At 37.5% G+C, this 72089-nt stretch overlaps 1 protein-coding gene across 1 annotated transcript; it reads right to left on the bottom strand.

Annotated features, from left to right (window-relative positions):
* Window positions 1-23920: 23920 nt before the first annotated feature.
* Hook1 (hook microtubule tethering protein 1) lies at window positions 23921-67921 on the bottom strand. Its single transcript, XM_028870301.2, has 22 exons — window positions 67505-67921; window positions 62139-62224; window positions 57584-57656; window positions 55358-55408; window positions 54285-54417; window positions 51441-51508; window positions 50249-50311; window positions 49251-49334; window positions 48320-48486; window positions 46897-47037; window positions 45706-45907; window positions 45038-45148; window positions 41531-41618; window positions 41394-41454; window positions 37035-37175; window positions 35406-35499; window positions 33858-33892; window positions 33268-33350; window positions 32587-32687; window positions 29584-29685; window positions 27739-27807; window positions 23921-27187 (listed from the first exon to the last, which is right to left on the bottom strand). The coding sequence occupies exons 1-22, from the start codon at window positions 67565-67567 to the stop codon at window positions 27017-27019; spliced, it is 2187 nt and encodes a 728-aa protein (XP_028726134.1). The 5' UTR covers window positions 67568-67921; the 3' UTR covers window positions 23921-27016.
* Window positions 67922-72089: the final 4168 nt, after the last annotated feature.

Genomic DNA, 72089 nt, shown 5'->3' with positions numbered 1-72089 from the left:
CTGAGTAAATGATCAGGAACTTCAGATGCAAGTATAACCAACAGAATGCAAGAGATGGAAGAGAGGATCTCTGGCATTGAAGATACAGTAGAAGAAATAGATGCATCAGTCAAAGAAAACACTAAAAACAACAAAGTCATGAACCAAAATGTCCAAGAAATTTGGGACACCATGAAAAGACCAAACCTACAAATAATAGGGATAGAAGAAGGAGAAGAATACCAACTCAAAGGCACAGAAAATATATTCAACAAAAACATCAAAGAAATTTTTCCCAACTTAAAGAAGGAAATGCCTATGAAGATACAAGAAGCCTATAGAACACCAAACAGACTAGATCCCCCCAAAAAGTCCCCTCGCCACATAATAATTAAACAACTAAACGTACAGAATAAAGAAAGAATATAAAGAGCAATAAAGGAAAAAGGCCAAGTGACCTATAAAAGCAAACCCATCAGAATGACACCCGATTTCTCAATGGAGACTTTGAAAGCCAGAAGGACCTGGACACATGTAATGCAGACACTAAGAGACTATGGATGTCAGCCCAGACTAATATACCCAACAAAACTTTGAATCATCATAGATGGAATGAACAAGACATTCCAAAACAAAGCCAGATTTAAACAATACTTATCCACAAAACCAGCCCTACAGAAAGCACTAGAAGGAAAATTCCAACCTAAGGAAGTCAGATACACCCGCGAAAACACAGGCAATAGATAAAGCCACAGCAGTAAACCCCAAAGAAGAGAAGTACACACACACTACCACCAAAAAAATAAAAAGGATGAACAAACACTGGTCATTAATATTTCTTAATATCAATAGACTTGATTCATCTATAAAAAAAACATAGGCTTACAGAATGGATATGAAAGCAGGACCCATCTTTCTGCTGCATACAAGAAACACATCTCAAATTCAAAGACAGACACTACCTAAGAATAAAAGGCAGGGAAAAAATTTTCCAATCAAACGGTCTTAAGAAACAAGCAAGTGTAGCCATCCTGATATCCAGCAAAATAGACTTCAAACTAAAATCAATCAAAAGAGATCAAGAAGGGCATTGCATACTCTTCACAGGAAAGACCACCAAGATGAAGTTTCAATTCTGAACATTTATGCCCCAAACACAAGGGCACCCACATATATAAAAGAAACATTACTAAAGCTTAAACCACATGTAAAAGCCCACACATTAATAGTAGGAGATCTCAACACCCCACTTTCACCACTGGACAGATCCTCCAAATAGAAACTTAACAGAGAAATAAAGGACTTAACTGATGTCATGACCCAAATGGACCTAATAGATATCTACAGAACATTCCATCCTAACAAAAAAGAATATACCTTCTTCTTAGCACCCCATGGAACTTTCTTGAAAATTGACCACATACTTGGCCACAAAGCAAATCTCAACAGATACAAAACAATGGGAATAATCTCCTGTGTTCTATCAGACCACCATGGTTTAAAGTTAGATTTCAACAACAGCAAAAACTACAGAAAACCTACAATCTCATGGAAACTGAATAATGCTCAACTGAATCACCAATGGGTTAAGGAAGAAATCAAGAAATTAAAGACTTCCTAGAGATCAATGAAAATGAAGACACCACATACCCAAACTTGTGGGACACTATGAAAACAGTGCTAAGAGGGAAATTCATGGCACTAAATGCCCACATAAAGAAGTTGGATAAATCTCACACTAGTGACTTAACAGCACACCTAAAGCTCTAGAACAAGAAGAAGCAAAGTCTCCCAGGAAGAATAGACGCCAGAAAATTATCAAAGAGGTGAAATCAATAAAATAGAAGCTAAGAGAACAATACAAAAAATTAATGAAACAAAGAGTTGGTTCTTTGAGAAAATCAACAAGATAGACAAGCCCTTATCCAAACTAACCAAAAGACACAGAGAGAGAATCCAAATCAACAAAATCAGAAATGAAAAGGGGGACATAAAAACAGACATTGAGGAAATCCAGAGAATTATCAGGACATACTTCAAAAACCTCTACTCCACAAAACTGGAAAACCTAAAAGAAATGGACAATTCTCTGGATAGGTACCACATACCTAAGTTAAATCAAGACCAGATAAACTATTTAAATAGCCCAATGACCTCTAAGGAAGTAGAAACAGTCATTAAAAGTCTCCCAACCAGGCAGAGGCAGGTGGATCTCTGTGAGTTCGAGGCCAGCCTGGTCTCCAAAGTGAGTTCTAGGAAAGGCACAAAGCTACACAGAGAAACCCTGTCTCGAAAAACCAAAAAAAAAAAAAAAAAAAAAGTCTCCCAACCAAAAAAAGCCCAGGACCAGATGGTTTCAGCGCAGAATTCTACCAGATCTTCAAAGAAGAGTTAATACCAATACTCTCTAAATTGTTCCACACAATAGAAACAGAAGGAACATTACCAAACTGCTTCTATGAGGCTACAATAACCCTGACTCCTAAACCAAACGAGGATACAACAAAGAAAGAGAACTACAGACCGATCTCCCTCATGAACATTGATGCAAAAATACTCAATAAAATACTGGCAACAGACACCAAGAACACATCAAAACAATTATCCACCATGATCAAGTAGGCTTCATTCCAGGGATGCAAGGGTGGTTCAACATATGAAAGTCCATCAATGTAATACACCATATAAACAAACTCAAAGAAAAAAAAACCACTTGATCATCTCACTAGATGCAGAAAAGGCATTTGACAAAATCCAACACCCCTTCATGATAAAAGTCTTGGAGTGATCAGGAATACAGGGAACATACCTAAACATAATAAAGGCAATTTACAGCAAGCCAACAGCCAACATCAAATTAAATGGAGAGAAACTCAAAGCAATTCCACTAAAACCAGAAATGAGGCAAGGCTGTCCACTCTCCCCATACTTATTCAATATAGTACTTGAAGTTCTAGCCAGAGCAATAAGACAACATAAGGAGATTAAGGGAATACAAATTGGAAAGGAAGAAGTCAAGCTTTCCCTATTTGCAGATGACATGATAGTATACTTGAGTGACCACAAAGATTCCACCTAGGAACTGATAAAGCTTATAAACACCTTCAGCAACATAGCAGGATACACGATCAACTCAAAAAAATCAGTAGCCCTCCTATATACAAGGGACAAAGAAGCTGAGAAGGCAATTAGAGATACATCACCCTTTACAATAGCCACAAATGACATAAAATACATTGGGGTAACACTAACCAAGCAAGGGAAGGACCTATATGACAAGAACTTTAAGTCCCTGAAAAAAGAAATTGAAGAAGATGTCAGAATATGGAAAGATCTCCCATGCTCATGGATAGGCAGGACCAACATAGTAAAAGTGGCAATTTTACCAAAATCATTCTACAGATTCAATGCAATCCCCATCAAAATACCAACACAATTCTTCACAGACCTGGAAAGAATAATACTTAACTTCATATGGAAAAACAAAAAAACCAGGATAGCCAAAAGAATCCTGTACAATAAAACAACCTCTGGAGGCATCACAATCCCTGACTTCAAGCTCTACTATAGAGCTACAGTAAGAAAAACAGCTTGGTATTGGCATAAAAACCGACATGTGGACCAATGGAATTGAATTGAAGACCCTGACATTAACCCACACACCTATGAACATATAATTTTTGACAAAAAAGCCAAAAGTGTACAATGAAAAAAAGAAAGCATCTTCAACAAATGGTTCTGGCATAACTGGATATCAATGTGTAGAAGGCTGTAAATAGATCCATATCTGTCACGGTGCACAAAACTTAAGTCCAAGTAAATCAATGAACTTAACATAAATCCAGCTACTCTGAACCTGCTAGAAGAGAAAGTAGGAAGTAGTCTTGAATGCATTGGCATAGGAGATCACTTCCTAAATATAACACCAGTAGCACAGACACTGAGAGAAACAATCAATCAATGGGACCTCTTGAAACTGAGAAGCTTTTGTAGAGCAAAGGATACGGTCAACAAGGCAAAGCAACAGCCTACAGAATGGGAAAAGATCTTCACCAACTCCACATCTGACAGAGAACTGATATCCAGAATATATAAGGAACTCAAGAAATTAGATATCAAAACGACCAACAGTCCAATTGAGAAATGGGCTTTAGAACTAAACAGAGAATTCTCAACAGAGGAAACTCAAATGGCTGAAAGACATTTAAGGAATTGCTCAACATCCCTAATCATCAGGGAAATGCAAATCAAAACAACTCTGAGATACCACCTTATGCCTGTCAGAATGGCTAAGATCAAAAACACTGAAGACACTTTATGCTGGAGAGGATGTGGAACTAGGGGAACTCTCCTCCACTGCTGGTGGGAACGCAAGCTTGTACAACCACTTTGGAAATAAGTATGGCGCTTTCTTAGAAAATTGGGAATTAATCTCCCCCAAGATCCAGCTATACCACTCTTAGGCATATACCCAATACTCAAAGAATGCTCAATCATACCACAAAGCACTTGCTTAGCTATGTTCATATCAGCATTGTTTGTAATAGCCAAAACCTGGAAACAACCTAGATGCCCTTCAACTGAAGAATAGATAAATAAATTGTGGCACATACACACAATGGAATACTACTCAGCAGAGAAAAACAATGACATTATGAGGTTTGCAGGCAAATGGATGGATCTAGAAAAAATCATCCTGAGTGAGGTAACCCAGACTCAGAAAGACAAATATGGTATGTACTCACTCATAAGAGGATACTAGAGGTGGAACAAGGATGACTGGACTGCTACTCACAGCACCAGGGAGGCTACCTGGAAAACAGGACCCCAAGAAAGACACGAGGATTGCCCAATGACGGAGAAATGGCTGAGATCTACATGAACAACCTAGACATGAGTGGGAGTAATGAAGGGCGAGGGTCGAGGGAAAGAGAGTGGGAGATCCCAGCTGGATCAAGAACAGAGAGGGAGAACAAGGAATAGGAGACCATGGCAAATGAAGACCACATGAGAAAAGGAAGAAACAAAGTGCTAGAGAGGCCCACAGAAATCCACAAAGATACCCCCACAATAAACTGCTGGCAATGTTCGAGAGACAGCCAGAACTGACCTACTCTGGTGATGGGATGGCCAAACACCCTAATAGTCATGCCAGAAACCCCATCCAAGGACTGAGGAATCTGGGTACAGTGATCCACAGCTAGGCCCCAGGTGCAGTTCTGGGAGTCTAATTAGCGAGAAAGAGGAGGGTTTATATGAGCGAGAATTGTTGAAATCAAGGTTAGATAAAGCACAGGGACAAATAGCCAAACGAATGGAAACACATGAACTATGAACCAAAGGCTGAGGGGCCCCCAACTGAATCAGGCCCTCTGAATAGGTGAGACAGTTGATTGGCTTGATCTGTTTGGGAGGCATCTAGGCAGTGGGACCGGGTCCTGTGCTCATTGCATGAGTTGGCTATTTGAAACCTGGGACTTACGCAGGGACGCTTGGCTCAATCTGGGAGGAGGGGACTGGACCTGTCTGGACTGAGTCTACCAGGTCGATATCAGTCCTCGGGGGAGACTTTGCCCTGGAGGAGGTGGGAATGGGGGGTGGGCTGGGGGGAAGAGGAGGGGGCAGGAGGGGAGAGAACAAGGGAATCCGTGGCTGATATGTAGAACTGAATGGTATTGTAAAATAAAATAAAAGGAAAAAAGGTTAAAAAAAAAAGCCCAACAAATACATTCCATTTGATCAGGCATGAAAAAATAAAAACTAATAATATTTTTGGATGATAATTTACTAAAGACACACACTTGCCTTAATATATTTGGTGTTAAAAACACAGTTAAGAGGTTTAAAATGTTTTAACTAAATTCAAAGGATTACTACAATTCTAACTTGTTTTCTAAATTTCGAGAGTTAGAGTGATTTGGAGCTAATATAAAATACCTGAGCAGGGTGGTTTTAGCCCATGCCTTTAATCCCAGCAGTCAGGCAGATCTCTTTAAGTTAGTTGTTTTATAATTCTAGAGTTACAGTGAACAAGGTGGTGGTGGTGAATGCCTTTAATCCCAGAACCCAGGGACAAAACTCAGATGCAGCTTCTAACTAGTGTGTTTGCACACTAGAGAAATCACATTCCATGTTTATAGATTTTTATAATGACTCCTACAATGTTACTAGAAAGGCAGCTAATTTACTATGGGGACAGGAACAAAGAGCAGCTTTTGTGATTGCTGGTAAGCTTTTCTCTGAGCATGCAACCCTGACCAGTATTGAACCAAATGATACCCTAATTATGGATATCACCTTTATTGGTGAATTGGCAACTGGGGACACTTCATAAAGCAGAAAAGAGTCTACCAAAATTTGCTTGTTGGCTTCTAATGCAAATGCTTTCCATATATAAAGAATAAATATTCTCGCTTTGAGAAACAAATCTGGACATTTCACAAGGCACGGAGAACCTTATAATCAGTCAAAACCAAGCACTTTTTGGTTATGAGGTTATACTTACTATAATGGGTTGCTTCTGTTCTAAGGGAGAGTCCTTCACAGGCTTAGCCATGGAAGAAAATGTAGTACAGTGGAATTGGTACCTATCTGAATTCTTTGTGACCATGATATGGTAGCAAAGGGGTCTGTGCCTTCCCATTATGAGGACATAGCTCAGTTGTCTATAATCCCCATCTCCAAACCACTTACCCCTCCCCCAAAAGAGGCACCTATTGAACTGTGGGAAACAAGGGAATGGTCACTACATTTGACTAATGAATTGTTTACTGATGGGTAACCACTGATGGAACCAAAATTAATGGAAAGTGGCAGCTTATAGACCAGGGGATGGAATGGCCAGTATTGAGGAAGGAACCACAAAACCAGTGCAGCGTGATTGCCTATAAAACAAACATAAAGCAAAAGGAAAACCTCTATCTTCTCCAATTTATGGTGTGTTTGCAATGGTACAGCTACAGGGTCATCAAAATGGAAAACCAAATAAATGGCAAAAATACCTGGTCATGGGAGGCATAAATGGAAATGGCAGCTTAGCAAAGACATCAAATTTTATCTAGCTCACACAAGTAAGACAGACAAAACATCTGAAAATAGTGAGGTGGTAGACAAACTGCATCATTTTTAATTAAGACTAGAATATTACATTTTGCCAGGGAACAAATTCAAGATAAGTCAGCAAGAATGATATATTATGCATTCAAAAAACTTGAAAAGTTACCTCAACACTAAAAAATAAAAAGAAATGGAAAACCAAATTAAACCAGGGAACCCTATAAGAATAACTATTATAAGAATCCAAAGCCAGGCAGTTGTTCACACCTTTAATCTCAGCAGTCAAGAGGCAGACACCTTTAATCCCAACACTTGGGAAGCAGAGGCAGGCACATACAAATCACAGTGATTTAAATTTAAAAGCTACTTGCTAAAAGGCAGGCTGAAATTGAAATTAAATGTCCTTTGTGATCTAAAAAGCATTACATTTAAATATTGAATTTATACATAAAAAGAGAAAGGGAAATTTAGTTATATTTATCCACACATACTAAGGTATATTTAGTTTCAAATTTTCAAAAGATATTATTTGTAATTGAAAGATACTTTTTCTGCTGCCAAAAAACATTTTGTTCTAGGAAAGATAAAATGCCAAAAAAGGAATGCCCTAGAGTTAGAATTGGTACAGTGTTTTGCTTTTATCTTTCCAGGAGAATAAAATCATTCAACTAAGGAATCTGGAGATCACTGGACAAGTGAAACATCTGAAGAAAAAGGATGGATCATCAAGAGATTTGTTTTCAGGTTTGAGTCTGAAGCAGGTTCTTTGTAAATAGTGGGCACCTTTGGTTCAACTGCTGTATTCTACCTACCCAGGATTGCCACTAAGCTAACAACTACCACCCAAAGATCAGCTTCAGACTACAAACTGCTCAGGACATTCAAATTAATAAGTTCATATGAGACTGACACAAACATTTTACAGAACTTCGAACTCAATAATAGTTAATCCTAAAACTGCCAAATATAACCAAGCTGGATATTTTTGGAAAGCTTGGCAGAAATAGCCTCATTATTGTAAGTAAGTTTACTGTGTTAGAGTTAAAACCTTTCCTTTTTTATTTATACAAAAAGGGGAAAATGTTGCAGGATGTTTGATCACACTGTGAACCCAAAAATTACATTATTTACTGGAAAAACCTGTTCTAGTTATGGTGTGGCTCAGCTCTAGTGAATACCTTTAATCCAAGAGCTTTCTGCTTATTGTAAACAAGATTAAATAAAAACAGCTTTCCATAGGTCAAGAGGTGGATCAAACAACCAGTTGACAGGAAGTAACCACAGAGAGTGAGAGGGAGTCAGGAAGATAGAGATGCACAGGAAGTAGAGGGGCATTCAGTTTGGCAGTTTTTTGGTTTGAGAATGCATAGGAGAAAGTCCTTTTCTGGATTGCTGGCCAAGGAAGAAATTCAGCTGGGTGCTCTCTCTGTATTTCTGAGATAGCAGGTTTTCACCCCAGCACCTAGCTCCCAAGTCCTTATTGGTAAAATCAAATGCTAGAGATTTAGTTAAAAACCACATAACTTAACTGAATATTTCTCCCTTTGACCTGTTATTGAGTGGCATGTGATCAGAGCAGTAGACACTGTAGGCTATGAAGAACTAGAGCCTTCAGACACTACATTAGAAGTAAAGACCCAGATTGAAGAGAGACTACTCAAAGAGAGAGTCCAAGGCAGTTTAAATAAAGATGGCCATCCATGTCAATGAGGTTCCCAGGATGAAGTAGAATAATGTGCAACCGCTAGGAAAAGAAGAAACATCTGGCATCTTGATCTGTCTTCAGGCATGTTCATCTTTGCTAAGATTATGTAGGAAAGGGGGCAAAAAGCATATGTACTCTGGCCACTTTGGTCTTTGTCACTGAATTTGGCTGATCATTATCTCTGTTCTGGTCAAACAGAACATTATTGTTCAGCAAACAATACTTCCAGGGGTGGAAGCAATTTACATTTGGTTCTCAGCAAATCTCCACTGCTCATCCTTGAAAAGGACAATGGCTTGGTTTAAGATACGCACTTATTAAATGATGGACATGCCTGTCTGTAGAGCTGAGCAGGAATCTGACCCAAAGTTTTAGGTAAAGGAAACAGATACAAAATAAAGACAGAGATGTCAAGCTTTAGTTTATTTCCCATACTGCATCTATAAGCTCAAAGTGATCAGCCTTCACATCCCTATTGTAACATTACTTTCAAATAACCTAAACAATGAAAAACTTTTTAAGTATGTTTTTAAGTTTTTATAGTTTTAATGCATTTAGTACATACATAGGCAAAGATGACTTTCACATTAAGAACTCCTTTCTGATGCACTACTTGCTTGTATTTTGCAGTCTCCTAGTGTGAAAAACTACTCATGATTTTGCTCCTCAGCAATCATCTACTTTATTTTTCATGTATTTTACATGAGTTTGGGAGCCTTTAGGCTGGTCACACATTTTCTCAGCCAGCCCAGGCCTCCCATTTCTATTGCTGTACATCCTGTTCTAATCCAGAACTTCACATTCTGTGTCTGTGGAACCCAAGCAGATCTCAGAAATAAATGAGCAATTAGATATATTCTAATATATCTTCTCAGGCTTTTCAGAAGTACTTTGAAGACTCTACTCCCTGGGGGCACCAATGCCAGCTGAAAAACCAAATGACTATTTTTCTGGTTTTGTCCCATAGGAAAGTGAGCTTGCCCTGCAGACCAAATGGTGAGGTATGAGCTGTTTATTTTCTTTGCTGCCCTTGAATAGAAATTTACCTTCAAGTCCCCAGTCAATACGAAGCTGAGCCTAAAGTTCAGAATGGGCCTCACTCTTCCTCTAGGTAGCCACTATCCCTAGACTGTGATGGCCAAGAAGCAAAGAGAAAGAAGAGCAGGAAGAACTGGCATGTGCATTTAAACTACTGGGGCCTACTCACATGGGATGGCACAGGTAACCACGGAATAGAGGAAGAAATTAGACTGATTCCTGGATCGCTATGACTCTGAGTTAGCTATGAGAAAATAATTTATGTACTCTGTGATGTATCTTTTCACCTAAGACTTGCAGAAAGAATGATGATTTGTCCCTTAAATGGAAAAATAAAAAAAAAGGAATGTAAATAACAAACACATTCATGAGAGCTCCTTCAGTTTGCTCTGAAGATGAACATAGAAAATAGTATAGTAGCTTGGAGCTCAACTTGGATTTGATTATGCCCACCCCCTTCTGATGCACTTGACAGGCTAACTCCTTCATCTGCACACACTGTGCATACACATTCCTGTGAAAACAATGCATTTAGTAATTTCAAAGCCTGTTTGCATCAGCCTACATGTGCTATACTCTGCATCGGTTTAGGGATTTACCTAGCTGAGGTAACTAGGAAATGAAAAAATTGATAAACACGCAACCACACAGAAAAGCTGAAAATAGGTTGGCTATGTGCTTTGATGGAGAAGCCCCAGAAACAGCAGCAGTGTGTTTATATAACTAAATTGAGAATGTGGGTTTATTGTCCACAGCTGATCAAGGAGGCATATTTAACTAATCTCAGCAGGAGTTCTCTAGAGGGTAACATTCTCAGGCTGTAAACATTAAGAAGGAAGCTATAGTTAATAGTTTCTACATATACTGCTCATTTGTTCATAAACACTCATACTTGGACCAGAGGAAGGCTTTGCCATTTCATTGGACCCCACTTGGGGGAAGGCTTTACCCTTTCCATGAGTCTGAAGCATCAGGTCCTTGACATGAGTGTATACATGATAACAACACACATTTACTCAAGACTTCATCTACTCCCATGCTAGCTAGTTTTATGTCAACAATCTAGCGTCCTGTTAGAAGAGGTAACTTCAATTGAGAAAGTCCTCCCACAGGTTTGGCCTGTGGGAAAGCCTGTGGGGCAATTTTTTTGACTGATGATTGATATGGGAGGGCCCAGTGGTACCACACTTGGGACTGGTGGTCCTGAGTGTTATAAGGAGGCAGGCTGAGCAAGCCAATGAGGAACAAGCCAGTCAGTATCACTCTTTCATCAGTTCCTGCCTCCAGGTTCTGACCTGATTTCTCTCAGTGAAATCTTTCTTCCTTGGGTTCCTTGGACATGCTGTTTCTCATAACAATAGAGAGCTAACTAAGACAACTCCTCACATATTCACTCAGGGATTCCTTCTTTCCCCACATACATGCACACCCCTCTCTGGGTGCTGGGATGTTTCTCCTCCCCTAACAATCAAACTTGGACAATTCCTATTCAAATATATTCCTAATATATCAGAATGTGGTGATATTTTATTTGTGCTCTAATAAATAAAGCTTGCATGGAGATCAGAGGAAAAAGCCAGCCATTATATTAAACATAGAAGTCCAGCAATGGTAGCACATGCCTTTAATCCCAGTATTCGGGAGGCAGAGATTCATCCAGATCTCTGCAAGTTCAAGGCTACACTGGGAACAGAGCCAGGTGTGGTGGCACATGCCTTTAATTCCCAGCACTAGTTAACCATAGAGGTTTGGAGGTCTGTACAGAAAGACAGGAAATGATAGAGCTGGGCAGAAAGAGGAAAGTGATATAGCTGTGTGGAGAGAGGAAGTAAGAGAGCAGGGACAGAAAAGCATATAGGTGTGGGTATACAGAAAGTAGCTCTCTTTTGGCTGAGGATTTCCTATGGTAAGAATTTGTGGCTGTGGCTTGTTCTGTTCCCCTGATCTTTCAGCTTTCACCCCAATATATGGCTCTATGAAGGCAATACAGACCCCATCTTAGGGTAGGGCCACCATCTTAGATCACCTGGTGTACTCAGTTCCAGAAAGGACCTCAGGAATGTGCCATGACAGATACAGATACAGAGCAGTATGTTCCTGCAGACATTGTGTCTGCAGTTTATGGCCCTTGAAGATATCAAGATAATCCTACTGAGCAGTCCAGATAATCCTGTTCAGCTGGTTGTGGTTCCCTGCCAAAAGTCTAACCCAGTGGTTTTAAATGTGGTTTCTCACTCAAAGTCTAGATCAATAGTTTCAAAAAATTACCTTGCCCCATGTCCCTTCTACCCAATTCCAAGTTGTCAAAGTATGTAATTCCCAGCTTGTGGTTTTTCTCTATAAAAACTCTCAGCCGGGTAGTGGTGATGCATGCCTTTAATCCCAGCACTATGGGGCAGAGCCAGGCGGATCTCTGTGAGTTCAAGGCCAGGCGGGCTACCAAGTGTGGCGTCCAACGTGTTGGCAAGAGTTTCCACCTAAAACCTGAGTAAAAAGATTCTAAAACGGAGCTAAAAACAGTTCCTAGTTGTTTCTCTCAAGTTAGCGGCAGCCTGTGTGTTTGAGCTACTATGGCGGGTTCCTGGCATGTGCGCTTGACCTGCAGTTTGGCAGGAATGAGGCCTCTGCAAGTGGCACATTATGCTTCTGCATGGTGGATTTAGCCTTTGCTAGTACAAAATAAAAAGAGGTTTCTGGGCTACACGCTGTTTTGATAGAAGCATAGACCCACTATTTATGAGAGTTGATGGCTCCCAGAGCTGGTGGAAAATGTACCACCACCATGTTGGGAAGCTGAATTGGGTGGAGCCAGCATCCACAGTGCCATGTAAGGATATGTTGCTTTGGAAAGGAGGCTCTGTTTTTGTTTCCACAGAAAGCCAGAGCTATGAATTTGTTTCAGATTAAGATACATCAGGTTTGACCAGCCAAGACTCCCTGAAAGGTCTCAGATGACACCATGGCCCAGATGATCCAACATCCAGAACCATTTCAAGGCAACTGGCTCAGAGGATACACCTTCACAGACTACTCCATAATCCTAAAATTTTCTTTATGTCCCCACAAGATACAGTGCCCCCCTCCAGCAGGAAGTAGTTAAGAGAAGCTACACCCAAATTCCCAAATTTACCAAGCTGGCTTTGGAGATGTGTAAAAGTTAAAACCTTCCTCTTTAAAAAAAAAAAAAAGAAGAAGAAGAAAGAAAGGAAAGAAAAGAAAAGGGGAAGTGCTGTGGGATGGTATGTATGTCAAATTACTCTGATTGGTCAATAAATAAAACACTGATTGGCCAGTGGCTAGGCAGGAAGTATAGGCAGAACTAACAGAGAGGAGGAAAGAAAGAACAGGAAGGCGGAGGAGTCATTGCCAGCCGCTGCCATGACAAGCAGCATGTGAAGATGCTGGTAAGCCACGTGGCAAGGTATAGATTTATGGAAATGGATTAATTTAAGCTATAAGAACAGTTAGCAAGAAGCCTGCCACGGCCATACAGTTTGTATGCAATATAAGTCTATGTGTTTACTTGGTTGGATCTGAGTGGCTGTGGGACTAGCGGGTGACAAAGATTTGTCCTGACTGTGGGCAAGGCAGGAAAACTCTAACAACAAAGTGAGTTACAGGAAAGGCGCAAAGCTACACAGAGAAACCCTGTCCCGAAAAACAAACCAAACAACAACAACAAAAAAAAAAAAAAAAAAAAAAAAAAAAAAACACCTCTCTACACCTGGGCTTGTGGCCACAGCCACATTTCGCTTCATGTGCCTGGCAGTGGCCCAGGTTGAATCTGACAGTAAATGAACCCCTATGTGCTTGCATTGGAAACCAGCTCCTTGGTCATCTCTGGGGGTTTTGTGAAACAGGTACAACAGCTCTGGGTTTTTTATTAATAAGACCTTTGAGCAATCCGTGTTACATTAGGGTATGTAGAAAAGAAAGAACAATTTAGCACTAACTTTTTCAGTATGCAGGCATAATGAGAAAATATTGTATCTCAGGTAGAATTTTATGGAGAATTCCTACTTAACATCTTATGCCTATGAACAACTTGAAGTGCATATATTAAAATCAGATGCATTATGGGAAGGAACATGCACAGCAGAAAAAAAAAGACCTAATCTGCCAGTCAAAGCAGAAAACCATTCTCATTATGGCCTTTAGAAACCAAACAGTGCCTTCTTTTGAATGCCATAAAAGAAAACTGCAAATAGAATCAGCATCCTTGAGTATCTTCACTTGTGTGGCTTACTGTGCATTCTGATCTTTTTTCTTGCTTGTCATTAAACTTTTTTTTTTCTCTATTTTGCAAATCCATGGGAGATTTTATTTCAGTTCCTTGAATAAGAGGCTAGGAATCTAGAACACCTAACCTCGATTACCGTTAGCACTTTCTTCTTTCACAGTTGTCTATTTGATTCTAGCCTATTGAGAGAGTGCATTGGCAAGTGGTTCACAGACAGTCTGTCTTAGGGGTTAGAGCTGAATCCTGGATGCAACCTCAGAGGTTTGTCATAATGGCTCTCTCCTCTGGAAGTCTGTAGCAGCCTCATGTTGCTCTGCCTCTGAGTGATTCCACCTGGAAGTTAGCAGAGCCGGGATGATTCTCCATTCACAAGCAGGCAAAGCAAGCAGCACTGAAGTGTTTCTATGTTTTGCAAATGGTTGAGTGACCTGGACTTTGGACCAGGAGTGGTAAGGTGTGATTACAGGAAGCAGGCTTGAGGAGCACGTGGGAAAGACATTCTGGCTCCATAGTACCTCCTTCCTCAAGACCCCACCAGACATTTATTCCAGCCTTTTCACACAGGACTTGGCTGTGTAGGATGTGAATCTCACTTGCAACTGGCCTTAAGCTTTGTTCATTTACATACCAGCTGTAACTCACCAGAGTATTTAAGAGCAGTGTATTGGAAATGGCATAATCCAATTGGATCTAGTTTGTCACCAAGAGAGACAATGGCCCTATAAAGAGAGCCTGGTACCACTGACTATCCAGTGAGTTTTGATATCCATCCCGGTTCAAACAAACTAACCAGATACACAGAAATAGGTCATATCAAAAGAACTTACCCCATCCCAGTGTGGCTCTACTGAAGAAATTTAAATAGCTCAAAAGAAGAGGTGCCAGGAGGCCATGAACTTTTCTTTCTGGTTTGTTGATATTCAGAGAAAAGCCCATTAAAGTGACACTAAGAAAAAGGGACAGAAAAGGCTGTATGTGAGAAAGTGGAGCCAGCCTTAGCTGTTACAAGCAAGGAAGGAGTATCTCAAGGATTGATTTTAGTGGGGAGAGGCACCTGTGGTTCCCCGTCAGGTAAAAAAAAGTGAAATGTGAGGCTGACTGTATTTCCCTCCTTTGCTACTTACAAAGATGCATCTCTAGAAAAATGAGGCCATGACTAACACCAGTAAAATCAGGCTTTGAAGTTCCTGAACTGAGCTCAGGCTGCATATAGACAGGCAGGGGGTTTGTAGTAGGAGCTGGAGAGTGTTGTGCCCTGGGCATGAGACCACCAAAGAGACCACCAGAGACACAAACTCACTGAAATGCAAAAGCAAGGTTTATTGAAGCAATTTAAGCTGCAGCAGGGCCCTCGTCAAGCCATCCAATACAGTGGAGGCTGAAGGAGGTGCCCGCCCCTCTGCAAGCTCAGTTTTTAAAGGCAAAAAACACAAGGTTACATCATTTAGGGGTGCTAGTATGGGTGCAATTCTGATTGGCTCAAGTTTTAGGGGCTTTTCACAATTTCTGTGTTACCATACTTTGTAGTTTTAACCGGTTGTTTGTCAAACTTTATAGATTACCTCCAGCATTGGGGCATTCTGTGGTTTATCAATTGTTACCAGATAGTCCTTCAAACATCCTGACTTTGTACTTTGACGATCTCTGGCATTGGGGCATTCTATGGTTAATCATTTGCTACCAGATGGCTCTTCAAATATCCTGACTTTGTCCTGGGATCTATGTCAGCAGCTCTGAGAATTTTGAAACTCAGACTTGTTTCAAGCTGGGGTGAGGAGCTTGCTTGAAATGGGGGTGCTTTGGTTCTTCAGGGGGTTCACTAAGTACATCACCCAAAGGAGCCATCAGGTCCAACTAAGCAACTTGATGGGATTCGTACTGAAGACAGGCTAGGGTAAACAGATGCCAAGCATAGGGATGAGAAGTGAAGGTCTGAGATCAAGTGATCATTCACTCTCTCAAAGCAAAACTCCAGTTGTGTTTGTAAATAGAAAATACCCCCTTATTTCATTCTGATTAGGTACAGATATATGGCATAATCCTAGAATACTGCTACTCCAAGCACATTTTCTTATTTGGTAAGATGGCATTATACATTTTATTCTACTTGGTAAAAATGGATGGAGCCGTACCTTGAAAGCAGCTTCAAATTAGAGTATTTTCAAGTCAATTCAACAAATATTTACTGGTCGTGGACTATGAGTATGATGCTGTGATCAACAAGGGGAGGTACAGGAGCCATAACACTTCAGAGTCCTCAGTCCAGTGAAGAATGGAGATTACACACATGCAAATAAATCAGCATCCCCCAAAATTCACTATATGCATAAATATACACATATATAAAATCCTAACTATAGCAGTCCAGTACTTTCTTCGCTGCCAGCAATCTTTGGGGTGAGGATGCTTTGACAAAGTCTCCAGCATGATTCTTCTGTGCCTTACCTCTCATTTGAAAAACAATCCTGCAAATGGTACCCTAGTTTCTCTCCACTTCCTTTCCCTCCTCTCTCTTCTGTGGTCAGATGTGTTTTTGCTTTTTAAAAATTTTTTTTTTACCAAGTATAATTTTTTAAAAGATGTATTTATTATGTACACAGTGTTCTGCCTGGATATACTCCTGCAGGTCAGAAGAGTGGACCAGATCTCATTACAGATGGTTGTGAGCCACCATGTGGTTGCTGGCAATTGAACTCAGGACCTCTGGGAGAGCAGCCAGTGCTTGATCTTAAGGTCTAAGCCATCTCTCCAGCCCTAGGATATAAGTTTATATTGATAGCTTTCCCCTTGGCTCTCTGGAAACATTATTTGTTCTTTCCAGCTTGTTTCTGGTGTTCACTGTCATTCATACTGGGGTGTCCTGGCTCCCCCTTGGAATTGTTTCCCCTCTATATTCATGCTCAGCAATATATCATGCTTCTTGTTAGCATTAGATATTTTCCTGATTAACTGAAATCCTCCTGTGAGCTTAACTTTAAAGAAAATCTGCACACATTTGGGCCATTTATTTCTTCAAGTTTTGTTTTGTTTTTTGATTTGTTTTGTTTTTCTGGAACCTGCACTCAGCTGCCACGTTTCTTGGATTGCAGTCACAGGTTAGAACCACAAATGCTGACTGACCAGCCATTGAGATTGTTACATTTTTTTCACCCCTTTCTCTAATCAGACTAATTTCATTACCATCTTCCAGGGACAGTGGAGGACACATGGCTTTGTGGACATCTCGGTTTTTGACCTAGTTCCCAGTTGGCTCCCTGCTTCAGGTCTTCCCTCCGAATTCCCTATGCTTGTCTCAAGAGCTGGCTGCGGCCCCAGTGTATACTGATGCTTTCTGGGTCACACTGTGTTCTTGTGCATCCACCATGAACTGTTTGTTCTGCTCTGGTAAACAGAAGGCTTTTCTTCTGAAAGAGTTACATTAAACTGAGCAAGAAGAGGGGGCCAGCTGCAGAGGGTGCCTTCAGAAGCTGGCATGAGTCACTAGTGATGCTTACTATAGCTTCTAAGCTCAGAACAGAGGCTTCTCTTTGTCCAAATGCATCAAGGAACCAAAACCATCATAGCACCCTCATGCACACCACACTACATTAAGACTCCAGGGAATTGTCTCCCGGGTAGGCAGATGAACTAGGCTGCAGCTCTGGCTAACTGGCCAATTCCAGGTTTGCCAGTTATCTTCTGCTTGTGAAGTAAACAGCTTCCCTTAATTTCCTGCCCACCTAAAAAACAGAATGACATCCACTCCAAAGACAATGCTTGGTAAAGAGAGTCACTATCCCCATGCAGGTGACTTTTCTTTGTAAGTCCTTCCTCCATGTGTTATTTTATAGAATGCTCTGATAAAGTCAAGAATGGCCACATGATTGGCTTGGTCAAGATAAGTAAAAGCTACAGGTGCTACCTGAGTGCTTGATCTCAGGTCAACATGTTTTCTTCTCTGCCATGTGTGACAAAGGCATGAAACAAAGTCATAGCTTATTCAAGATGGGAATACAATAAATGTTTTGTTGTTAGGTACTAGAGTTTCAGGACTGTTATTACTGCATAACTTCCCACCTGCTTTGCCCATGGTTGTAAGGACCAAAGACAGATGTCAAAAAAAGCTCAGTACTTAGTCAAAATATAGTAATCTTATTCCTGTAACTGTACATGTTTGTGCCATTGTGAAATTTAGAGACATTTTTCTTCCAGGCTGTTTGATGTTTTCCTTACAAAACTCACAGAACAATATGCACTCCCTATTGACTAGAGGGGTAAACTCTAGTCAAAGTCTCTTCAAAGGTTACCATGCTGCAGTTACTGTAATCTAGGAGTGTCAGAGAGGCTACACCCATGAAGACTTGTCTATATGGCTGCCTACATAAGACCTGAACAATGACGAGGAAAAAACAAAAAAACAAAAAACCAATGGTCAGAACATGGAATGGAGAAATCTCATGGAGCCTCAACCCTAGACAAAAACTGAGGGCAACGGGGGAACAAGGAGAGAGGGAAAGATGATCTTTCCCAGGGAACAGTTCTCCCCAATTGCTTATCCGATACCTAGTGGTAGCCTTGAGATCATGTACATATAGGTTACATTAGCTGGACTAAGCATGTAGTAGTTATGTATTTAAGAATATGTACGTACATATGTAACAACTAAAGAAAGAGAGGCCATGAATTTAGAAGTGGAAAGAGTTGGAGGAGATAATATAACTTCAAAAAATAAAAATATTAAAATGAGACTGATATCTTAGGTATACTGTGTTTTTGTTTTTTTGTTTTTTTTTTTTTTTTTTTTTTTTTTTTTTTTTTTCCGAGACAGGGTTTCTCTGCGTAGCTTTGCGCCTTTCCTGGAACTCACTTGGTAGCCCAGGCTGGCCTCGAACTCACAGAGATCCGCCTGGCTCTGCCTCCCGAGTGCTGGGATTAAAGGCGTGCGCCACCACCGCCCGGCTGTATAGTGTGTTTTTTATAAACCCATACATTTTAACATGTTTTTTAAAAATATCTCTCCTATTCTGAGACTCTTTTCATTGCCCTTTCTTTGGACATGAATCTTTATGACAACAATTTTAAGAACATTTTTTAAAATGTTTTTTACATGTTACTTAATAATAGTTTGCCTAGTTCAAGGCAATATTTTCTCTCTCTTTTTCTAAAAGGCTTATAATTACATGTAATGCTAACTTTAATGTGAAGAAGAAACCTAAAGTTATCCTTTTATAGCCAAAATTCAATTATGTTAGAACTAGTCATTGGAAAGATTAACATTTCTCCTTTTGAATTACCTTGGCTCCTTTTTAATAAAGCAAGTAACAAAGCTAGTTCTTATCTCGGAAAAAAATCTATTTTGAAAATCCCAAAGTCCATTCTTTCAAAAAGCATTGGGAACACTAGTAAAAACAGGCACAATCAACATCTCCAGGATTCAGAAAAATTGCCAAAGTCTTACAACAATTTGAGCTTTTTTTTTTTTTTAAATATAAAGAGCAGTTGATACTAGAAGAGCAAGAACGTTGATGGGTTATGTTGTTCTGTATGTTGTGAATATGTGTTGCTCTGATTGGTTGATAAATAAAGCTGTTTGGCCAATGGTGAGGCAGAATAAGGTTAGGTGAGACATTCCAACTAGAAAGAGAGGGAGGAGAAAGGCAGAGCTGTGAAGATGCTGCCAGCTACCTCCAGAAGAAGCACGATATAAAGTACCGGTAGGCAAAGTAAAGATTTATAGAAATGGGTTAATATAAGATGTAAGAGCTAGCTAGAGAGAAGCCTGAGCCAAGCAGTTATAATTATCATTAAGCCTGTGTGTGTTTACTTGGGGGACACAAGTGGGAGAGATTTGTCCCAACTGCTGGCCGGCTGGGACACAAGAAAACATTAGACTACATTTGGTACTCAATGTGTTGGCTCGAGTTTCCACTTGAAACCTGAGAATACTTAATAAGTGATTCTAAACTGATCCAAAAACAGCTTTCTACTTCTTGTCTCATGCAGGCTGCCAGACACCACAACATTCAGGCTTGAGCACAGCATGGCGGATTCCTGCCACAGTACACAATGGCATCTCCAAGCCGCACACTGCATGGCAGATTTAACTTTTGCTTATACAAGAAGAAAAAAAAAAAAAAGAGGCTTCTGGGCTACACACTGCTTTAATGGAGGCATAGATCCACTGCTTCCGAGAGTTGATGGTACGTACCCATGGCCCAGAGCTGAAGGTGAATTACCTCCACCATGTTAAAAAGCAGAAATGGGCAGTCAGCAGCCAAGGCTGCTGGTTTTCGTCCTAGCCATGAAGTTTAGCATTTTAAAGTCTCTCCTGGTCAGAGAAGGATTATAGATTCACAACAAGGTAGATTCAAACGGAATAAGACTTTAAACAGTTTACAATGTGTGTAAAAATGTATGCAGGCTTGAAAGAAAGAGGAAAAGGAGGATAGACAGTTAATAAAGAATTAGAGTTTTTAAAAAATAGTCTTTAAATAGACAGTAAAAGTAATATAAAAAATAAGCCATGTAAAGATAGAAATCACAAGACAGTCTGGATTATATTGTCTTTGGGATTTTTAACTGAGGAGAAACATTTGATTGTAAAAGCTGCTGAATTAAATCAATATGTATCTTAAAAAGTATCTTAACTCAAAATTTATGTCTAAGAATGTGTTGCTTTGAAAAAGAGGTTCTGCTTTTGTTTCCACAGAATATGAGAACCTGTGGATTTGTTCCAGGTTAAGATGGATCATATTTGATCAAGCAAGACCTCCTGAACTTTAACAGATGGTACCTATCAACAAAGGTTATAGCTGGTCTTCCCAGGACTTGACCATTATCTCGGATTTTCTCAGGATCCCCATAAGACTACCAGTGCCCCCGTCAGCAGGAAGTAGCCTAGAACACTAAGTCCACATTTCCAAATAATAGATTATGGATATTTGTCTTTGTTTAAGTTGTTGACTACAAATTGTTATTGGTCATAGTCAATCACTTTCTAAAAGAAGAAAGGGGAATATGATATAGAAATATAGGATATAGATATGATAGGATGAAAGAGTGGATTGTTGAACCTACTTTTAAAGAGCAACTTGTTTAAAATTTTTACATTGGTAGAGATTTTAATTTATTGATACAAATTTAAAGTTAATTTTGTTACACTGTATGTATATTTCTACTCTTGTTTAATGTATTATGTTTGTGCAGTTCATTTAAATTGTAATGGATAATTAAGAAATACAGATAAATAATTAGTCTTCTATGATAGTCAAACATACAGTCATGTTAAGTTTTCTAGGTAATTCAATTAGGTAGGTAATCTTCAAACATTTCAAAGACCTACAGAATATAGCATTTAAAATGTTTTAAAAACAGGCTTTTTGGGCAGTGAGACATGTCTGCTCCTGGCAGCACTGATTTACTTCAAAGAGAAAGATGGGCATCAAAGACACTCCATATGGAGTTTATCTTCTTCTTGGCAAAAATAGCCATTTGGGCAAGAAACTGTTCTTGCCTGGGCTGCTTGACAAAATGTTCTATCAACTGGACATGCAGGACCCATAGGAAGGTGACCACTGAACTTTACAAGGTGAGGTGGTCCTTCAAGTTCCTGCTTCACAGAACAAACTGCCAGACATTCTACAGGACACAGAGAGAACTGATGGAGAGACTCTAGGCCTGTAGGCTGAAGAATGGATGCCCCAACGTTGTAGAACTTTGGGTAATTGTCCTGGTAGCCAGCTGCCTCTGTCATTCTAGATTTTTGAAAGTTGCTTACAATGCTCTGTTTACTTAGGTAATATTATATCCTTCTGAGGTCTTTCATGTAGTTGAAGACTAGATAGTTATAATTATGGTTTTCCTTGGTTATAAGAGATAAAGGTAGATATGAAACCTTAGACTCACAAATATAGGATAAGATACCTGCTTTAATTTTGCCAAATACAAATAGACTAGATATTATAACTATAATACTTGCTTGATAACTGTTTTGTTATATGTAATTTTACTATTTGGAAGTTAAAACCTTCCTTTTGAATAGAAAGGAAAGGGGAATTTATGGATGATGTCATTCTGTATGCTGTGAATATGTATTGCTCTAATTGGTTGATAAAGCCGTTTGGCTCTTGATGAGGCAGAATAAGATTAGATGGGACATTCCAACTAGAGAGAGAGAGGAAGGAGAAAGGCAGAGCTGGGCAGATGCTGCCAGCTGCTGCCAGAAGAAGCAAGATGTAAAGAACCGGTAAGCCACAAGCCACGTGGCAAAGTACAGATTTATAAAATGGGTTAATTTAAGATTAAGAACTAGCTAGAGAGAAGCCTGAGCCAAGCAGTTATAATTATCATTAAGCCTCTGTGTGTTTACTTGGGGGACACAAGTGGAAGAGATTTGTCCTGACTACCGGCCAGCTGGGACACAGGGAAACTTCAGACTACAGAATGTTTTTTAATGGAAAATCACAGCAAGGAGACTGGTTTCAAATAAGATAGCCTATAGAATCACAAAGAGGAAGTAACAGGGTTTAAAATTTACTACAAGGACTTAGCAGTGTATATCCACTGGCAGGAGGAACCAGTAAACTTGAAGATGTTAATGAAATTATCAACTCCACAGGGCAGAAGTGGGTGAAGAAAACTGAGCAGAGCTCCACAGGTTTCTGTGTGACAAAAAAAGCCAGCTCTCTAAAAGGGAGCCATTTTACTGTGAAATGTGAAAGTAACTGCATGTACTTGTATAGTTACAGGGCAGTCATACACAGTATATTTACCAAAAGTACTGGCTGGTGCATCAGGGAGCTGGCAGCAGAAAGTGGGGACAATGTGTTTGAGAACTCAGGACATGCTTAGCTTCTGGTTTGCTATTACACCTAAGTTTTACACCTGGTAGCAGCAACAAAGGTAACTACAAAAATAGATAAAAATAATTTCAGTTCCGGGTCTGAAACATTCCAAGTCTCCATGATCAATCAGTTAACTTGTTCTACAAACTACAACTCCCAAAACAACCTGATGTGACTGAAACTGCCAAGACATCAGCAAACCAAATGATTTCCTTTAGTTAGGCCACCACAATATTCTACAGTTGAGAAGTTAAGTCCTATAATAGTTTGTGAGGTTTCCTGGGTATCACCTAAAGTGAGGCAGGTCTTTCATCCTTTTATACCTGGAACATTTCAATGGTCATGTAATCATTAGTTACTGATCAGTCAGCAACAGCAACAGAGCTGAACTTTCCCAAGATATGTTTCGAGAACATGGGACACCTGTGCTTTTCTACAACCCATTTTACAGATGACAAACAAAGGTTAGGCATGGCTAGCGTGATGGACACAGTATACAATATGAAGTGGCTTTACACAAGAGACTCCTAGGCTAGAAGTTCACAGCTGATGGGTTCAAATGTGATTTCTGGGACCCATTTTTTACTGTTCAGCTGTACCAAAGGGGCACATGAAGCTATGGGGTCACAGGGCTAGGGAGAAGAACATGCTTGTATTTTCCCTATGCAAGCTCAGTGCTATTCACATCCAGTCGGCCAGAACTTACATGGTTCTGCCTGCCACCTAGTCACAGGAGGTCCAACCCCCAAGGTAATGTAATAAGTTATTAATGAAGTAATTATATTAAGGAAATTATTAATAAAGGGATAATCCATGAATGGGTTTTGAGATTAGTCCTCAATATACCCAAAATTATATACCTAGAAATGTTCTGGAGTCCACATTAACAAAAGATATCTACATTCTAGTGGTACAACTGGAGTCAAAGGACACAAAAATATCACTTTTATACATCTTGTTCACACAAATAAAATGGACTGGAATTCATGCAATTTTGCTTACCAGTCTAAGTGGGTTTAGTCCTTTAGTAAAACAGGAAATAACCATGCACTTGTAGCCACTAAAAACACCACCAACAACTGATACAGAAGCAGAAGTTTATTTACTCAAAACATTTCACAATTATATTGACAATCATTTATTTAAAATAATATTCTAAATACTTACAAAAATAAATCAAGTATTGCGTCTATTTTTCAAGTGTGACAGTATTTGTCATAGAAAATAGAAAGGACCTTTTTATAAACTAAACACTGTACTGAGACTTCCTCAAATTCAATAAACTACACACTATTTCCTCTGATGATTTGTGCTTTATAAGTGTCCAAATTATTTCTGTGTAATAAACAAGATCATAATAAGACTGTATGTATAATGAGCCATATACATTTATTTTTACACAAAGTGACACTACTCTGGCCTAAACCACCATCATTCCCAAAGGCCAGATGTACATTACAAAAAAGTAGGTGTGTTTTTAAAGTGTTTAACATCTAGTCATCAACAATCTACCAGATCTTACTAAGGGATACTCTGCTAAAGGATGCTAGGCAAGGTATTTTTAACTTACATTAAATCATTAGTTTTAATCACGGGAAAAAAATAGAATAAACTTCAAATATTTCTCAATACATTAAGTTAATTTCCAAGATAAACCATTTGTCATAATTATATCCAAAAAGAGAAAGGAATATCAATCCAAGGACAACCACTTGAAATTCAAAATTGTTTCTAACTTTATAATCACTGGGACATAAATTTTTTTTGTCAATTCCATGTTTATACATTCAGTCCTCCCTTGTAACACATTTGTAGAATTATGGTTCCAGATGAAACATGTATACTTTATATCTGGCAGGCACCGATCTCACTGCATGAACCACATAGGGAAAGAATCACCCTGATCACTGCCTCAATTTCTGTGATTAGTCTCAATTGTATAGAACTTTACATAGTTTTGTATAAACATGTATCAAACGTTTGAAATTCTACTTAAAACTAGAAAAATCAGAAAATTTGCCTTTTCTTTAAGAAAAGAAAACTTATCCTTATGTCCTTATCGATGCTACATTAATTATTTAGAAATTTATGAGCAATTACACTAGAAACATTAATTTATTGAAGTACTTCTTTTACAGTAAGTTCCATTAAAAGAGAACTTGTAAAATCTCAATTATAAGCAAATACAAACACTAACATCAATATCTTCATTAACAAAAATATACCCAAATGCCACAATTTTTAGAAAATTTTAAATAGCATGCTAAAGTATTTTCCAAAGTCTTATTTCACTAAAATACACAGGCAAGCAGACACCATAAGAACATACCAAAATGCAAACCAACAGTTTAAATGCACAAAGCATCAAAATCTAAGAGGTAGTCAACAGAAGGAACCCTGATAAAACAAATATCCTGGCAGATGCCACTAATCTCAAAACCCCAAATCACTGTGAAATTCTTGTGTTGTTAAGTGGTTAAAAAAATCACTGGGCAAGGATTTAAAGGCAGTTATCTACATGAGTTAACACTTCAAATAGAACAATACTCATATTTACGAAGGACTAAGAATAAAGTGTAGACCACAGCTCTACAGCCTGCCAGCTTAATCTGGCTCACACCCATTTTGTTTACATATTAGCATCCCTCCTTTCATGCTGAAGGGAGTGGTGAGGAGCTGACCCATCAAGGATCATGCAGCCCACAAGCTCACTCCCTCACAGAATGCCTGCTAACATTCAGTGTATACACAATGCTGCGACATTTGTGTTGCTGCATTCTTGTCACCATCTGATTCTTCTCTAGATATGAGATGAATTATTCCCACTTATGTAGTCTAAGGATCAAAGAATTTCCCCAAGTTACCAAAACCAAGATCTACCGTGACACTGCATCACACCAGAACTCTCAACAATGATGGAAACATGGCTGCTAAGTGTTGGAAATGTGTCTGACACAAGAATGAACCACTTGTGGCTACATCAATCAATACTGATTTAACAACTAATATTCCAAAGTGTGACTTTAAAAAGTGACCCCAAATTAGAAAGTAACATCTCTGAAAAGAACAACCCTGGGCAGAAATGAACTGAATGCCACAAATCCAGCTCCAGAAACTCCTTAAGAGGTGAGCAGAAACCAAACTGGTCCTAAGCTGTTTCATCATTGTTTCTTTACAGTAATAAAGCAAAATTATACCCTTCTTTGAAAACAAAGGCCACAACAATTTCATGCTCAAAAGCATATGGATATTTCAACATGTATTCTTCTAGTTTGCTTTCCAACAGAAAGGTACCTCTTAGAAATACCAGTTTATTTCCCACCTTACCATTTCAGTCAAGCCCTCCAAAGTCTTCATTTACAGCAGTACATGTACAAACTGAGATACAACTCAGAGAAACTGCAAATGTCCAATATCAGTCGCTTTTATAGGACAAAGTCACTCCAACAGTAAAGTCTTCCACGCATTATCGTTTCCACAGCATGACAAAGGATCCTCTTGAGGACAGAACTAGCAAGTAGAGGAAAGCTTTGTACACACCAGGTCAAAGAAATTACTTTGCACAGTTCTTATCTACATGCCTTACTGGAGGCTGCTTCCCATAAAGCAAATCTAGATATATTACTAAATGACAAACTATGACTTTTCTAACTTAACTGACTTGCTGTTACAACTGAAAGCATAAAGCTGGAATATGCAGTTGCTTTCCCACACATGATGCCATCTCAAGACAAATATTTGTTTTATCATACTTCCAACTACTCAAAAGTGCTGCCCAGGGACAGAGCTGATTTTGCATTTGTTTTCAGAGTAAACTTAAATGTTAACTTGATATATTTTGACATAAAAATAGTTGGAATAGTAGGAATGTAGCCAGTTGGTAGCTGGCTTGACCTAAGTGCAAGTTTTGATCCCCAGCATTGTATCCACCGGATATGGTGGTACACAACTATTAATCCCAGCATGCAGGAAGTGAGGGAAGGACTGATCTTTCCCAAGGTCATCCTTGAATACGCTGTCAATTCAGTGCCAGTTTGGGGGATGGGAGACCCTATCTCAAAACAAAATCCAAACAAAACTAGCTGCTACCAAGCATCTTAACCTTTGTTTTCCATCTGGTAGTTTCTTGGGGTACAAAACATTTTGAGGCACTTCTGTTCGTGTTTGCTTTGCGGACTAGTCAGACGCTGCGGCTGGGACTTTAACAGAGAGATTTCTCCGGGTGCTGGTGATGTGCCGCTGCTGTGCTAAGAAGGACCGCGCAGGCGCCCCCGCACCAGCGTCTTTGCAAGCACCAGTGCCGCTCACAAGTCGAGACTCCATGCCCAGTTTCTGAAACGCCAGGCTCTGAGTAAAGAAATAGACAAGTAAGCAACATACGAAAGCAATGCAATTATTACAGCAATCCTAGCAGGCTAATGGTTTCCTGATCAGCAGAGAAAAAAATTAAGGATTCCAAAGCCGATTCTTCTATGTCTGACAACACCAGGAAGAAGACACTAAAATAACTACCTTTATTTTAATCCCCTAAATTTTAAACCATTAAAAACAGTGGGGCCTAAAACAACATGCCAGAGCAAAGTTTAATTGTAACAAGAAAAAATTCCAAAGCAATTTTGTATGTGTGTTAGAAGCACTGCTATACCAATTGGACAGACACATCACACAGAGGAGTTTAGCAAACATCTGGAAGGCGGCAGCTGGATATATCTATGGCCTCATGGACAAAGTATCTAGTTTAAGCTACTGGTTTTTCTGATGAGAGAAGGTATTTCTCTATTACTGGATCTCATAACACAACTGTACTGTATTAATATAAAACATATGTCCTTCTATTATTCTGGTCAAGGAAGTGATCAATAGAACTTAATCTTACTCATTGCTGAAACACAACATACCTTGTTATACCAGGCAGAAACAATGAGTTTTTCCTCATAATCACGGAATTTTGCTACTTTACATTCACTCTGAAAAAGAAAATAATGATTAAGACAATTAAAATATCAGAAATTGCCCCAAATTACTAAAAACCAAGTAATTTCTTTACTATATTACTGCTAGAAAAATGCATTCATGATGTACACAAATGAGTCAAAATAAAGGAGTGAATTATACAGAATACAATCAAAACATCTTTAGGAAAGACAATGAATGTGAGTAATCTTCCTTTTAGCAAAGTTACTTAGAAACAGCAACTAACTTACACACACACACACACACACACACCACTAAGAGATTGATTTCCTGTGCTACTAATTCCCATGTCTTGAGACAAAAGCAATTGGCTGAAATATCAACATGGTGCTGTACCTACAGAGGAGTTGAAACCAAGGAAAAAGAACTCAGTAAACAAAGTGTTAGGCTCCTCAACACAACCTTTTTCCTATTAATTCTTGGCAGCCTATTTATGAGACTAACAGTGGCTAGATGCATGCACCACTATGCGGACTGAAGTGCCTTTATTATTCTAATACAATCGTTCTGCAATTCTGATGAGCACCAGATATAGATGACACACATAAAAAAAAAACGTAATACTTAATGCATATATCTTCCCTGAGCAACATGCTCTCAGTGCAGAAAGTGCAGGACCAAACACCCAGAGAACACCCTTCTTTTTCTTCTTATGCACAAACCATGAATAACTAAAAAGTAAGCACCCATATGCTATGAGTTAATGGAGGCTTTTCCCTCAGAGTCCTCTAGGGAAAGGTACTATTTTGTTATTGCTCTTTTAGGATTTGAACATTAGCAATGGTGTTGTGTATTCTTCACTCACCTCCTCTGTGAAGTAAATTGTCAACACACTTGAAAAACTAAGATTTCAAAGATTATCCAGTCAAATATTATTTTGGACAAGCCCACACAAAGAATCAAACAAGAGAGGTGAGGACTAAGATAAGTTACCAATAAAGCTGCAAGCCCAGCCTCTGATTTACAAAATATTTAATGCTGGGGCTACAGAAATGAGACAGACTACTTCATTCTCAAGATGCTAGAAAACATGCTTCTGTTAATGCAAGAGGACTTCAGTGAACTGGGACTCTTCAGTGAACTGGGACTCTGGAACATGGTGCAAGCTCCTTTTGTGTAAATACAGAAAACATTTTAGAGGAAGAGAGTTGGACAATTGAATTAGAATGTGAAAATAACATTCCCTGTGCATTTTACAAACATGGCATGGTCTGAACAAATTCTAAGAGCAGGCTTACACCAGCCTGGTATATATATTCTAGATGCAGGAAAGAGAAGGTATTAAAAGTTTCAAGGGAAAATAATTCCATCACAGCTCATACTGACTTTGTTGGGAATCATACAAGGAAACAGTGTATGAACAGACTGTGTTTTAAGGTATGTGAAAAGAAATCAATCATAGTTCATGGGGAGATCAGAAAACACAGCTCAGCATGGCTTCTTTGTATGCATTTCAAAAACAGCACCTACTCTTACCACAGTGTTGAAAATAGTGGTCCTGTAAAACATTTGACCAAAGAAACTAACAAAGTAATTATGAAATCTAACACAAAGCTGTACAATGTCACATCCACCTGACTTCATAAAAATGATGTAAGTAGTAGTACAAAAATGCCTTCAATAGCTAAGAACTCAGGTTCTTAGCTTAGCAGGGTCACACCATGATTAGTAAAGGTTTTATGAAACCTCATCATGAATGGCAAATATGACAGAAGTGAATTCCCAGGCCTCCAGAGAGGGTGAGGAGGTGAGTGCTATGAAGGCTTTACCTCTAGAATCTCAATTCTTCTTTCTTTCTCCGCCAGCTGCTTTCTAAGTAACATTATTTCTGCTGATGCTGGATTTAATTTGGGATCTAAAGTTTTTATTACCTGTATAAAGAGAAAAGTCATGTCCACTTTGTCTTCAAAAGCATCAAAAATATAAGAACATGTTTATAAAAGTTATAACATAGATTATCCATGAAGTCACTAGGAGCTTATTTATAACTTAATTTAAAGAAAAAAATGGAAAAACAACACAAAAACAAACTCCTCTTGTCTATGTATTCAATGGCAGCTACTTAGCATTTTTGTTATTTAAACTTTGAGCACTGAAGTTTAATTGTTTAGCTTTTTAAAAGTAATTTATCAGTTTTATTTGGGGAGGTGACCTGGTCATGACTCCATACTCTACATAGAAGCCTTGTACTTTTTGATTGTTGAAAAGCAAAGGACAGCTGCAAAGAGACCTGGAATTGAAAGAGGGACTGTTGAAATAAATCAACCAACATACTTTAGGACTGCCTTAACTTTTAAAAAGTCAAAAAATATATTTGTCGAATAAAAATCAAAAATGCTTTAGAGTTTTGTTCCCACAGGAGATGAGAGGCTATGGATTCCTTCAGGGTTAATATGGATCAAGTTTGATGAGGCGAGACCTCCTGAATCTTGACAGGTGATATCTATCAGCAAAGGTTACTGCTGGTTTTCCCAGGACTTGGCCATTATCTCAAATTTTCTCCCTGGGACCTTAGAAATGCTTCCTCCACAAACAGCAGGAAGCAGTATGGAGAAAACTATGCCAACATTTCCAAGAGATTGGGGTGTGGGTGGTTTTGGTTATTTGATGGGTTATAGATGTTGGTTATCATTTAGGGGAATATACAATATTGATACGAATTTAAAGTTATTTTTGTTACACTGTATATATGGTTCTAATCTAATTGTTTAAAGGATTTTTGTATACCGATAAAAATTTAAGGTTATTTTTGTTACAACATATTGTATGTATGTTTCTATTTTTGTTTGAGGTATTATACCTATGCAGTTTGTTTAAAAATGTAAGGTAAAAATTCTAGTTTTTGAAAGCTGTTATTATAAACTATGTAGGATTACATAGTAGGAAACATAGGTTAGTGGTTAGTCTTCATAACAATCAAATTTGTAGATATGTTAGGTATGCTTCAAGATCATATAGATATATATTTTAGATTGACGGTCTTCAAACCATTCAAAAACCTACAGAATATGGCATTTAAAATGTTAACTTAGGGCTTTCCATGACAGTGAGACATATCTGCTCCTGGCAGCACAGTTTACTTCAGAGATGATGGGCATTAAAGAAACTCATTATGGAGTTTGCTTTCACCGTGGCAAGGTTATCCACTGGGCAAAGAAACTGTTCTTGCCTTTGACTGCTGATAATATGTTGTATAAACTGGACATGCAGGACCCACAGAAAAGTGACTGCTGAGCTTTGCCAAAATAAGGCATGATGGTCCTTCAGGGTTGCTGCTTCACAGAAGAAACTGCCACACATTCTGCAGGACACAGAGGAAAGTGACTGACAAATTTTTCCAATATAGGTGAGACAGTCTTTCAAATCTCCTGCCTCACTGAAAAGTCTACCAGCTACTATGGGCCTGTAGGCTAAAGATGGATGTACCAACGTTACAGAGAAACTTTGGGTGACTGTCCAGGAAGCCAAATGTCTCTGTTGTTAGATAATATTACATCTTCTAGATCTTTGATGGAGTTGAAGACTAGATAGTTATAGTTGCAGTTTTCCTTATTTATGATAGAAAGTAAATTATGTATAAACCTTTGGGGTTACTAAGATGGATGAATGGTAGAGTTCTTTCTCTGAATTTGTTAAATGTAAATGGACTGAATAATGTAAATTAATTCTTACTTGATAACTGATTTTTTGTATGTAGTTATACTATATTAAAGTTAAGACCTTTTTATTTAGAGAAAAAGGAGAAATGTGTAGAATATTACTGTAAGGTGTGTTACTTTTGTTTATGTTGCATTTATTTAACTCTATGAAGCTGTGTTACTTTGCCTATCTAAAACACCTGATGGTCTAATAAAGAACTGAATGGCCAATAGCAAGGCAGGATAAAGGATAGGCAGGGGTATCAGGCAGAGAGAATAGATGGAGAAATTTTGGAGAAAAGAAGGAGTCAGAGAAGGAGGAGGGCTCCAGGGGCCAGCCACTCAGCTACACAGCAAGTCATGGAGTAAGAGAATGGGAAAAGCCCAGAGGCAAAAGGTAGCAGGGATAATGTAAGTTAAGGAAAGCTGGCTATCAACAAATGAAGCTAAGGCCAGGCATTTGTAAGTAATAATGTGTGTGATTTATTTGGGAGCTGGGTGGAGAGCACCTCAAAAGAAAACAATACTAACAACATACTACTATTATTTTAAAGATGTACCGCCATGAAATTCCTTAATTTACTAAATAGAAAAGAATGTATTAATATTCTGAGGGAATATTTATATGTGATATTCATGACAATAAGACTATGAAAACAATATTTCACAAATATTTGAGCTAAACTATACAATAAGTAAAAGAAATAATTTAGTCTGATGAGTATCAGGATAGAGTTTAAGTCTCTAAAGTATAAAATAAAGCCAATTTGGTACATTCCAAGAGACTGTCTCCATAAAAAGGTAAACAATTTCATTCATTTTGCTAACACTCTAGTAAATTATATTCTCAGTGAACATGCTGAGACCTTAACACATAAGTCTAAATTTGTTGTTCTAAAAATAAAAGACTTTATATCATAGTAATCACTTTCTTTCCCTAAGGTCATATTTATCTGACACTCAGTCAGACTGAGTGTACAAGACTCACATTGAAGATGGCAGAAACCTGACAGGCAAGGCAAGGCAGAGATGAACAAAGTGACTAGGTTCAGACACAGACCTGCAGTACAATCAGAACTAGGGATGACTAGAAAATGGGATACAAGGAATCAGCTGAACAGGTGGGTCACTCACATTTCTGGCTTTCTCTAAGTACATTTTATATCTCTCCTCCATTGCTTTCATGTCTTCATCCTTCTTCTGAAGAGCAGCTTCAAGCTCACTGATCTTTTGGACTATTTGTGAAAAAAAATTAAACCAATTATCACATGTTCAAATCACTTGATCCTCACACAAAAATTGTATTTATCGAACTTATTTTCCAATGACTGCTAAGAGAGCTTCCAAGAAAAAGCCTCTAATTTCTTCTTAGTGATTTAGTCTTATCTAAAACTTCTGAACTACAAGTAATGTATCCTCAATCACTGTCTATAATCTAAATGTTTCTACCTTTCTAACAAACATTAAGAATGTGAAATATACTGTTCAATGTAATCAAAACTACAAGGAAAGAAAATAAGACATTATTGTTTTGAAGTTCATTTTAACCCATCTTGAAATTATTTTACTTAGATTCTACAGTATTAACTTGATTAGAATTTACAATGTTTGATACTCCTTTATATCAATCAGTTCATCTTATTAAAATTTTTTTTGCTTTAAAATTATATATACAAATGAATTTAGCATTAAAAATTAGCATGGTTCTTATGCAATATGCACACTACATACTGTGTAAAGATGGATCTATTTTCTTATCTGCTTCACTAGAAGGGCAGATCCTGAGCAGTGTGTCCAGATTTTACACAAACTTACCGTTCTGACTTATATCTGGCTGAAGGTCTTCAATGAGCTCCTGTTTCTTCTGTAATTCTTCATGGACTTCTGTTAGTTTTTCCCTAAGTAGTGGAGAGAGCATGGAGCTTGGTGTCAAACAGACCTAAGAATGAAAACTAGTCTTTGCCACAATAATGTTTGGACTTTGGGTAAGAATCAATCTAATCTTTAGTTTCCCACAGGTAAAGTGGGAACCTATTTACCTAACTACAGGGTCTGCTTAGTAGATGTTAATGCACCTGACATGGTACATTCCAAAGCCTTTGCATTTTCCTTAAGCACCTACACTTACACAACTGAAAGGAAATGCTTTATAGGATTAGCAGCCACAACATCAAATTAGTTGGCTAATGTCTGCTTAGTTAAATCTGTCAGATGATGTTAGCTGTTTAAAGATGTAGGAGTTGGGCTGGCTGCTAGGCATGAGCAGATGAACATGTTTTCTCTTGCTCTTGGTAGCAGTGGTGAGTAGTCTGGGCCTGTGCTTTCATTCACCAAGTCAGAAAAGGACATTTTCCAGAAGCTTCTATAACCCTTCCCCTTTGAAATGAAACATCAGTTTTACTTACATATGAGCTTCCAACTTCTGCTTTAGTTTGCTGGACTATAAAATTAAAAATAGTTGCTGTTAAGATGACTCACTTGGGAAGGGTAAATTTCCCAAACATCTAAATCTCTTCACCTCTTTTAAAGGTATATTATGTAAAAATAGACTTCAAAACATGTACTTGTAATAGCACAGTTTCTAATACCTAAAATTTTAGGTATATTTTCTACATCAAAAGGAAATAAGAATGGGAAATGAAGCAATGAACAGTAACAAAAAAGTCTGCTTATTTTTGAACATAATAAAAATTAAACTTGAACTTGAAGAAAAGTAGCAAATCCAAGCTGAATATGATATATTGAGGAGTATCAAACATTTCAGTATCTAATTAACAACTACTGAAAATACAGATCTTAACATTTATCTTATAAAACTATCATTGTAAATGAAAGCACTTTAATATCAACATTAAAATGAGGCAACTGGATTTTTCTCAAAAACAAATTTAAAATATCAAGTTTCCTCTTTTAAAGGTAGTACTTTTAGCCATAATAGCAGTTCCGCATCAATTAGGTACCTGTAAAACTCTGATAATGTGGACATCAACACATTAAAAACAAAAGGTGAAGGAATTAACAATCTTCAAAACACTGCAACCCAAAATGTTGTCCCCCAAAAAGGTGCCATTTTAAAAGTATTCCCAAAGTGGCTTAGTGATATCTGTATTAGAGAGGATACAATACCGTATATATGCACATATGAGATGCCGCCATGCATGAGATGACTTCTATGTTCCAAGCCCCCAGGGAAAAAAGAGAAAACCATATAAAGTATACAAAAGACAGAAGGGAAATTCACCCCTTTCAACCTGCCTTTCTACCTCTCCTTACTTTACAGCTTCCTCCCCCACCAGTATTTTCTATCAACTGGTATCTGCTAACACATCCAGATCTACCTTTTCTTTTAATCAACTACATCTCTCTCAATTTTTTTCTTCCCCAAATATACAGGTAAAGTATGGGAAAAATGCTAGGTATGTCAAAAATTCAGATTAAATCTATCTCTTTTCAAGTCTTCCCATCTCAGCCCACACTGTCTAAAATGGTTTGAGATGAAAGTAGGGGAAGCACTAGGGGTGATGTCTTCAAAACTGTCAATGTCCTTCACACTCGTCATGGTTTCTTCAATGATCTGTCAGTTGAAACTACTTGTTTCCTATTAGGAAGCTTTTTCAATTCTGAGTGCTGATTATTCTCATTTCACTTTTTCTTCAGGACAAGCTTGACAAAAATCCCAGTAGGCTTGTTCGGCCTCAAAGCATCACTCTCTGAGTCAAGACTTAGAGAACTTAAGTATAGGTGCCAAGCAGGACAGATAGAAATCACCTTACGATATATGTGAGCAATCTAAAAGACTTCAAGTTGGCAAAAATCACTGCATCTGTTATGCAGATATATACGGTATTTGAAGGTACCGTTAACAAAAAGGGTACCATTTCAAATGAAGAGAAGTAGGTAGTGGAAACTATTAGAGAATACACATAGAGCAAGTTAAGGATTCTGTTACTTACACTTTCGCCTTCAGTCTTGGAGCCCTGTTCTTGTAACGATTTCTGGAGGTCCTCAATTTGCTGCTGCAATTCTCCAATGCGCTCCTTGCTCAATCTATTGTGACATGAGTTGGTATTTATTTACTCATATTTGAAGATAAAACAGTTAGGGGGTCTATAAAAGTGCATTCATGCAATTTAATACAAGTGCTAGTATAAATAAGTGCAAGGCAATTATCTGTGAAAAGCACAATAGGGAGAACAGGATGTCACTTCTGTGGAAATAACTTAAAAAGAACTTTTCCTCTCTTAAAGCATGTACGTGCAATACTGAATGTAGTCACGTCTATCATTCTCTATCAGCTCACCAAAAGCTGAAACCTAGTATTTCTAGGGTTAGCAAGATAGTAATAGTCAAGTCTCTTCAGAAAAGTCAAATGTACCCTATTTTACTCACAGAAAACAAGGTTCAAGTGTTTGAAACCCCAGTGGTCTGGTAAAAGCTGGATAAACAAATCCAGCTGCACCCATCTCTACACTGAGTATCTTCTTAATGAGGTAAGTTAGAAGACACTCAGCAGTCAGGTCAGTAGACACTTTCACTGTGGAATTCAGAGCTTAGAAGCCATCTAACTTCACTAAGTTTCTGACCCTCTCCATCTCCACCTCCTTATCCATAAAAAAGGTGACCACAGTCACTAATTCAGAGTGAGGATTTACTGAACTTGTCTGCAAAAGTACTTGTATGTAACTATTATTTATGAGAGTGGAGAGATAGCTCAGCACAGGACACTTGCTTGCCTGTCATTTAGGAAGCCCTGGCTTCAGTTTCCAACAGTGAAAAAACAAGATTGAAGCATAGAAGGAAGGGCATTATGGAAGATTCTGACAGGAAAGTCATAGAAGTCAGATATAAGTATTGTTTAGATGATAAAAAGTTTAAGGCACTTGAGTGGAACCAGGAAAGCACACCGCTTGCTGCAAATACATTAACCAGCTTCTTCCTGTGTCTATAGCTGAATAGTCTGAATTTAAGTAACTTGCCAAGAAACAGTGACTGAGTTAAGCAAATGGAATTCTAATTGACCACACAAAAAGGCCCATGTTTAAATACCACATCATTTCCATTCTCATGTATTACTCTATGACTAAAATGTAAATTTCCATGTCCAAGATTGTATTTTTAAAATATAGATAAATTTTTGAAAAATTTTAGCTCACCAATATAAATCTCAGTAAAACATTTTACTCTATTTAAAAAGGTAACTTTTGATCTGTGGTAGGTATTACTTCATAGAATATTATTGAAATAAAAAAAACTTGCATTTAAGAATTTTAAAAACTTGACTATAGAATCTGTGTCTTATCTACACACCAACTGCAGTAGCCGCTAAACCACTATTTTCTTTTGGTTGTGAGGATATCTAGTGAGCATCATGAATAAGTATCCTGGCTAGCTAAGTCTATTAAAATGAACACATTATTCTATATTTTATGATAATATCACTGAACTAAATCCTTTGAATTCTTCATAGAGTAAGGACTAGAGTGGTGAGAAACACCTGCTTGGCAATACCATCTCTTCAGGCCATAGTGCTGTTTCCTACTTCTAGGTAACTGAGTCACTTGACTCCTAATGGCAACAATCACCTTTGTTCAGTTTCCAACTCGTTCATCTTGCGGTGCTTCTGCTCCAGCTGCTCCTGCAGCTGCTCAATGCGTTCATTCTCCGTCCCTTCCTGCTGCAGGCGAAGCATTTTGTTTTCATGCTGCAGTCGAATGAACACCTCTCTAATGTTGAAAAGCATTTTTTTTTAATTTTTAAAATAACATTTACAATATATTTTCAAATTGTTGCTACATTTATATACTTAGTTTGTTTGTATAAGTATGTATATGTGTTTGTGCACACATGTTCCATGGTATTCATGTAAAGATCAGAGGGCAACTTGCGGAGTCAGTTCACTCCTTCACCACGTGGATCCAGGAATAGAATGCAGGGAGCTAGGGTTGGCAGAAAGTACCTTAACCCTCTGAGCAATCTCACTGGAACCACCATATTATTTTAAGGGAATTCCTATCTACTCAATAGCTCTAATTTTAAAACAGGATAAAAACTCCTCAAAGTTTCAAAGAAGCACTGTATGCCTTGCAAGGTCACACCTCAAAAGTTAAAGGTAACAGTATATGATCATGAGCAACACCATTAAACAATTATGCAAATCCCTCGATAATACGACTTCACTTTTAAATTTTAGCAACTTCAGGAAAAGTATATTCTTAGGATGCATATGATAAAACACAAGCAAATGTAAAAAAACAGTTTGCCTAAAAATCTTAATACATTTTTATGATCATTAGTCTCACTATACATATTAAGAAAAACTTTTGTGTATATGTATCACATTGTCACTATCATTTATCAGTTGAAGGACATTTTGTTGTTTTTATTTCTTTGCTATTTTTGTGATGTTGAGCCTACTGGGCATATGCCAAGGAGTGATTTATTTTTAACTTTATGAGATTATTTGGTTGTAAAGAAAAATGGAATCATGAAATCAGCAGGTAAAGAGTTGAAAGAAGAAAATATTTGGAGGTGACCCAGATCCTGAAATATAAATGCTCCATTTTTCTTATTTGTCCTTCCAGCTCTGAATGTTCAGGAGTTAGGTATCTACCTGGATTAACCACAGAACCCTGAAAAGTCTCTAGAGATGGGAAGAGTGAATAATGGGTGCTATGAAGTAATAAATGGGAAAAATGGGGAGGAAAGTAAGTTGAGAGGGCTCAAATAGTACAGTCCCAAGGGGGGGCAGTAAACAGAAAGGATGTTTTTGGGTGGGAGAATCATTTATGTTCATCTAAAGTTATGTATAACTGTGTGTGGGGCATGTATTTTTTTTTAAATGAAGTTATGCCACTTACTGTGATTATGCTTTCCCCAAGAACCAAAGAGCAAGAAAACCCCAGTGTAGGTATAAGAAACTCCTTTCTAGTTGTTGGCTAGAGGCATCTAAGGGACTCCTAAAACAATATAGGCTGTTGCTGTTGCACTTGGTTGCCTCTCAGAGGTTGAAGCTAAGTCCCTGTTGTGGAAGACACCAGGCACTTATAAGAATCCAACAGAATCTGACCTGGAAGTCTCCTCCATGAGGAGTAGATTTTACAGTACTTGAAGATGCTAAAAAAGCTGCCAAGGAAGAAAAGTAATCAGTAGTCCTACCCAGCTATGGTGCTTACAGACTACAATGACCAGCACAACCAGACAACCCAAAAGATACAATATTGGCACTTACATCTTGGTAATTGGACTTGAGGCCTAATCAATAGAATCTACTAGTGCTACTACTTCCCCAAATCAGTATATAATCTTTAACTGCATTCTTTTTTTTTTTTTTTCATTTTTAGATAGGGTCTCACTATGTATGATTGGCCTAGAACTCAAGAGATCTGCCTACCTCTGCCTCAAAGCACTGGGATTAAAAGCATGTGTCACTATGCTCAGCTTTAAAATGTATTTTTAATACTTATTCTTATACCCACAGATAAGTGTACCTCTTGCCCCTCAACCAAGAAACTTCTTTTTGCTGCTGCAGGAGACCATTACAGGAATCCAGAACTGGTCAAAATGCTAAGAACAATTGACTGTGGGGTGCTCAGCATCAACTCATACATCTACAACACAATCCTAAATCTAAGCCCCTGGAACATGGCAGAAAAGAGGGTGGGAAGATTGCAAGAGACAGAGGACTGTGGTGGTATTGTATTCCCCAATGTTCCCCAATAAACTTATCTGGGGTCAGAGAACAGAACGGCCACTAGATACAGAGGCTAGAAAATGGTGGCACACACGTCTTTAATGCTAGCATTCCAGAGGCAGAAATCCGTCTGGATCTTTGTGAGTTCAAGGTCACATTGGAAACAGCCAGGCATGGTGACACAGGCCTTTAATCCCAGAAAGTGAGCCTTTAATCCCAGGAAGTGAGGGCAGAAAGCAGAAAGGTATATAAGGCTTGAAAACCAGGAACTAGAATCATTTGGTTGGTTAAGCTTTTAGGCTTTTGAGCAGCACAGTTCAGCTGAGATCCATTTGGATGAGGACTCAGAAGCTTCCAGTCTGAGGAAACAGAATCAGCTGAGGAATTGGCAAGGTGAAGTGGCTGTGGCTTGTTCTGCTTCTCTGATCTTCCAATATTCACCCCAATACCGGCTCCAGGTTTGATTTTATTAATAAGACTCTAAGATTCATGCTACAGAGGACCAAGATATATCTGTTGAGAAATTTATCTTTTATATATGACAGGGAAACTGCATGCATGAGTTCTCAACTTTATGGCTGCCTAAAGAAGACCTGAGCAATGACAGCATGAGCTGGATGGGGAAATCTCACAAGATGTAGATGATAACAGGCAATTAAAGGCCGCTGAGAGAAAATCAGTCTTCTCCAGGAATGAACCCCTAACTGGTTATCCAATCCCAAATAGTCAGGTCCCAAAACACATATCAGCAACATTAAATGGACTCAGCAGGTAAGATTTATTTGGTTGCTTAATATTATTATATGTAACAATGATAACTAAAGAGAGGTAATGAGTGAGGAGGGTATACAAAGGGGCTAGAGACAGGGAATGGTGTAAATACAGTACACGTATGATATTTTTAAAAATTATTAATGGTTTATATAAAGGTCTTAAGGTATTTTTCATATTGAGATTCAATGCAATTTTCATTCTGATATTAAATAGGAAATTTACAATTTTTCCCTTTTCCAAATCTCATACTCCCAAAGCAACTACTTTCAACAAATTCAAATTTTGTTTTAAATGGCCAAAGTATCACTCTAAAAATTAAGCTCTGTAGCCATTTAAAAACTGATTTTAGCATGATTGACTCAACAACAATGAAAATGACTCTCATTTTATATAACTACTCAGAGGTTTGTTAATGATATTGCTTTTTGTCTTCTTATAATTTTATAACTTGAAATGAGTTACTTAACTTCTAAAGTAAAGTAACTTTTGTTATATGATTTTCAGGCAGTAAGCTTCTTCTTTAATGACAAAGCAGATGACCTTACAGCCTAGTAAGAAAATTCAGGTTATATTAGAATGTTAGTTTGTGGGATTTTGCTTCTGATGTAATTTTAAACTGTTGTGCTAGCAATTATGGTCTGTCTATAAAGTTTAAATGTGTCAAAGAGAATTCCATATTATTTGTCTATATTATTCTGAGAAAAAGATTTGAGTTCCAAAAGGCCATCAACTGTAAGACTCTATGTTTTTGAAATATTAATAAAAGGCAACTAGTACTGGTCATCTAGGGGTGAGATCTTGGGAGAGGGGCATGAATGGGGAACAACTGCTACTGGATATATAGGTCATGTGGTTGTAATGACAGATGGTTCTAAAATCAGATAATAATGGTGATGGTCACATTGTGACCGTGACAACTCTATGAGTATAGTGAGAAATATCCACCTATTATTTAAGTGAATGAATTATATCTTAATGAAACTAAAAAAAGGATAATCTGAGTTTTAATAAATAAAATCTGACTTGTGCCAAGTACTAATAATATTTTATAACTAGACAGGTAAAATGCCTAGAAGTAAATCACCATAAACCACCAGGATAAAAGACAGACTAAGGGGGAATGTCTACATTTGTTAATTTTACCACTGTTACCGACAATTCTTCTATTTTATTTTACTCACATGGATTTGAATGTCATACATTAAGAGTTTCCAGAGTTAAAAAAATAGAAAAATTATTTCAATACAGTACAGGCCTCATCATAAACACTAGACTGTTACTCTGCCAGTTTGTAAAATTTTACTTTTGACAATTTTTTAAATTGCTGGAGTAAAAACAATTAAGAAAGTTTTCAGCTCTATCATAATAAACTTATTAAATAATAAATTTTTTAATTAAAGTACATGAAAAAAAGATAGACTAAAACCAACTGGCATTTGTACTATTAGGTATAGGTTATCAGTCAGTATGAATTTACCTGTATTCCACTGGCATGATCTCAGCAGCGAGGTTCTCATAACTTTTTGTAGTAGATGCATCTAAGCAACAGACATCAATTAGTTGTCATCAGTATTTCAATCATTAGAAAAACAAACTTACATCTGCCCAACTCACCAGCTTGATTTAGGTGATCTTGCTGTGCCTGTGAGCACCGTAGCTCCTCATTCGTTTCTTTCAGAGTGTCACGCTGTTCTATCAGTCTCTAAAAAAGAATTGTTCTATCAGCAGTTATAACCCCCACAACAATGAGTAGACAGCAACTGTGTGTGCACACAAATGTGCATGTGTGTGTGTGTGTATGCATGCACGCCTTCCACACATCAAATTCAGGGTCCAGGGATCAAATTCAGGTTGTCAGTTTTGACACCAGGAACTTTTATCTACTGAGCCACCTAGCCTGCCCAGAATTCATTTTCTGATTTGAAAACTTGACTGAAAACTATAATGATCATGACTGACAGAGGGGTACTAACACAGGGGCTAGACAGATAGTCAAAGTAAGAGAGCCAAAAGGCAAGATCTATGCTCTTACATTTCTGGTCAAGTATGTATTTCTTTTTAATTAGTAGGGTCTTTTGTGGGTAGTGGGTAGTTTTAGATTTATTAGAAAAATGAACAGGACACCCCAAGTTTCTATGCATTCCCTCATCTCTCCTCCACTACCAGTTCTGTATTTCTAACACCTTGCACTGTTGTGACCAATGTGCCAGTGTGAGTACATTATTGTTAATGCATCCCAATGTGTAGGCTTTGCCCTTTCTGTTATACATCCTATGCTATGTATGCACCATAACAGAATCATGGTCCTCTGCCTTGTATAACTAGAGTGACAAGACAGTTTCAATGAAGAAAGAACAGTCTTTAAACATGATGCCGGGGCAGCAGACAGCAGCCTACAAGTGAATAAGTTGGATACTATTCACATCATATACAAAATGGAACACAGACTACATATAAGAATCGGACTCTAAAACCTGCAAAACAACACAAAGAAGTAAATCAAAACCAAGAAAAACAGACAACTGTGACTTAAAACAGGAAACTTTTGCTGAAAACAGGACTACTGTGAACATGAGAAGATAACACAGAATCAGAGAAAACATTCAAGAAGTAGTTATCTAAGAAAGGATTTGCATCCAGTATATATATATATATATATATATATATAGATAGATAATAATAGATAGATAGATAGATAGATAGATAGATAGATATATAAAATCCTCATACTAAAAAAGCAAATAATTGAAGTGAAACATGGGAAGGATCTTAAGAGCCATAAAGTACACATACTTGTTCAATGACCTTAGTTATTACAGAAATGCAAGTAAAAATTCACATTCACTAGGACAGCTAAAATAAACCACAATGTCAGGAAAGTGTTGGCAAGGACACAGAAAAGAGATTAAATATACTTATGATAAGGCACTATGTCACCTTTCTTAGTATGCACTCCAGAGGAATAAAAACCACCCACATAAAAATGTGTGAATAAACCAGCAGCAATATTCATAATAGCCCAAAGTGGGATGAGTCCCAATGTCCACACACTGATGACCAGACAAATGAAGCAATGGGAATCATTTACCAATAGACAGTATACCATAGGAAGCTTGAGAGAAAATATGGGTGACCTTGAACAAGATAATCACAAGACCTAGTCATGTCACTGCATGCTTCAGACAGGCCAGCAAAATGCAGAGACAGCAAGTCCATAAACAGTTGCTGAGACTGATGGAAAGGAGACCAGACTGCATGCTACCTGCTAATGAAAAGAATTTCTTTTTGGAAGTACAGTATTCTCAAACTTGATTACAGTAATGATGGCTCAATTCTATGGATACACATTAAAAGCCTTGTATGATGGTTTTAATTTTCAACTCCACTGAACTGAAAAATGCCAAGAATATCAGCAAAACACCACTATGAGGTTGGCAGGGTGGCACTTCAGAGATGATTCGATCATGAGGATTCTAAACTGATGAATGGATTAATTCTTAGTCGATTCACAAGATGACAGTGTTAGATGGTAAAGAATCAAAACTGGACTTAGTGGGAGGAAACAGATGTCATTGAGTCATATCCTTGGGAACCTCCTGTAGTCTTCTCTCTGCCCATCATCTACCATGAGCTAACAGTCTCTTCTTCCAAAGTATCACTGCTTCTATGGTGTTTCCCCCTACTACAGGCCTGCCAAAAGAACAGGCCATTATGAATAAAGCTTCAGTAACTGGTAAGCTAAAATCATCTTTCCTGTCATACATAAATGCCAGACATCCTGTCGTAGCAATATGATTGCTAAATGACACCCATGGAACAGTATACTTTACAGAAAATGGACATGGTATGTTCATAGATACTAATAAAGCTGTTGATGATCCTTGCTTTAAGGTGACTGGATGAAAATTTAGAGTTAGACAACATGCACTAAGACTGAGGACCCGTGACTATGACTTCATTATCTCTCCTGGCAAAAGCTAACAGGACTGAATAAAGAATGTGTGAACATGGGAGACTATGCATTCTGTTATGTGCTGTCTTCAATTTCTATCATCAATGTTTTCTAACTTTCATGCAGAGGTCTTATACTTTTCTTGGTCAAACTGATTACTAAGAATTGCTGTGGGATATCTTTCTGTATGCTGCGAATATATGTTGTTCTAATTGGTTGATAAATAAAGATGCACTGGCCTATGGCAAGGCAGCTTAGAGGTAACATGGAACATGTGGCAAAACCTAGATGAATAGAAATGGGTTAATTTAAGTTATAAGAGTTAGCTAGCAAGAGGCCTGCCATAGACTATACAGTTTGTATATAAGCCTCTCTGTCTTTACTAGGGTCTGAGTAGCTGCAGGACCAGACAGGACAAAGGAAAACTTCCAGCTACAAAGAAATGTATTTATTTTGTAGCTATTGTCACTGTGCATAAAACAGCTACTAAGTTTGTGTGCTGATTTTGTCCTACAACTTTACTAAATTTATCAATTCTAATTCTTCTTTAGTACTCTATATGAGAATCATACAGTATTTCTAAAATGTCTAAACCACCCCAAATTATAAAGATTCAGTGCAGTTACCATGGAAGAATTGATAATAACATTTTCATAAAAGAATGACTGGGGAAAAGCTTTAACGCTTATGCACAAGAGATCCCGAATAGTTGTGGCAATCCTGAACCAAGCAAACAATGGGGGCATCACAGAACTTGATATCAAAGTGTACTGCAAAGAGCAGCAACCAGAACCAGAGTACTGGTAAAAACAGATGAACTGACTGATGAAACAGAACATGAATACCATAAATAAATCCAGGCCTTTATAGTCAAATGATCCTCCATCAAAAGGACAAAAACTTAACATACTGGAGAAAAAAAATGCCTTTTCAATTACTGTTGCCCCCCCCCAAAAAAAACAAGCCATATCTCTCATTGTGTATTGATACAGCAACTAAAAATGGACCAAAGACTTAAACATAAGGTATTAAACTAGGAAATCACTAGGAAAAAAAAATATGCTTAGGATTCAGGTTAGTGGTTAGGGGTTAAGGATTAGGATTAGGGCAATTCAAAGCTACAAAAAAAAAAAAAAAGACATTTTTTTTAAACAAACATTTATGATCACCTCTTTTTCCTTGAGTAAAGCTTCATGTTTTTCTTCAAGCCGTTTCATCTCAAATGCTAGTGTATCTGCCCTTTTAGACTCAGAGGAAAGCTTAGTGTGAAGGTCCTGAACCTTTGGGCAGGAAAAAAAAAAAAAGGAAAATAGTTCATGAGACTCATCAACTTTCAGGGTTGAATAAATGAACAAGGTGAATTGGAAACAGACATTTTAATTCTAAGTTATTTGGAAAAGCAGAACATCAAAAAAAAAAAAAAGAATTACAAAAAAACTCAACAAATTAAGACTAAAATAAGTCAAAATATTTAAAAGTAGGCTTTATTTTAATAATTTTCAAGGTTGTTTGGTAAATGGCACAACAGAGTATTTGAAGGTGGAGCTACGTTCTCTATCATTGCCTAGGCATTTGTCCAATTCCCCAGACACTGACAAACACTAAAGGCTCAACAGGAAAAACTGAAGAGCTCAGAAGGCAGTACAAAGGTGAAGGATGTAGGTGAGTCAGATTCTGTAACTGTCCCCTAAACTACAACTGCAGAAAGAAGAAATTCATCAGGAGCACACAACTTACTACACTCGATACTTCACTTCTGCATCACTCTGGGAAATAAAAATGAAATCACAACACTGAACTCTTAATTTCATCAATGAGATATTCAGACATCACTCACCTGGCGCTTATAGGTCTCCAGCTGCGCACGTGCTGCATTGGCCTTCTTCAGCTCCTCTTCCAAGCTCACGGTGTTGTGCATATACATCATATTTGTCTCCTGTAAAGATTTCACCTGCTTACGGAGGTCATTTAGATCCTGTAGCTTCTGACGATACACTTCCACTGCCGACTCCAGTTTATTTGCTTTGTCTGAGGTAGCCCTGCATTAATAAAATGTGTATGCACACATTTTTTAGCTGCAAAATGAATACTCTAAACAATAACCAAAACATAAGCCTAAATCCATTTCAAGTTCATTATTTTTGTGGTAAAGTCAGCAACTATTAAAATCCTTTAGATTTGACAGATTGACAGACTTTTAGCACAATATATCAAAATGCATGATTTGGTACACATGACTAAGTAATTCTGAGCTATCTAGTTCCCAGGAAAACCACCTATATTGTTTAGAAAAGTTGTATATGCTTATAAAGTTGATTCAATTGACAAATTTGTCTCTGGAAAAGCACTTTTCTTTAGAACTCCATTTATCTGACCAACTGTGCTAAAGCAAAAATGAACTGAAAAAAATTAAATCACTTCAATAGCACACATAGGTCCAAATTAATAGCTATAATGATTTCTTTTCAAATGGGTATTTAAAACAGACAAAATTAAAAAAAAAAATCACATAAAAATACTAACTTTAGCCCAGTGGCTGAAGGTACTCCTGAGCAAGCCTGACACCTGAGTTCAGTCACCAAAACCCACATGAGGGAGGAGAGCCAACTCCCACAAGGTGTCCTCAGGCTCCCACAACATGATGCATACTCTCAAAATCATAGTGGCAGCTAAGCATACATTTTATATCCCAGATAATCCTACCTGAAAGAAATGCTAGAATTCTTACCTATGCTGAGTTTCCCAAAACGCAGTAATGCATACGAAATCAGTGACATGTATTATTGACAAAATTCTAAGAAAATATTATCATTTTGGGTTTCTGGGTTCTGATGTGAAACTGTCCTAACAAGAACTGAACATTATATCTTTAAATGAAAGTCTAACTAATGAGCACAGAAGGTGACCAGAAGTCTAAGTAAAAAGTGATCAATCCACAGGGATATTAAGAGATCTGGTAAGACTGGAAATCACTCAAGTTATCTAAACAAAAGCTGGGAAGTGGCATGAGGACCCGGACAGGCCATACCTAAGAACATCTATCTCATCTTTCAGGGCTCTCGTTTCCTCAGCAAGGCTCGTCAGCTCATCGTTTCTGTGCTGAAATTCAATCAGCTGCTTTTCAAGTTCCTCACAGTGAACACGGTAATCATCTTTGGCAGCTTCAAGCCTTAAAAGAAAATAAATATTTTTAATATAGTTTCCATCCTCTATCTCCTCATTGAGATTTGAAGTGAATATGACATACTTAAATTCCACCTTCAGAAGAGGGAAAATTAAAGTAACTCTTAGCCATTAATATTGAAACACAAATGAAAGGTACATAATGTTGTGAGTTTTCACTTTACCTCTTATGTATATCTGGTTCTAACTGAAATTTTAATGGGCAAAGATAAAGAGAAATGTATAAATACAGTAATTTTTAAAATACACGATATGTAAGGAGGTAAAATATTAATTCTGAACAGATTAAGGACAATCAGTTTGGGGCATATTGCTGTGTCAGACAGAAAGTACACAAAAGAAAGATTACATTTAAAGGATACCATGGTTGACTTGGTCAAATCTCAGAGAGCAGAACATTGAAACAAAGGAGGAGAGTGACAGACAGCACCCCTGAGAAAGAGCCAGTTAATGAGCCCTGGATTCCATTTTAGTAGGGAAAAGTTATAAAGGAACTGAGACAACTGACTGTACTTGAAAATGTTCTGTGGTTTAGATAGGACCATGGTGTTAATGAACAATCTCCTAATTATCACCATTTTGCTATGTTTTGCTGTTTTTAGGAAATACACGCTGAAGCTTAGAGGGCGCTCAAGAATCTGCATTTCTCCAAAAATCTGAATCCCTAACATGAATACTGACTGTGCTAAACAGAGAAAGCTTTATAAAAATAATAATAATAATAACAACAACTATGAAACAGCTGTAAAAGGTATACAGGAAGGAGTTCCTTATATCCTGACAACTTTATTTTGCAAGTTTGAAATGATATGAAAATACATGTAAGGTACAATTAAAATGCTTGTTCTCAAGGTCTTTGCATAAGGCTCAGTAGACAGCCCGTCAGAAACAACCAACCTTTACTAAAGATAAGAGCTTTGGCTGTTTATTGAGTGAAAAGCATCCTTTAAGCTTAAGATCTGCATCCTTTAATTACTGTTAACTTACTTACATTGAGGCGCTTTCTCCAAGCCTCTGTGACCCCTCCTGCAACTCTTACTGCAAATGTCTGGCTTCTGTCTTTCAAGTCCTTTGTTTTAATGTACATATTCTAACTGGTTAATATGACCGATCTCTGTTAGAAATTTTTTTGTTATTGGTATTTTTGTTAGGTGTACTTTAATCAATGTCCTAAGCATATATAATTCTCAATTATTGGCTGTTGATAATTATGGCTCTTTAGATATATCAGTTTAACAAAACTCTGTAATTTCTACTAAAAACACTACCTGTAGTTTTCTTCTTGTAATTGTTCTAGTTGTAACTGTGCATGAAAATACTTTTTCGCAACCATTGTATTTGGATCATCAAAAGAGCCATCCAACTGGTCAAGCTTTTCATTCATCATCTCATTCTCGGAAACCAGTGAGTTCTTCTCATCTTGAAGTGCAGTCACCTGAGAAACAAGCATCAATAGCAAAGCCACCTCCGAAGAGCTGGGGGTTCTGTATTCTAATTCTGACTGAGGGATGAAACAGTTTGACTAAGAGGTGATTTTTAAGGATTCTTCCAACACCAGAATTCTGAGTATAGGAATTTTAGGTCAAACAGGAGAAATCAAATCAATGTTTCTAAATCTAAAGAACATATAGTTTGAGGTCTAAGCTAATTTTCAGATGTAGTCATTTTCTCAGCCTAAATTCTCATTGAGGTTCACAGCAGAAAATAGCCAGTCATATATTCTGGAGACAAGCATCTGTAGTTAAAAAACCAATTAAAAAAAAACAACAACAACAAAAACCCAGCTAGACTGTTTTCAGTCGTACAAGGAAACTGCTCATCTAGTAAAACTGATGAATGAATGTAAGTGGGTAATGGTAATGGTAAAAGAGCTCAGGGGGTTAAGGGGCTTGTCATCCACGTCTGTGGGCCTGAGTTCACTCTCATGGTGAAAGGAGAGGACCAAGTCCTGGAAGCTGTCCTCTCCCATTCTTATAACATGCAACTGAATCCTCATGTACTAAATAGCTGAAATTCTCCAGTTGGTATAATGTGTTTCTCAAAGACTAATCAAGCCAACAATTCTCAAAGTAGAGAAAAATACTTAAAAAACTCCTGCTTAAATGTTAAAGAATCATCATTTTAATGTCTCTTCCATGAAATAAAAACCAACCTTCAGAACATGCTACTCTTCTCTCCTCAGGAATTCTCTGTCCATACCTGCATATCCAGTTCCTGGCACCTTTGCTTCAGCTCTTCCTTCTCTGCTGTGGCTTCCTGAAGCTCTTCTAATGCCCTTTTAAGCTAAAACAGAAAGCATCATTCTCAGTAAACCACATTTAGTGAATCAGAATAACTTCTTCTATCAACATGTGTATAGTGATATGAGAAATCATGTTTCAAAATCATCTGTTAACGAATGAGCCTTCATGTGTTGCCTTAGTGTGACATTTCTATAATCTTACTAATATTTAAAGATAAGGTCCCACAGAAATGAAATTTTATGAAAATTCTTGGTATATATTTTAAAAGTTATTAGATATTATAATTTTTTAATTTCATGCAAAAATAAAAGAAAGTATGCTTATATTTAAACAAAATTTCTCTCAAAAAATAAATCTGAAATACTCTTCAAGATATCTAATATTATCCCTGGTTGGGGGGTGGGGAGCCAGAGGCCTACAAAACAAATAGCTAAAAATGCACTTGGCCTCTCCTTTCACCCTTCCTCTTTCCTTGGACCACCCTCCTCAGGTTACAGAAAGAGAGAAGGGAACTTTAGCCTAGGGAAAAAGTACTTCACAGGATCCTCACTCTTGGAGCTATTTCTTTAATCTCAACAAAAGGATAGAAATTTGTGTGTGTGTGTGTGTGTGTGTGTGTGTGTGTGTGTGTGTGTGTATCAGTATTGAAACCATAATAAAAATTTTAGAGATTTTTAAAAATTATCTGTTTAATAGTATAACCATATAGAACGGACCACATAACTATTACAGGCAAACTGGAATCTTTAGTGTCACTGACTCTTGGAACATGATCACAGAAAACACTAAAGCTGTCACACCTTCCATACATTAGAAAACATGTATTAATATCCAAGTGGGATCTTACAGCAAATCCCATGGAGGGATCGCTGCACATGAGTTCACCCTTTGTGAAATAACTGGTAGGGAACCATGCCACTCCTGTGAGCTCTCCTCACACAATGAAAATCTTACCTGCTGCTCTAATTCTCCAATGGTGTCACTTGCAGGAGAGCTCACGATTTCTTTACTCATCAACTAGGAAGTTAAAATAGCAAAGTTAAATACAATGGTACAATCTTTATGAAAATCTATTTACCAGAAGTATTATAAATTGATTTATATTTAGCCTTCTTTTGTCTTAATTTAATGAACCTTAGAACATTAACCAGATAAAAACTACATTAGACATAGAACCAAGTAAGAATGTTCAAGCATATTAATGATAAGATTAAGAATAAACTACAATCCAAGTTTTAGGAGACATTACTGATGATAAACACAAATACATTTTTTTAAATAGGGACTCTTTCATTTCTTTTCTCTTGTTCTTTTTCTAGTCAGAATTCTCATGAGGTAGATTAAGCTTGGGATCCTCCTTCAAGAGCAAGGACTATAGGGTGTACCATCATGCCCCTCTTAAACAATGATTCATATGTCATAAATTAATGCTTTTCACCCAAGATTTTTAACTGGAATTAAGAGCCAATACTGAACCCCAAGAATTTGATATCCTTCTAGTATATCTGATATAATAATAATCTTGAATTCTTAAATTCAGGTTATTTGACTCCAAAATCTAAGTGTTCACAAGTCTAAAGTTCTAAACGCACATGATACAGACACACTAGCTTTTCACCCTTCCTAATGCTGCTGCCCTGTAATACAGTTCTTCGTGTTGTGGTAACCCCAACCATAAAATTTCATTTCTACTTCATAACTGTAAATTTTTCTATTGTTATAAATTGTAATGTAAATATCTGTGTTTCCCAATGGTTATAGGCAACCCAAGGGCTTGCAACCCACAGCTGAGAACTACTGCACTGGTGTCAGGAACAAGAGAGGAAATGGAACATTCCACATGCAGTAAGGTTGATTATTTTGCTTTCATTAGTAGAAGGTATTGAAAAGAACTTTAAGAGGCTAAGGACTTATGATGTGTGGAAGAGCGTTTGCCTAGCAATCACTAGAAACTGGGTTCTGTGCTGAGCTCCAAATTAAAATAAAAGTACTTTAAAGTATCAATTATCAGATGGCTTTTGGAATTAGAGATTCTAAAATTGGGCTTAAAGGCTTTTAACATTTTTTAATGGTTAAAAAAAATTTACACAATTTTACATAATTTGGTTCAGGGTTTTCATACTCATGTGAATGTGGTAACACTTACCTCCTGAATTGCAGTCATGACCACATGCTGAACAGATTCTTCAAGGGTCATTATATTTTTAATATGCTCTATAAACAAAAAATTAAGTTTGACATAAAATTTGTTCTATACAATTTAACTACCCAATAACCAAAGTGTGAAAATTAATTAAGCACAAATGATCCTTCATGCAATATACTAATTCACTAATATGTCCATTAAAAGCAAAATGAAAATTTTTACCTTTAGTAATTTAAATTTAGCCAAAGAAGAAACCCTTTAATTTTTCTAAGTAAAAGAAAAATAATACAAGCAATATTAAAACTATTGATAATAACTATCCAATTTTAGATCCAGAAATTTTAGTTGTACCATCTGCGTCTCAGGAAGGCTTTCAAAGATATATGTGCAGCCTCCCACAACACCTGTTCAGCATCCACTAATTCTTGCCATGTTTAAAGCTTTCCAGACACATACAGCAAGTAAAGGTGATTCGTCCAGACAAGAGATGAGGAACCTTAATCAAAGAATGCCTCAGAGATATGCAGACTTCAGTCCACTTCAACTGTATGTTCTTCCCCCTACTACTGCCCTCAAATCCAATACTTTTGTGCTTTAAGGATTCTTTTAGACACTCCTGTAAGCTCACCTACCACCCAGGCCCACAGCAGGGTCTTGGGTTGGGCCACCCTAACATCTACCCCACCTGATGGAGATGATAAAGGGATTGGTCCTGTGGAATGACACCAGCAGGATCTCTAGGACTCAGAGTAGCCACAGGATATCCCAGAGTTTTGGTGAGGATCCAGTGATGACTGTGTATCAGAAACCAGAGGCCTTGAACCAGACCAGTGATTCATTTCAATGAACATTTGCTGGTAAAGCAGATTGGACAAAGGGTTATATACAAAAGGGTATATTTATATATACTAGGTGACACTCCACTCGAATGCCACCAGGATGAATGAAGAGGTGTTAAAGAGGTGGGAAAAAAATGGAGAATCGAAGAGGTTTTTTTGACGTTTGTTTTGTTCTTGTTTTTGTTTGTTTGCTTTGTTTTTTGTTTTTGTTTTTTTTTTTTTTTTTAATTTTCTTTTGGGAGATACTGCAGAAGTGAGGGGAGGATATGAGTGGACTGGGAAGTGAGAAGAATTAGGGTGTATGATGTGAAATTCCCAAAGAATCAATAAAGAAATTATGTTTAAAAAAAACCTTCCCCTTTGAGAAGGGTATTATAATAACAAAGCCAATCCTCACTTCAAACCACAAAAGTACAGAAGTTGTTTTATTCAACTTATTGTATTTTTTGTTTTTGTTTTTCCTATTTTCATTCCTTCTGCAGCTCTGAGGATGGAAATCAACTCTGCATATGACAGACCAGAGTTTTGCTACTAAGCCACATCCTCAGCCCACTAGTAGTTTTTTATTTAACTATACAAACCTAATTGCTAATCCAGACACATATTTTGAAAGTGAAACTTTTTTTGAATGCACTGCTTACTAAACTTCCACTTATATCTCCAGGAACTGAATTTCCTTTCAAAACTATGAAGACAAGAATACTTAATAATGCTTAGGCCTAAATTGTAAATGAGATAGTATTTTAAAATTTGCAGGATACAACAAAATCAACACTAGGAAAATTGTAGCTTGGACTTTCAATCATGGCTTGAAATAGAAGCATGATGAATTTACAAGAAAATGGAAGAATGCAAAACTAGAAATTAAATAATACTGAAATGAAATAGAATCAAAGCCAACGTTACTTCTCTGAAAATGAATCATGTCTGAAATTTTGGAAACATAAATTAGGCAAAAGTATGCTATAAATAACCAGAAACTAAAAAAGAAGTATTAATCAAAAAATAAAAGGAACCAAACTGTAACACAAAGTACTAGATTTTAAAGATCAATTATTCCTTTTCAAATTCTGAATAGCCAGGAACCTGTATGAGTAAAAATTCTTACTTCTCACAAAAACAAACAAACAAAAACCCCACAACATACAGAACTTTACTATCCCCTGGCACTAAATATAGAAAAAACAATTATGTGCCCTCTGAAAACAGTAACTACTAAATACAGACACTAATAGGAAAGTTTTATGGTGTGTGTGTGTGTGTGTGTGTGTGTGTGTGTGTGTGTGTGTGTGTTTTATAGACTTAAATTGAGTTTTATGTTATTTTATATTTCTTGAGCTTGAACTTACTGAATTTATCTATCCTGTATCCTTTCTTGAACATGAAGAAGTCCTTATGAAGGAAGTGCCCTAAGACCAAGCTTTGGTCAAACCACACAGTAGTAGTATCAAAGCACTTCCCATCCAAGATATACAAGCCTCAGTGCAAAGGAGATTCACGTCTACTCAGTTTACCATTTTTATGACAGTTTTTGCTCAGTAGTAAACAGATTACTATGCTTATGTATACTAGTGTAATGCACCAGTTCCATTAATATGTGCACTACTCCACTTCTCAAAAACAAACAGTAGACAGGTTTCTTCTAAACAGTGGGTATTATTTGAAGAAGTTTGGATTATAATTAGCTGAATATTTTATTATGAAAAATTAAATGAACCTAAAATTCTACCTTATTAACTACCCAGTGTGTCCTAAACACCAGATATCAAACTATTTGAACTAAATACGCTTAATTTAGCCACTGACCACCAGAATATAGGACACTCAAGAACTGTAGCAGTATTAATGACAGGGAGGTCTAGAATTTAGATCTAGTTTGTTGCAGGGTGATTTCAGCCACACAGTAGTGGGGAGATAACATCTTCCTGTAAAAGTCACCACTGAGGACTAGCAAAGTAGAATGTTTCTAGAAAGTGGGTCCCTCAAATGACCACAACTCACTTACCTTGCTTCCTTTCACAGTTGACCGCACAGCCTAGAATAAGCTGAAGCAACCTTCCAAGCTCCACAGGGTCTGAGCACTCAGTTATTTGGTTTAAATCAGGGATAAGTTCTTCAGAAATCTGCTGCCCCAAAAACTGAAAAATCAAATTAATAAATTAGATCACTCAGTTAAGTAGGCTACAAAGAATTTTATTATTTAAAAAAAATAATTTAAAATAAGTTCATGAAAGAACTCAAATAAATTAAGATATCACAAGTCAGTAATATTAACAAAAACTAAGTAAGCAATATCCTGGCTACTCCTCAATATTCAGAGTCAACTGTATTTGGTTTTTATTTGACCTCTCTATCAAAAAGAAAAAAAAACAAAACAAACAAAAAACAAACAAACAAACAAGGATTTGTTAAGAAGGACCTAGGTTATCTTACTCTAACAAAAATGCTTTCACCGTAAGTAGTAAACAGGATTATGCTAGCCCAAAATATAAAGGTAATATTATTAATAAAGGTAAAATTATTTATACAACCTAAAGAGAAGTCAGATTATCTGAAGAATATTTGTAATAGTATGTATCACTTAGAATTACAACATAATCCACTGCACTTCTACAAATGAACAACAAAAATCCAATAGATTTGACTTTTCCTGTCCCTTCCTTATTTTCTTGACACTTATGAAGTTTCTAAGGATTCTGGATGCATAGAGCACCCAGAAAATTCTTATAGCAGTATTAAAAATTTTACAAGGAACTTTTAAGTTTATTTCCATGACATTAAAAAACAGAAGAAAACCTCTTAAATAACAAAGTCAGTTCAAAGGCCACCAATTATTACACAATAAATTCTATTTGTAAAAATAATCTAGAGTATCAAAATGAGAGCTATCTTCTTTTCTTGTTTTTTTTTGGAAATCCAATGCATTTAAGCTTTAAACCTCACCATTTCCACAAAAATTCTGAGTGCTCTGAAAGTGGCAATATAATTATTGTAACTATGAATTTCATTACAATATAATGCTATAAACAAGAAGTCAAGCAACTACAATTTTTGTTTAAAATCAGGTATTTCTTGTACCTCATGATAATAACTTGTAATTCCATGGAGGACCTTCTTTAAGTTACTAGCCTAAAGTAGAACAAAAAGAAAAAATAAAAGCTTGTTTCATGTTAATAATGAAAGACAGACACAAAGGCGAGAGACAATCACATTCCCAACAAAAAAGAAAACATTATCAAATTCCTCACCAAGAAGAGAGAAAAATGTGTAAGAAACCTGAAAAATTCAAAATACTCCTATGAAATGAAAATATCAGAACTGATAACTGAATTTATTATTATCAGTACTGAAAATCATAATCATCCATGGAAACTTAGGGATGCCTCCCTATGTAACTGATGGGAAAATTAAACAGAACATACATAAAATAAACACTGCACTATCAGCAAATTTGTCACAAGACATGTTTAGGGAATAAATGAGGATGTATACTGCTTTCAGGTGCACTTGGAGCACTCACTAAGACACTATATATATGAGAAAGCAAGGCTGTCATCTGTCCCAAGAACCCATACAAAGGTGGGAAAGGAGATCAAACTTCCCAAACTTGTGTCTGACCTCCACACACACACACGACGCAGCATGTGCACACTCCAAACACACAACATATGCACAATAATAAAAAATTATTATTTAAAAATAATAAATTATTGTTAAGTAATAATAATTTATTATTATTCTGTTCTGTAGGTTAGGCCAGGCTTTAGTGTCTAATTGCTGACTGTCAACAAGGGGAAGAGGGAAACGTCACGTCTTACGCAGACCTGGGCAGGAAGTCCTCAAGACCACCTTTGATTCTACTCATGTAAGCAAGTGATATATAATGACATGGAATATAATGTATGGAATGTGTAAGACAGTGTTTAATATTAGGACAAAAAATAGGTCTAACGATTATTATTTAAACCTCTTCAAGAAGCAAGATAAAGAAGAGCATGTGTAAACAATAAAAAGAGAAGTAAATAAGGAAATCAATTAAATAAATAAAAATTTTTAAAATATAAAACTGAAAAATAATATGCTAGATATTACTAAGGAAAAATACAAAAATTTCCAACATCAGAAAAGAGTGGTAAGACATCATTACAGAAGGCTCAGTGATTAAGAACACTGGCTCAATTCCCAGCATCCATGTGACTGCTTACAACTGGTTATAACTCCAGTTCCAGGGGACCTGGATACTCTCTTCTCACCTCTGCATACACAAAGCATGTGTAAGCAGATAAAGCTAAACACCACACACACACACACACAGAGAGAGAGAGAGAGAGAGAGAGAGAGAGAGAGAGAGAGAGAGAGAGAGAGAGAGAGAGAGAGAGAAATTTCCACCATGGAATTTTCCCCCAAAGAAATTAAGTAAAGATTCATGCATATAGTAAAGTCTAAGTAAAGTTTACTGCTATGGCCTAAACTAGAAATAATTCAAATATCCTACCAGGTGAATAGCTAAACAAAAACTGCATATCAATGTAGTACACAACAATAAAGACATAATGATTAATACAGGCAACACAGATGAATCTCAAAATCATTATACTGAGTAAATGAAGTCTATATACACAAACAGTGCACTGTTTGATTGCATTTATACAGAATTCTAGAAATGAGAACTCAAGTGACCCAAAACAGACCCACAGCCATCAGAAGCAAGTCATTGGGAGACCAAAGTGTAAGTTCTAGGATGGCAGAAAAGCTTTGTAAAAATATACATGGTATTTATCTATGGGTAAACTCAGGTCTCATAGTTACTTTGTTATTGCATGATAACACAAAAGCAAACAGGGAAGGAAGGTTTATTGGCTTACAAGTCCTGATCACAATCAATCACTGAGAGAAATCAGGGCAAGAACTCAAACAACAGGAGAGGCAGAAACCTTGGAGGATAGCTGCTTAATGACTTGATTTCAAGTTCACATCCATTCAGCCTGCTTTCTTAAACCTCCCAGGACCACCTGCCCAGGGGTGGCACTGCCCACATCAATCAACAATGAAGAAATTGACCACCAGACATGCTTACAGGCCAATCTTATGGAAGCATTTCCTTTCGTATTCAGTTTCTGTCCTTCCAGGTAACTCTAGTTAGGGTCAGGTTGACAAAAACTAACTGGTACAATACATGTTAACTCGAACTGAAAAACACATTCATGAATTAAAGTTTTTAAGAAGCACTGAGTTGAGTTCAGTACCACTGTTAAGAGCTCTGCTTGCATCATGTGTCCTCTCCCCACATCCATTTCTGCATACCTTTATTCTCCAGTTGTCTCCAACATCATCTTTAATTCGGCTTAACCAAGAATCGTTGAACCAGGCTACGTCACTAAAACAAAAATATAAAACCTAAACATTAGAATGTTTCTGTAAAATGAAAAACAAAACTGAATCAAGGTATGAAGTAGTTATAGTTTAAAATCTATCCTTAGTAAGATTAGCAGTAATTTAAATGAAGCCTTTAAATTTTTTGTGATTATGAAATTTTAATTTGGAATTTCCTTCCCATATTGTTATTTAAGTCATTAGCACTCCCAATTAAACAAGTACAGGTAAGTGAACCAGTCCCTTAAAATAAACATATGCACACTCACACACACCCCACTCTTGGTACTGCTACTCTGCAGCCCTGACTACTACATGAATCTCTTCACTGACCTTCCCTTCAAATATAATCTAAGTTTAGCAGTCTATGCTGCTAATTACCTTCAAAAATTAAATCTACAGATTAACCCATTTTCATTATCTAGTTCTTCCCCAATTCCTCCCCTCTTAAAACTTTCTTGTGTTTCTTTTCATTCCTAATCAATTTTAGTCCTAAGAAATACTTCTTTCTTCATAATAACCTTGTTCCTGCCTTCTTACAAGCAAATTCACCCTTCTGGAAGAATTAACATCTTCCCACCAGTTAAACCTGATGTTCAACCTCAGAAACTTTGTATTTTTTTTTTTACACTGGCACATCATCTATATGACTTAATTGTTTTATTTTGTTTTTTTAAATTTATCAGAACTTGAATGACATTTTAAAAACACCAAAAAGAGAAGATGACAAGAGTTAATGAAGAAAAATACAATCCAATTATTTTCTAACAAAAACTAAGCAAAAATCATCACATTTAATTCCATCCAGGATGTGTCTTGAAAAATTTTAGCAGCTAACTTGAGGGAATAATTTTATTTCTACTTACTAATAAAAACTGTATTGCCTTTGATCGATGCCCCAAGACTATTGTTGAATGAGAATCTTATCAAAAGGACTCAAGGTACTGAATTTCTATTGTTACCACTGAATAAACACTGGCTTTGGAGCCAGAATAAATTAATACAAACCTCAGCCTTACAATTTTATTCATTGACTTCTAAAAGTAGCTCTCTACATCCTCACTCCTCATGATAAACTGGACATAAAAATAATAAATATGGTGTATAAAGAAAAAACTTAAATAAGGCATGGGAAGATGGCTCAGTGCATAAACACATGTGCTTGAGTTCAGATCTGTGGCACCCACGTAAAAGTTCAGTGCATCAGTACACATCTATAACCCCAGTGCTGGGTGTGAAGTGGGGGCCAAGAGGTGGATCCTAGGAACTCACTGCCAATCAGGATAGCCACAATGGTGAGCTCCAGGTCAGAGACTAGCCTGTTTCAAAACACGAGGTAAAGAATGAGAAAGGAAAATACACATCAACCTCTGGGTTCCATGAGCACACAACAGACAACTGCACAAGCACAGACACACACATACAAATAAGCCATATAATAGGACCTGGACCTCTAATGATATATTTAGTAAATACTCAGATATCGGCTATCATGGTTTATCAATGAACTGCTCAAATACCTGCAAAATGAAAAGTGAATGGTAAAGGCTAAATATTTCAATTCTGTACCACACTCGTCTTTGCAAAAGACATCCAGTCAAAGACAATAAAAACCCGCATATATTACATGGCTGTCAACTGACAAAGAAGGGGATTGGATATATTCTTGGTAGCAGTATGTAGAACCACGTCCAAAAAGACATGTTTCAGTTTTAACTTTGTGCCTATAAATGTGACCTTGTTTGGAAACAGGATCTTCACAGAATCAATCCAGGTAGGAAGTGGTCATATATTGATTTAGAATGGGTCCATAAGACTAGTGCCCTTAAAATGGAACAGATATGCCTACAAACAGAGAAGCTAAGCAGAGGCTCAGTGACCCTAGAAATGCCCAGGACTGCCAGAAACTGGAAAGGGCAAAGAAGATCCTCTCGCGGAAGCTCTGGAGTGAGGACAGCCCGCCCAACAGCTTAATTTAGTCTTCTAACTACAGAAACTGAATAAAGAGAATAAAGTTTGGTTGGGTTAAGCTATTCAGCCTGTGGCATTGTTACAGCAGCCCTAAAAAACTAGCACAGTTATAGGTGCACTCCCCACCCCCCGCCCCAGTGCACAACTTCTTTTTCCACAACTGCACCTTCTACATGCATTTTTAAAGGAGTGCACATATTATATATCCAAGCTAAAGATAAGGAACTACAGAACCCATCACTAAGTCAATGGATCCGCATGGCTAATCTTATAGCTTAGACAACTGTATATCGGCCTCAGATAAGTAAAAATGATTATCTAAAAGGTTGCCTTTTCTTTAAGAAGCAGAATTTATCTTCTCACCTTTATTAACAACTTTCTTGTGATTTGGTATGAATCATCAGTAAAATTTATTATAAATGTTACCATATCAAAGTAAACAGTACTTTGAAACAGTCAAAGAAATATAATGAAATTAGTCTTTTTATTAGGATTATGATACTTTGATCCAAATAAGTAAAACTTATTCTTGAAAATCTTACTGGCCCACATACAGACATCTAGAAAAGGGTTAAAAAATAAATAAATAAATGTTACTTAAGTTACTTAGATGATAAAGAAGTTAAAACATCAAAGAGTACAATAAAACAGGCAAATTAAAAATGGGAGATTTTAGGGGGACAGGCAGACAGCTTGGACTTATTTTAGGTCACTGATCATTTGTTTAATGAAGAAACCTTTCTTATTAATGAACTTATTTTATTTTCCCTGAAAAATAAAAGCTATCCAAAGACAATAACATGCACATGAACAAGGAAAGAGAGAGAGACAGAGGCAGAGACAGAAAGACAGAGAGAGTAAGAGAGTAAAAATCTGACCGTGGAAAAGAAAGCTATGAAGACACCAGATATCACTTAGATAAAATGCACCCAGTGCTACTCCAAACTGTGCTGGCAAATCTGGGAGATCAAACAGCCACACACAACACACCAAAGAAAAACCCTATAGCATAAAGCCACTGAGCTCATCAAGACAAACAGAAATGTCGTCTTTGGAAAAGTATAGTATCTCATGTCTATAACTTGAGCAGCCTAGAAGCTGAAGCAGGAGGACTGCTCCAAGCATGAGGCAGCCTGGAATACACAGTAAGTTCCAGACCAGTCTAGATTAGAGTGAAACTCTGAAAAAAATTAAAAAAGGAAAAAGAAAACCAGGCCTAGTTTAGGGGCCGATGGATGATGTCTTCACATAGCACTGTTAAGAAGTGAATGGATAGACATCTTTTATTCATACCAACCAAAAAGTATTACAATGAAAGCAGCAAGACAGACATTCCATCATGGCATCCTCAAATCAAGAAGTACCATGTTGGCTTTGGTCAAGTAGATGGTTTTAAAACAAGGTAAAAATGAAACAAATATTTTAAGAAAGTGGGGAAGTAAAGAGTATTTTTCAGTACCTGAAGAAATGTTAACATGTTTTGAGTTAAATCTGCATACTCAAATTAGATAATTTTGAAAATGCCAAGTCATTAAGATTTTAAAATAATCTCAAGCTGTTTTTGTAGGAATGGCATAGAGATTCTTGTTGCTCTGTCTACAGAGTTTTTAAGTCAGTTTCATCTTGTAGATGGTGGGAAGAAGTCAATTTAATAATCTCTGACTGGAGAACAATGAAGTCAAGTTAGGATTCTGGTCTCTTTTTAAATAGTTATATTAAAAATTCTTCCATCTGCCGGGCGGTGGTGGCGCACGCCTTTAATCCCAGGACTTGGGAGGCAGAGCCAGGCGGATCTCTGTGAGTTCGAGGCCAGCCTGGGCTACCAAGTGAGTTCCAGGAGAGGCGCAAAGATACACAGAGAAACCCTGTCTAGAAAAAAAAAAAAAAATTCTTCCATCTATTATTTGTTAATATTTGTCAACCATAGTCCAAGGATTAAGATTGTAGTCTACAATATAAACTGTATCCTCAATAGTATAAATGACTGATTCTGAACTCACAATTTTTAAATAATGTTTAGTGTACATTAACATACCCAAGGCTAGAATCTTAACTACTCAAGTCTTGTCCATGCTTTGTAACTTCAAAATCCATTAACTCAACATGATTATTGGTGGACTCACAAATAACAATTATTTCAAAATTAGATTTTTAATATAGTTCTTTTTCTAAATCAGTACCTACTGTGTTAATAGTCTCTAAGAATCTCTATATAAAAACTGTCAAAAGAACAACCCACATCTGCAGGAAATGCATGCAAGTATATCATTCATTTATCCTTTTCTCCTTGAAGGATATATGAATCTTTATCAACCATTTGAGTAAAATAAATCTTTATAAACAACCAAGGAATCATGAGGTGGTAAAATGTTCTTGTTCCCTGGTTGCAAGAATGCCTTGGTGCTGTATGTCTGACTATGTCTACTGGACAGGATGAAATTTCAATTACTTTATACAAGTGTTCTAGCTGCTATTGGTTTACATTCTTATGAGGGATACTTCGGTCACTACTCACATTTGATGAAGAACTTGTGCCATGGTCACTCCATTAGTCAGCTGTTTGACATCTTGACAGGGTGAGGCAGTCTTGAATGTCTGCAGCTAAAATGACACAAAACAAATCACTTTACTGTTGTACTATCCCTACAATACAAAATAAATAGAAAGCAATTAAATTGATTTTATTTTGTTTAAGTACAGATGGAAGACTATTTCTATAGCTGTGTAAAATTTGTATAAAATAAACACATTTTTACATAAAATCAAGCCTAATATAGTAAACCACAGTGGTGCTGTGTACGAAATTATTCAGCATTTCTGAATAATACAAACTCTCAGATGTATCTACTGTAAGGAGAGCATCAGAGAAAGAACTTCAAGATAACTGAACAATTACTAGTTAAAAATGTCATTGAAGTTACTTGATAGGAAAAGAAAAGCTAGAAGTATTAGGCCTGAAACTACTTATACTTTATGAATGAGTTCTGAAAGAAACCAGGACTATCCAACAATTAGCCATAGAGCACAGACAGTTGAGCTATTTCAATCTAGGATGGCTTCAGCTATTGCGAACATTTCAGATCTTGATTTTAAAACTGTTCAGGAGGCTGACAAGATGGCACTGTGCTAAGCCTGATGGCCTGTGTGCAATCTCCAGAACTCACATGGCAGGACAGAAACAACTCTTGCAAGTTGTTCTCTGACCTCCACACTCCAGCTGCATGTGTGCAAACAATTACACAAACACAATATAGGAATAAGTAAATTAATGTAATTTTTAAGATTTCATGTACAATATTTAAGTAGGATAATGACATCTTTTTCAAAACAGCAAATCCAAGATAAGAAAATTTTTATAAAGCTAATATAGAAATCTAATCTCTACCCATACTTAAATGTGTTATGATTTTCTTTTCCTATACATATTCATTCCCTTCACTAAATTCACTTACTATCCTCAAGTTTACCAATTAACTATCAAAGTCCATAGACTTCCATTCCAGCATAACTCACTATGATTTTGTGCATTTTGAGATTCGACAAATCTGTCCCTGTTTTTTCTAATACAAAAGAGAGATGGAATGGAAAGACTAAAGCTAGCTATTACTGCTTTCAAATCCCATGAAGATACTTTCTTGAGCTCCTACTTGATGTGGGGCACTGTGGTACAAGGTTACAAAGGCAAATCACCAGATTCTCCCTCAAAGATGCTATCATTAAAAACTGCAAAAAAGAGAAAATGGCACATGTCATGTTGAGACAACTTGATTAGTTCATATTCACAATATACATGAATCATTTTTGAAAGTAGAAAAGTTAATTAATTTAATTAAAATGTGTAATTTAGAAAAGCCTTCTTGTAGAAAGTTCCTGGATGGGAGGGCTTGAGGGTTAAACAGCAAAACTTTGAAGTCAAGGGCCAGAGAAAGGAACCCTCGGGAAATATGAATATTTTTATCATACACAGATAATAGAAAACATGACATTTTTAAGGAGCATGCATTTAAGTATCACTGGATTGTCAGTACAAAGGAGGATGAGAAAAGATTGTCAACCAAGGGTAATGAAGAGACAGGCAGGAGTTAGGATGTTGAAGGACTGACAAACCCTTGGACTACATTTCATCCTTAGCAAAACCATCTATGTAATGGGAAACAACTGGAAAAGTTTCTACCACAGAAGACAGTTGGGAGAACGCTGTGAAAGAGGGAGCATATCATATCAGCCATCTGCACATGGTTATGTGCTCAATGGCTACTAGACAATCTAGACTAAAAAGTCAAGTTTTCCTGAAGTGTAACAACACCTGTTCGCTTAAAAATACATGTTCAAATCTGCAATAAGTCAGAAAGTCCACAGTGGTTCTTGTACATGTTGGCTTTAGAGAAATAAGGAATCACAAAGGAGTGGTAGGGAAGAGAAATGCACTAGAGATACAGAATATCACGTGTGCTTGTGTCCAGGAGATGAGTTAGGAGGTTCCTGCAACCATCTTGTCTATAAAATGGACAGTACCAAGACACATATAATGTGAACTCAGAATACAGGAGAAATGGGTTATATGAGATGTGAAAGAACAACTTTACAACTGGGTGGATACACGGGGAAGAGAAATTACAGTATCTTTAGAAGGAAAACATTGTAGCTACCATTTGCCAACATTTCTTATTTACATGCTAACTTTTCATATGTAACTTAAAGACATCATCAACATTTTACAACATCGGTATGATTAGTGGCTTTAAAAGATCCATTTTAGAATATTAGGCAGAACAATCCTGGTAGAAGTCAGTGAGATGGCTTAGCAGTAAAAAGCACTTGCTCTCAACCTTGATGAGTTCAATTCCTGGAACTCACATGGAGAAGAAGCTCCCTCAAGTTGCCCCATTTCCACGGGTGCAATAACTGAACTTAAGAAGTTTGAAAAAGCAATGTAGACATACACATACGGTGATCTATGAAATGCACTATGTTTAAAGCAACTTCTCCTCTTAACTTCAAATGAAAGTAGGTAACAGAATGTGATTTCACTTGGGTAAATTGAAAGGCTTTATAACCAAGAACAACAACAATTTTTTTTTTTTTTAACGAGACTGGCAAGATGGCTCAGTGTTAAGAGCCTTGCTGCTCTTAAATAGGAATAGGACTCAATTCCCATCACCCACATGGCAGCTCACAACCATCTTTTAACTCCAGTTTGAGAGGATACAATACCCATTTCTGGCCCCACCCTGGGTGCTAGGCATGCATGTAGTACATGCACACATGTGCATATACACACAAACACAGAATATTCAACACACAGAGAAATATTCATACACATAAAAATAAATAAAATCTCAAAGTATAATTTGATCAGCAATTTTCTCAAAATGTACATATATGTGCTTTTACTCTTTGTTTTACCTATTGAAGTTACAGCAAAAAAAAAAAAAAGAATTATTAAAATTATCAGGCCCAATTCCCTTAGCTATTGGTGAAAGTTTAATTCAAAAGTATTAAAAAAAAAAAAAACTACAAATCAGAATGAAATTGGAAAACATTTCTTCAAACTTTACACATTCCTTCTCTTAGGTAAATTACACTATGTTTCCCTTTGACCTTATATTTTCTAAGTGGCAGTACATTCTAAGAATTATTTAAAAGAAACATCCAAATCATAAAATCTACCACTTAAAGAGTTACCAAAAGAGACAGCCTTCACCTAGCCAGCTTCTCTTGATTCTTCTGCTTCAGGTAAGGCCTATCCCTGCTATAAAAAGCAGCACTACTTCCACTCACCTTCTCACCGGCACGACTTGTCCCCACCGCAAGTTGTTTTTCTTTCAATCTTATAAACAGTGCTAGCTCTTCTCAAATACAAAATTACCCAGCATATTTGGGAACACCTTCCGGACCAAAGACAACCCCACAAATGTGTATTTGCTACTACTACCCTTAAGGCTATAGACAAAAGAGTTCTTGTGTATTAATTACTACTAACGGTTCTTCCCTGAGTTTGGAATGCATCCCCTATGATTTCTACTCCTTGAAATCATGATGCAACTAAAAATTCAGAATGAGAAGTCTATACTAGTTAATGGTGGAATACCATTCTTAAGAGGGCAGAGCCAAGACAACTCTATTTTGATCTAATATATTGAGATACTAGTGAGTATTCTTCCTTTTAGGGTCACAGCAAAAGCAGATCAGGCAAGAGTTCTGTTGCCAAGCAGTCAACTACAAGATAACTTCAGAAAGGCCTGTCAGTCATAGTGAGTTCAAGGCTAACCTGGACATCTTCGACTACGTATTAAGTAGAAAGGAGGTTGAGGATACAGCTACATTGGGCAGAGCACTTGCGGAGACCCCTCCTTCAATTGGGGGGAAGGGCAGCAGAAGCAGCAAAGAAAAATAAATGATAAAACAATGTTCTAGAAGAGTTAGAAGGAATAGGTTTTAAAGCTAGACCCAAAGATAAGGAGATAAGTCTTTTGCCTAAAAGCCAAGATTCAGCTCAAAGTAGAGCGAAGTAGTGCATGAAGCTTCCTAAGGAGTAGAACTACAAGGTTATTCTCAATCACCGAGCTGGGCAGTGTTAGGGAGAAATGTGCATCTGGCCGTAACAGCCTGACACAAGACAGTTGGCACTGCAGAAGCCAACTGGCAACCAAGCCATCCTGTTTATGGTTCTTTATTTGGTTCGTATTTTTTCAGATCTTGGGGAGTTTTGCCTTCCATTGTAGTTACACATGGCTCAAAACTGGTTCCTGAGAGCCTAGCACAGAGTAGGAAGTTAATAAATACTGCTTTAAGAATGGATATGATCATAATATTTTAAAATAGTGCAGTACGGTTTAAGAAAATCTTGTACTTTAACACCTGACAGGGAAGTCCGTGACATCATAAAGAACCCAGCTTACCATTTCAGTCTTGATCAGAGCACAAAACTAGAGGCCAGGACACACCCTATGATTAGCCATTTGTTTTTAAACAAAGCACATCATTAAAAGTAATACTGCCTTCTCTCCTGACAATCCTAAATAGAATAGCTAAACCTAAATACTAATTTAAATGAACATGCAGACTGACAACGAGCTAAAATGCTTTTAAACCCTGAAATCACAGCTACTGGCATTCTACTTAAAACTTGTCATTTAAGTCCAAAGTGCAAACGTTACTTCATTATTTCAAACACTCCCAGAGATCCTTTCCATTTGTCCTTTGGATTTACTCGCATTAGGAGATGGCTAGGCAATCTCTTGGAGAATGTAATCCTCCTGATCCAGTCTACTTACATTCCGATCTGACAGACTGCCCTCCACAAAACTACACAACTGGGTTGAGTTGTGAATCATCAACAGTAGTTTGTGGGACGTCAAGTATTATCCTAGCACAATAAAAGGTTAGGAATCACACCTGGATGCCAGTTCTAGGCAATTTCAACAAGTTAGAAACCATTTTGCCCATTGGAATAGTGGAAAAATCTGAGGACAGAGCCGGTCCCAAGTCTGCACCAATGAATCCTGCATATGCATCAAACGTAAACAAACAAAAATGCCAATTATTTTTTAAACTTTAAAAAAGAAAAAGGCATTAAGAAGGGAAGGGGAGGCAGAGAAAAAAGAAAAAAGAAAAAGAGCTCCGATATCATCAAAGGCAGGTTGGCCATCTCTCTTCAGCTGTCCTTATGCCATGGGTGCTGTGTGGGCCCAAAGGGACAGCAAGCTGGGAACCGAGGTGGCCAGCGCCTCCTAACCACCTGTGCGCGGTGGGGCGCTGTGGCTAGATGGAGAGCCCGGGCTCGGACAGGCTGCGGAGCAGGTGGACGTGGCAGCCGCAGGTATCCGTGCTCAGCCCGCCCCGCGGGTGGCCTCGCCAGCAAGCTCAGACCACACTCACCCAGATGATGAGGCTGTCACACAGCGGCAGCTCGGGCTGGGGCAGCGGCTGCGGGTCCTCCATGGTCCGGGAACCTCGACGCCGCGCTCTCGGCGACGGACGCACCTCCGCCCCGGGCCCGCGTCAACGACCTACGCGCCCGCCACCCGGAGCTTGGCCGTCAGGCCTGGCGCCCGCGCCGCTCACGCGCGAAGCCTCACGCCGCCGACGTCGCCGCGGCGCGACCGCCCCCCTCGCCCACCGCGTCCGTCCCGTGCCAAGGCACCTGAGCCAGCCCCGCCCGCCGATCGCACACCGCGCGCTGAGTGACCTCTGCGAGCACCAGTCACAAAGAAGCTGGGCGCCCGCGAGGCCGGCAGGGCGGGAGGAGCGGGAATAGGTCGCGCAGAAGGGCCGCTGATTGGACACGCTCCAGGGGACTCTTGGCCAATCAAGGAGGGGCAAGCCCGGGCGGCCGGGAGGAGTGGGAGTGGGTGGGTGGAGGTTTATGACCTGGCAGGTGCAATGAGGGCGGGGCTGGGTGGGGGAAGAAGAGCGCGCCTGCGCGGGCCGAGGTGGCCAAAGGGTAGTAGTAGTGGGCGGCTCAAGGTGCAGCCCTCCCTAGGTCCTGGTTAGCACCTGTGCAGATCCGCGCTCAGCGGCCAGCGTCCTCACAGATCCCACGAGAGCACTGGTGGATGGAGACCCCCAGAGGAAGGGGGAACCGCTTTCCTCCTGGGCCTTCTTTGGGAAGAAATGTTTGAATTCGAAGAGATGACCAAGAAAGGGTTTCCTAAGGAAAATACAGACCCTCCATGCTGTCAAAGAAGTGCTCACAGAATCACAGGTTGTGAACTGATTTCATTTTAAACGGGGCAACGGGGAAAGCCATCTTCAGAGAGCATGAAGAAATAGCGTTCAAAAAGCATAGGTGGTATCTGTGTACCCTACCCCCTCTTTGGGGGTTGAAAAATCTGTGTTCACTGAGAATGTTGGTGGCATGCCAACAAGATAGCTTGCGTCTTTATTGGAAGGGACTAGAATATTCTTGCTCTTGGTTCTCACCTCTTCACTTATTCATTAATCCACTCATTTTAAAAATACAGTGTGGGCGTTTGTTGACTCCCTTGACACTATCTCAGAACTTTTGTAAAGTATTTTGAGTTGCTTAATATTCTGGGTACTGTAAACAGTAATGTAACTTCATAAAAACTATAGGCTGTAAGAACTGAAGAGTCAGTACTGTGAGTCTCCCCCCAAACCGCGCACCCACTGTTCCTCTCAGCTTTATCTTATGGTAGAGACCCCAGCCTCCACGTTCCTAGAGATCACTCTAGTTAAAATATAAGCATTCGTTGTGAAGATAATGTAAATTGCAAACTGTAAACTTTGCAATATGAATTACTATAACCATACATCCTTAGAAGCATGTGAGGACACATATGGCTGAGAACCACAGATGAGTGAGATATTAAAATATTTAAAGAGAGTCACCAGGGAAGGGGCTATGCTACTGGACTCCAGATAAATAGAAAATTTATCTAGGAAAGAATGACCACTTTAATTCATTGTGAATGAACATTTAAATTCATTGGTGAATTAAGAAAGGAAAAAATATTTCAAATTTGAAAAGTTAGAAAAACATATCACTGAAATACAACAATAAAAGACTAATTGACACGTGTGGAATGAATATACATTAAAAATTAGGAAAATTGATGTATCTATCAAGAAAGATTAAAGAGTTATTTTTAATTTTTTTCCCGTGTATCTGCAACATGTGTGGAGGTTCCCTTGGGGCCAGAAGAGGGCATCAAATCTCCTGGAGCTGGAGTTACAGGCACTTTTGAGTGACCTACTATAGGTGCTAGGAACAGAACTCTAGTCCTCTGCAAGAACAGCAAATACCCTTAACTCTGAGTCATCTCTCCAACCCTGAGGATCTTTAAAATACCTTTATCTTCTAAACCCATAATTCCATTTCTAGAATAATTCCATAATTCCATTTATGAAATCACAAATTCAGTTATAGACTGAACTGATATGTATTGTAAATCAATTACAAGCATTGATCGATCAATTATAAGTCAATTATAATATAACATTATAATATAATGTACAATATAACATTGGTTAAGGACAAGTATCAATTACTAGTCCATTAAGCAACAATATTATAGAAGAGTCATATCTAATAAAAATAGCACTGGGAGAATATTTGATAATAGAAAAAAGGTTTTATAATGAATAATTTATTATAGTTAATTTACATTAAATGATTTTAGATATAAAATAATTAGCAATAAGGCATCAATCTTATAAATATTATATATGTATTTTAGAATGTACATGGTAAACTGTTCTGTTTATATGTAAAATAATTATATTCTTTGTTTTTATGTTTTATGTAATTAGCTTGTACTAATTTATAATGATAGAACAATAGAAGAAATACCTAATACACCATGAGCTATTATTTTGAGTTATCAACTTGGCATTGATTTTTCTTAAGTTAGGGTCCAAGTTTGTACAGTGGATAAAATTAATTTTAAAACAATTAAAATGTTTTTAAAGTATAAATTGGCACAGTCTTTCTGAAAAAAGTTGTAATTCAAAAGATTATAAAATTTTCAAAGCTATCGTTTCAATTTCAGACTCTACTCTTAGTAATCAGGTTTCAGTGGTACTTATTAACATTCTAAAGGGGCAATATAAAATATTTATAAGAAGAGTGATTGACATCATATGTCTTTCTGTTAAAGCATTTTGAACTAAACTTAGTTATTCAAAGGAAATGTGATAATTGAATCTGGTGTAGGGCCTCATTATGTACAAAGATCCCTATTTGTCTGTGTATTGTGTATGCATATATACATATGAGTGAGATAGATGGGGAGAGGGGTGGAAATAAAAGGAAAAAATGAATAAAGAAAATAGATGAAAATGTTAATAGTGACCATTTGGCATGTTCAGGTGCTAGAATAATGGATGAATTTTATCATCTTTTTACTTAATATTCTCATAAAAGTATATAAAATTCAAAATTATTAAAAATGCTAACTATGGTAAGGCACTCAACTGTGGAAGAATATATATACACATTCACCTATGTATCTATATAGAAAGTAAGTGAAAAGAGAATCATTTAGAAATTCACTCTGACACTCTGACTTTTGTGTGCTGGAGACTTGATACCTTTTATTATTGCTTGAGCACTCTTCAGCAAGTTACTTAATTTCATTGTCTCAGTTTTAGTCTCTGTGAACAAGAACAATGTTTCTATTTTATTTGAGAATTTCTGGTGGTGAGTTGGAGGCATATTTTTAATGTTGTTGGAAGGAAATGGGACAGTTACCATTTCAAAGGAAGAGCTGAAAAATCCAACATGGGAAGGTTAGCTCCTCGGATCTCAGTAGCACAAAGATTGGGGGACTCTTTTTAGGGCTCTCCTAATGGAACAAGTTTAGTAAAATGGTTGCTCACTCTTTCTGGGAGTCATGTTCAAGATTCAAATTTTATATAAATCATCTAATTGCTTAGGTTAGGATATGTACCTAAACCTTTGCCAGAAAAATATAGTTCTCTTAGATGAGCTGATCCAGTGAGACTGCAGAATCAAGGTGAATCAGGGGTAAAGGGTCAGTAGAAAGGAATGGATGTGTACAAGACAAAAACAACTCTCGTGAGCTGGCAGAGTTGTGATAAGGCCCAAATTCATGTACTATGTTTGATGAAAATCCCAGCTCATCACATTTATTCAGTCCATCATTGTAATTTACCTACTACCAATAGGACAGTCTTGAACAGAATTCATGTGGATATTAAGTGGTGACAGTCTGGGAAGACGGGGATAAACTTCCTTGCCATGGATGTTTTCAGGCAGGGTTGAACAGTGGTTGGAAAAGGGGAACTGTAGATGGAAGTTTTCTGTGTCCTGCCCAGTCCTGCAGCCTCTCAGACCCAAATAAACGTACAGAGGCTTATATTATTTTTAAACTATGGCCATGGCAAGCTTCTTACTGGCTAGGTCTTAAATCTTAAATTAACCCATTTCTATAAATCTATACTTTGCCACATGGCTTGTGGCTCATTGGTACTTTTACATCTTCCTTCACCTGGTGGCAGCTAGCAGCATCTGCCACATTCTCCTTTCTTCTCTCCTATCTCTCTTGGATTTTCCTGCCTGGCTCTATCCTGCCCTGCCATAGGCCAATGTACCTTTATTTATCAACCAATCAGCGCAACACATATTCACAGCATACAGAAAGACATTCCACAGCAGGGAGCCAAGGGTATGTGTTCCTTCACTCAAGCCAGGAAGGGTTATACCCATTTATTCACACTGGCAGGAACCATTGCCTGCTGTAAAATCAGTGTTCACTGGGGAACAAGACAGGACAGGAGAAGTTTTGCTCTGTGGCTTTTGTAGATATGTTTGAGATTTTTATGTCACCTGCACAGCTTCCTTTTAATGTGTTTTTGCTCAGTGCTTGCCATTGATACTGTCTCCAGTTCCTTGGACTGGCCAAAGAAAGTTCTAAGATTTCCATGCAAATTTCAAGCCAACTACAAACTCAAAGAACTGGTAAAGGCAGCTCTGCCTTTG

Source organism: Peromyscus leucopus, chromosome 2 (assembly GCF_004664715.2).
Source record: "Peromyscus leucopus breed LL Stock chromosome 2, UCI_PerLeu_2.1, whole genome shotgun sequence".
NCBI lineage: Eukaryota > Metazoa > Chordata > Mammalia > Rodentia > Cricetidae > Peromyscus > Peromyscus leucopus.
The sequence above is the reverse complement of the archived record's forward strand: the minus strand, read 5'-3'. Positions and strand labels throughout refer to the sequence as shown.

Excerpts from the sequence above, each read along its gene's own strand:
- Hook1 (XM_028870301.2), bottom strand. The coding sequence starts at position 67,567 with ATGGAGGACCCGCAGCCGCTGCCCCAGCCCGAGCTGCCGCTGTGTGAC. Across the intron at positions 51,509-54,284 it reads CAACTGTGAAAGGAAGCAAG|AGCATATTAAAAATATAATG; the intron begins GTAAGTGAGTTG and ends TTTTGTTTATAG. Across the intron at positions 50,312-51,440 it reads TCATGACTGCAATTCAGGAG|TTGATGAGTAAAGAAATCGT; the intron begins GTAAGTGTTACC and ends TTAACTTCCTAG.